Genomic DNA, 72,089 nt, shown 5'->3' with positions numbered 1-72,089 from the left:
TTGTCCACTCCTGCCCTGCTTTTCCATAACTGCACTTGCTTTGTGCCACATGGGTCAGAGTTACAGTCATTGGATTGGTTATTCTGGAAGTCCTTACTCTGCCAGGAGTTTATAATTTACCCAGGCTGCAATAGTCTTGAAGTTTCAGTGCAGAGCTACAGTCAAGAGACTGTCTGAAGCCTGTCAGAATGAAGCCCTTGTAAATGAGAAGACAATCAGGCCGGACTCTCTGGTGCTCCCTGTGGGCCCCCTTCCCCAGACAGTAGAGGCTGCCCTCCTTGCTCCTTGGGGACTTGATCCGGACAGCCAGGAGTCAAGGGGACAGCCAGAAGTCTGCCATGTAAGGCCCTCTGGAAACAGGAAATCTCTGTACAATCAAGGGAATCTCTAGTCCCCATTTTGTAGCCTTTCATTCCAGGCAACAGGCAGCAAACCCATGTTCCTCCAGGACAAAGGGATTCTGACAGCTTGTGATGAAGGTGTGAGCCCAGCCGGGCTGGCTTGCTGCTGACAGTCCCCTGCAGTGTTCACACACACACACACACACACACACACACACACACACACACGGCAGGTGGATGGGTAGGATTATCTCCAATTTAGCCCTATTTCATTCATTTGTTTAATCAGTCAATCAAGAAAGATTTAATAAACACTTATTATGTAGCAGGCACGAATTACTATTTGGAACACCAGGATAAACAGGCTGTTTCTTTCCTTGAGGAACGCACAGTCTAAACACACAACAGACCATGAACTGGCACAGTTCATGATGCTGTGGTGGAAGTGAGCACTCAGTGTCATGGCGACACAGAAGAGGAAGGGGACAATTTTGCCAACAGGGGATGGTATGTCAGACAAGGGCTCCCTAAAAAGGGGACATGGCAGACTTGAAGAAATAAAAGGAGAATAAGGAGTGTGTGGAATAGGGTTGTTGCAATTGTAACAGAAACTGACCAGTCAGTTTAAGTAAAAGGGAATTATTAGGAGGATCCCTAGAAGTTTGGGAGACCTCAGCATTGAGATAACTTATCTCATCAGCTGGTAGTATCTGGGTCTCTCTCTGCTTCAAAATTCCATATTCTTAAAAGAACCTGATTGGCCCAGCTTGGGTCTTGATTTTATTTAGTTCAACTTAAAGATCCAAACTCAGGTGGCTTAGACCCAAACCACTGAATCCAATACAGTTTTCAGAGAAGAGTGGTTGTCAGGGACTTGGTGCCTATGCCAACAGATGGCTCCTCCAAGAAGGACATTCTGGTTGCAGTGTGAGCAAGCACATTGTGCCATGGGGACAATAGCGGCAGGCTGGGATTGTGGCAAGACAGCAAGTTTGGGATTACTTCCTTTGTGCAATCTCTGTAACATTACTTGTAAACTGAATATCCATTAATCATGTCATGTTTTGTAGGCACGAAGGGAACCTATTGTTTGCAATCATTTTAGTTAAGGGTTGTTGGTTAACTAAAGCAAGGAAGATATTTATTAGACATTTAAGGGGTGGTCACAAAATTGAAAAGCAGTAAAATTAAAAATCACAGCTGTCATTGATAGGTTCTGAACACCTCCAGGAAATCTTGGTGGCTGCCCCCTCTCTGCCTTCCTCTGGTCACTCCTGCTGGAATGAATGGAGTTGAGCAGTGTGTCGTAGGATCTCTTGTGCAAGCCAGATATGGGGTGGGGGGACAGGATTCACTGGTTCCCAGGAGCCTTGCCCCCAGCAGAATAGCAAGAATGCCAGCATGTGGAAAGACTCGGACTTCTTCAGGTGAACAGCTTCCCTAGGCTTGGCTTGGGCATTAATGTGGAGTGGCTGTTCTGAGACCCAATGCTAAAGATCAGTGCTGATGTGGTGTTTTGGAAGGGCTCCAAAGACTCTGGAGAGTCTACAGATGAGCTGTAACAAGAGCAGGGCTGTGCGTGCCCTTTCCTCATCCCTCCCCACATTTCACCTCCTTAAAGTATCTCCCACACCTATTAAATCCCTACACCATGGAGATTAAAACTGTGGACACCTGAGTCAGGCTGTGTGCCTTCAGGCTCTGCCCCTTCCCTTACATAAATTACCTCATCTCGGGCTGGAGGAGTGGCTCAAGTGGCAGAGCGCCTGCCTAGCAAGTGTGAGGCCCTGAGTTCAAACCCCAATACTGCCAAAAAAAAAAAAAAAGGAAATTAAAATAAATTACCTCATCTCTCTGAGCCTCAGTATTTTCATCTGAAAATGGATATAATTGTGGTCCTGTCATCAGGTGGTTGTGTAAATGAGATAATGAATAGGAATGACAGACTATATAATGGGTGCCCAGTAGATGGCAGTTTCGGTGACCCCCTTATTGTCACCATTCAGGTGCTCTGCTCCTCTGGGAATCTTTCCAACTTTGCTTCCTGATTCTGCTGCTCCGCCTTGTCCGTTCTTCACTTATGACCAATTACAAGAGCGTTGCAGTTTATGATCCACCAAGAGTAGGAAGAAGACGGGACCATGGGACAGGGTTGAGCAGGCGGCTCTGTTCTGGCATGGCAGAGCAAGAACTCAGGCTGGACTCTCACAGTTTCTGTATTACTTAGGAATGCATTCAGCTGCAGATAACAGGAAAATTCATTACAAGTGGTTAAACATGTAAGAGTTTGGTTTTCCTACATCACAGGGCACCTAGAGGTAGGAGGCTTCTGGCTCAGCAGTGGATGATGTCAAAGAGGACTCTCTCTTGGCTGTTACCTCTGGATTTTGCCACAAGATGGGTGCTACAGCTCTGGACACAACACCCAAGCCCAAGATAGGATGATGGGAGAAGGGGTAAGAGGGAGAAAGCTCCACCTGCCTTTCCCCTTTTATCAAGGGAATAGAAGCCTTCCCACAGCCACTAAGAAGACTTCCAGGCTGATGTTTTGGCCAGCATTGTCCAAAGGCCAGCTTTACTTACAAGAAAATTAGGACTCCTATTGTCATGTTTGGATTAGAAACCAGTCATGGTTCATCTCCAAGGACTGGGCACATTGTTACTCTGAACACATAAGATGCAGTGGGCAGGGAAGAAAGTAGGAATGGATATTTGATGGCCAATAAACAGCCTGTCTACCTTCATACCCAAGAAGTGGACTTGAGAGTGTGGCTGTGTTGAAAGTGGGCATGTGAGGTGCATTCTGAGCTCTGCCAGGGTGTCAGCGAGTGTAGGGACTCTCTGGGGAAGTGAAATGTGGGGAAAGGCGAGGAAAGGGCGAACATAGTCCTGGCCTTGTTGCATTTCACCTGCACACTCTGTGGTCACCACAGACCCTTCAGACCCACTCCCACAGGCAGTGGCTGATTCCCAGTGCTCCACACCAGCATGGGCCTTTGTCTTGCTTCTCAGATTGCCACTCCTCCACAAAGCAATCCTTCTTCCTAAGTGCCCAAGCTCAAGCAGGCCTTGGCAAGCTGTTCACCTGAAGAAGCCTGACTCTTCCCACACACTGGCATTCTTGCTGTTCTGCTGGAGCAAAGTTGCCAAGAGAGTCACCACTCATGTCTGGCTTGCAAATCAATGGATGGGTACTAATTTGGTTACTCCAAGTATTTTCTTGAACCATGTTTTAGACTCTATTGGGTGTTTCCCAGGTCCCTGTACTGGTCCATGCACCTTTCCCTGAGCTTCTGCTGCTGCAAGTGCTATGGCTAGTGGCTTATGATTATGACCTTATTGGAGATTTGCCCTTGTCTGATAGGAACCCCTGGCCTTGGAGGCTGTCCTCAATGACTGGCTGGACTAGCTGTATTAACAGCTGGCCCTTCTGTCTTGTGGAATGAACGCTATGCAATGTGATTTACTTTCAGAGCACTCCCCTGGCTCAGCCAAGACCTGACTTGGCTCTTTCTCCTTCCATTTCCTGCTTCCCTATCTCTCTTGTGGATTTTCCTGAAGAGCCTTCCCTTCACAAGGCATGCATATCCAAACCCCTCGGGCTGTTTTAAGGGACTCAAACCTAAGACAAACCTCATATTAAGACCATATTTTGCAAGTATCATTTGGCATTCAATGCCTTTGGGACTATTACCTGAGATCCAGTTGACCCTGGCTAGACAAATCCTTCACATCCACAGCTGTTGACCTCACCTGTGAAAGAGCCTCCCTCCTTTACAGCCTCCATCTTCTGTCTTCTTCTATTTGCTGCTGTCAGCTCCCCCAGCCCTGATCCAACCTCACAACCCTTGCTTCTGGTCCCTTCCCATTCTGTAGCAGACAGAATTCCCTGCCTGCTGGGACTGTCCCCAGAATCCTCCTTCCACCTCCTGCCTTAACTGAGAATGAGATCTCCCCAGAGGGCACTGCCACCTCCACTGTCTGCTCCTGCCGAGGTACAAAATCAGGTTAGCATTCTCCTCGCTCCTCAGGACCACTTTCCAGCCATTTTGCCTCCACCCTTGTATTAAAATGCATCTCTTTTGTTTCTCATGCCATCTGGTTATATCATTAAAACTGACCAATTACACAACCTTGGACACAACAATTCTCCTTCATAAAAAAGTATTAGTGTGAAGTGAAAGGCTCTATGTGAGAACATTTGCGATGGCATTGTTTGTAACAGAAGCAAAAAAAAAAAATTGGAAGTCATCTAAATATCCATCAACAGGAAACTGACAAAAAAATTGTAGGGCAGCTACAGCGTGGATCACCACACCCCTATTAGAAAAAGTGCTAGGGTTTTTGTTCCGACACTGGGTGACATGCGTGATAGGTAACAATGAATCAAGCAGAAAAAGCAACTGTAGACGAATAGAGTGTAGCCTCATTTTGATAAAGGGAAGAAAGGAAAATGCATGCATGTGTGTATAGGATTAGGATTGTTCTAGGCTCAATGACACTTGAGTTGCAGTTGTTGCTATAGCTTTAGAAAGGAAACTACTCAGAGGTCATGACCTTCGACGCCTTAAAATGAGAGAAGAAGCCACCTAGCTCTTGATACGATATACTGGTGCCTGCTTTGTCCTCCTGGCCAGAGTCTAATAGGTTGTAGTAAGAGTCAAAGGCTCTGGAAACTCCACTCATAGAGCTTGAGGTTGTGCGCATGACAGAGATCTCACCTCATCTTCAGACAGGGGAGTCTGCCCTGTGTGCCAAAAGGTTGCCCTGTAATTCAAGCTGTGTTGCTTTCTCTTTCTAAATCAAACATCCTTCCCCAATGGTAATCAAGTCAATTTATTCCCTGGCTATATTTTGTCAGTAGGGAGCTGCTGGAAGTGTGTGTAACAGAGACACATTGGGGAGAATGTGAGGTTGGGGGCTGGGGATTTTGACTTTGCATTGGTTGCTTTTGTAATGTTTGAATTTGCTGGTAGGTGCACATAGTACATTTGTAATAACAAATTAAGATTAAAAACAAATATAAAGATATAACTTGGCCCATGCTGTACTTTGGTTCTTTTTTTGGGGGGCGGGGTGGTAGTGGAGGCTGAACGCTGGGTCTTGCACTTGCTAAGCAGGTGCTCTACCACTTGGGCCATGTCCCTAGCCCTTTTTTGGTTTAATTGTTTTTTAACTAGTGTTTTACTTTTTTCTTTCTTTTTTTTTTTTTGCCCAGGGCCAGCCTTGGACTGTGATCCCTTTACCTACACCACTGGCATAGTTCGGTATACGCGTGCACCATTGTGCCCAGTCTATTTGTTGAGATGGAGGTTTCTCTAATTTTTTGTCAGGGCTGGCCTCACTTCACACCCTCCTGATCTCCACCTCCCCCATAGCTGGGATTTTAGGAATGAGTTATCATGCTGGGCCTGTACTTAGGATCTCAAGTGTCCTTCATAGGCCCGTATGTTAAAGGCTTGGTCCCCAACTTTGTGTAATTGGGAAATGGTGAAATCTTTAAGAGGGGGACCTTGTAGGAGGTCTTCTGGTCATTAGCTTCATGCCCATGAAGGGGACAGTGGGACCCCACCCCTTTCCTTTCTCATGTCCCATGAAGTAAATGGCTTTGCTCTACCATGTGCTCCCTGTCACGATGTCCTGTCTCACCACAGGCCCCAAAGCAGTAGGGCCAACCAACTTCAGACTGGAATCTCCAAAACTGTGAGCCAAACAAATCTTTCTGCTTTGTAAGCTAATTATCTCAGGTATTTGTTACAGTAAAGGGAAAGCTGACAGACCCAGTAGATCATGCCGGTGGTACACTTACCTACAGATAAAGCTCTGATAAAGATGGTGCCATGGAGAGCAGTGGTCAGGAACAGAGACTCTAGCACTACGTTGCCTGGCGTCTAAGTCCATTTCTAATTAGGTGTGAGACCTTGGGGAAGTCACTTAACCTCTTTACAGACCAGCTGCACCATTTGTGACAACCCCTAGAGTGTGCCCTTCACACAGACTACAGTGACAGTGATAGGCACCCTTGGAGCTGTGCCATGCAGTAGCACAAGGAAGCTTCCTTTCTTTATGCATTTCTTCCTTGTCTGTAAAATGAGGATCATAGTGGGGCCACTCTTCTGGGCTTATTCTGAATATTCAGGGCATCCATTCGCAAGAAGTACAAAAACTGATATTTGGCACAGAGTCAATACACAATAAATGTCAGCAATCCCCAGCAGGTACCATCATCTCCACCAGCACTGAACATCACTAAGGTAAGTCCAGGTCTGGTGCTTGTGTTCTCAGATCTCCATCCATCTGATCTTTGGAGCATAAACTCCAAGTCAGGCTCCAATTCTGTCTGGAAGAAAGACCTTCACTTTTACTAGGGGATAAAGGTTCTATTGTCCAGTGAGGGGCAGCTAGAGCATGCTGGTACTGAAAGGCCAAGGCCTGAAGGCAATGATGCTTGTGGGAGGTGGAGCAGACCTAGAAATTGCTGCAAGCCAGGAAGGAACTCTCCCCGGTCCTGACATTATGATGTTCAAACCAACTTTGAACTGTCCACCCTCCAGTGCTCTGAATATTGGCTCTGCCACTTTGCTTCTTTGGCTCAAGAAGCTCTGCATTTAAAGACCTTGGCTGTGACTGGGCATGGTGGTTCACACCAGGAGGCAGAAGTAGAGGGATCACAGTCCAAGTTTGGTTAGTGCAAAAACACAAAACTCTGTCTGAAAAACAAACTAACAGCAAAAGGATTGGGGTATGGCTTAAGTGGTAGAGCACTTGCTTAGCAAACTCGAGGTGCTGAGTTCAAAACCACAGCACTACAAAAAAAAGACTTTGCCTGAATTCTGATACTTTCTTAGAAAGATTTTTGCTTTTATTCTGGGTGCCAGTGGCTCATGCCTGTAATCCTAGCTGCTCAGGAGGCAGCAATCAGGAGGATCGCAGTTTGAAGCCAGCCCAGGCAAATAGTTCACGAGACCCTATTTCAAAACTACCTAACACAAAAAGTGCTGGTGGAGTGACTCAAGGTGTAGGTTCTGAGTTCAAGCCCCAGTACTGCAAAAAAAGAAAAAAGAAAGATTTGTGTTTTTAGGCTATTTAATCCAATTTAAAATAGGTTTGATGGTGGAATTTAATGACTTTTAAGAGACAAGGTGGTATATTTGATGAAGTGACTTACTTCCAAAAGGTCCATTTGACAGGTGGCTACTTTCAGCAAACCCTAAGGAGTATGTGTCCATGTCATTCTTGCAGAGGTCATTCTTGTGGTCTCATAAATATATTACCATAAGTCAAATACTCAGAAACAGAGAGGAAGGAAGCATGGTACATTTGCAAAACTCACACTGCACTGAGTTCGCCCTCTGGGGGTGGAGGACAGTGCATGGGGGTGACAGGAGGTAGAGGGCAGCGCATGGGGGTGACAGGTAGGATTCTGGCCCTGAGCCCTGGCATGATGCAGGGGTAGGTCGTGGGGGGAGCTTGGAGTTGCCCCACCAAGACTTTCCACATTGACTTCTGGAACTGGTTGGTTGCAAAGAAAACTTAGGGAGAACACAAGAAATCAAAGATAAAGAGAAGAGAGTCTTTAAATCTCAGTCCTGGAACTGGATCTGAACTTTGGGTTATCTTGGACCTAGGGAGGTGGTAGAGTTGGGGGTACAGCAGCCTTAGGTGGCATCCCTGAGATTCCTCTCCTCGGGAAGAGATGCCATGTTTCAAATCATCTCCCACCCACTCATTTCCTTTCTCATCTCCCCATCCTCCTCCAGTGCCTATGAGTTCACTGCACACAACTCTTGCATCCAAACTCCAGCTGTCAGACTCTTGTGTCTCCATCCACCCACACTCACCTTTCTGCTACAGGCAGCCACTAAACAGATACACCTTGTTTGCAGGAGACTTCTCTGTCATCTTCTATAACATCCTCTTGCCGGGAATTATTTCATGTTCTTTATAAGTGTTGTCTCTAATCTTCACAGCAAATTGGTCAAATTTCTTGTATCCTTTTTAAACTTAAAGACATTGAGGTTTAATTCTCTTCTGGAGCAACAAGGAGAGGATTAGACCTACATCATATGACTGCTGTGAGGTTTGAGATAATGTTAACAATAGGCCCTGGACAGGACAAAGCCCTCAATACACATTGTCATTGCTGCCCTGCCCAGCTCCCTTTCTAGACCATCATTTCCTTAAGATCTGGAGCGATATATTTCTTAGTTTTAACTCAAACTATCTAAGAGTGGTTTTGCACTTGAATAGTGTTTCCTAGCATGCTGGAGGTATGTCCTAACCATTCATAGAATAAGTATCTTTAGAGATAACAGCCTTGTTATAGTTTCCTACATCAATGTGCCAATTTATTGGAGCCGGATGATCATCAAAATGATAATGATGATGGTCACTTATTGAGAATAAGCTATAGTCCTGAGACTACGCTGTGCATTTTCTATGCGTGGTGCTACTTAATTCAAGCAATGGTGAGAAAACACCATTCATTCCTTGAACATCCTGTGTTCAAGGATGCAGAATAAGGGAAGGCGGTTATACCTGTATATCCCTAACCTCTTCCTCATATTCAGAGATGTATTACCCCTGCCTCTATCTCCATTACTCTTGAGGTGCAAGCATGATATAACCTTACCATCCTGCCTTTCTTGACAGCTTACCTGCCCAGCAACTCATCTAGAGACTGCAGAAAACTCAGATCCCCCAAGTGTTATGCTTTGCCCTCCCTCTTCTCCTAGTATCTTTAGCATTGAGCCTGAAACACACTCTCAAGCCCTTGATTAGATATTGACTTCTAGAACTCGATAATAATACTAATAGCAGTTACTGTTTATCGAGCCCTTACTAGCCACATCAGCTCACTGGGCATACAACCGTCTCAAGTTTGTACTATTACAATTCCCATTTTACAGATGTGCGAATTAGAGATTAAGTCATTAAGCCATTTGCCCAACCTCACTGCAATACTAAATGTCAGAGTTGAGTGTTGGACTTAGATGTGCCTCACTCCAAGAACTATACTCTTAACCAGTGCATTTCAACCATTCTTACCTGTATTGTATGTCTTACTATTGTCCAAACAAGAGCAGAGATGGTTGAGGACACGGAATTTTCAGACAGAGGTGTTTTAATGTAGAGGAAAAGTTGTAAGTTTTCCATTTGAAATTAGACATGATCTTGAATCCTTGCTTACCAGATATGGTTCAGAAATATGTCTAATGGAGACCGAGTCATGGGTGTGGATTACATTTGTGCAGGAATGGGAATGAGAAATGAGAAGCTGGGATAAGAAGGGTTGAAAGTTTAGATCCCAGATAAGAATGTCTATAAACAGACCTACTCAGAGGCTGGATGAACTGTGTAGACATGTCCAGATTAAGTGGTTTTTCTTTTTTTCCAGAGAAACTTCCAAGTTAGGTGGAACCATGTCATTAATTTTAGTCAAGGGATTGTGAGCAGATATAATTTGTGTCACTTTGAGGAAGATGTAGCCAAAAGCTCTTGAATGGACTGTCCAATTCTCTCTCCTGCCATGGCAAGCTATGTATTAAGGTATCAGAATCCCAGAGGCAAGTCCACCAGGTCCCAAGACACTGATGAAAAGGAAACACTTGAGAACCGCTGAAGATTGCATGGGCAAGAAACAAATCTTCATTTATATTTGGGGTATTATTTGTTATTGCAGCACACCTTTGCCTATCCTGACTAAGGTCCCTGTACACATCACACACTAACCAGGACTGATGAGTAGAGGGTCAGGGAAAGAAGGCTAGTCAGTCACTGAAAATGGACTGAGTTTGACAAGTAAGATAGAGTCAGATTCCAAAAATGGAGACTGTGCAATCTCAAGTTCCTCTTGAAAATTCAGGGGTGAACACCAAGAGCAGGTGCTAGGTTTACCCAAAGGGCCAAAACTTGAGGCAGATCACAAAGGAAGAGGGTTGACTTTACACACAGCTTCCGCCTTAGCCCCAGGACCTGAGCAAGCAGATACAATTGTTGCAGCCTCTGGCTTCTCTACAGTGCTCCTCACACTGACTCTTGATGGGGTCAGATGTCATTTCCAATGGCAGGCCCTCCCTTTACTTTCTCCTCTACAGGATTTGTTTAAAGGCTGGGCACATAGAAGATAAAGTAGGACCATCAAGTTCTACTAAGTCTTCAAAGTGCTGCTCAAATCTACCTGTTTAAAGAAATCTTCTCATCAAGTGCCAGTGGCTCACACCTGTAATCCTGGCTGCTTGGGAGGCTGAGATCAGGAAAATCATGGTCTGAGGCCAGTCTGAACAATTAGTTCTCGAGACCCCCATCTCCAAAATGGACTGGAGGTGTGGTTGAAGCAGTAAAGCATCTGCTTTATAAGCACAAAGCCCCTAGTTCAAATTCCTGAGTTCAAACTCCAGTCCCACCAAAAAAAAAAAAATCTCATCCAACCACCACCCCTTGCCAAATGTCACCTCTGCCTTCCCCATCTCTCACAGCATGCAGACCACAATGATAACTTCTACCCCTGTCTACCTTAACTGAAGAGTTTCATGTGCTTGGTTCTGCCTCCTCCTCAGTGAGTGCCTGGAAGACAGGCACAAGTTTTGTGAAGACTGGAAATTCCCCTCTGTACTTCGCACATCTGCAGTTGAATGGAACTGAAAAGAAACCATTCTGAGCTAACAACATAAAGGTGAGTTAGGGTTGAATCAATTCTAATTTCAGACCTGAAATCCACAGAAGCTTTCCTGTGGCTTATGGGGTTGACCTAGACACTTGCACATCACAGATTATATATCTATGAGATCATTTGACAAATATATATATATGTATGTTTAAGTGAATATATATATATATATTCACTTAACTCACCTTTAACTCCACAAGGGCAAGAGCTGTGTATGTCTCACCCTTATAGAAACTAGATCCCTCTATGTGGTTTGCTCTGTAGTAGGTACTTGGCAAGGGTGTTGAATAAATGAATAGGCTCATGATTTGGGAACCCAAGGTATAATAGTTCTTCTTGCCAACAGAACTTATATCCTGGGACTTTCTTTTCAGGTTGAATTCTTAGCCAAGTCTTCAAAAGAGGTCATCAGATTCTAACCCTCTCCATCCCCTGTCTGCTAACCTCACTGACTTCTGAAGAGAGCTCTTCATTTGAAACTTCTTTGGCTTTTCAGGGACAGAAGAGAAAAATGGGCCCTTCATTTAGCTGATTGAACCAACAAAAGAGAAGTTTGAGACAGAAAATGAATATAGATCCAGCTGCCGCAATTAGAGGGGAAATCAATGGAACATCAGCAACAGCATCAGACCTGTGTAAGTCAGCGTGTCCAGGGATGGGTTGGCAGAACAGTGTTCATTTCATTTTTGTTTTCCTAACTTAATCCCCAGCAAGTGAAGACAGGTAGGTGTGGTGGATGGGGAGTGCATAGGAGGAGTAGTAAGGTGGGAAGAAGACCGGGCAGAATGGGATGCATAGGATATGGTCTTCTCTGACCACCATCCCTGTCCCTCACACAGCAGCGAGCCTAGATGAACATGAGTTTAAGATCGAACATCAGGACCACTGTGTGCAGATATGTGATTATGGGCAGTTTACCAAGTCCCACTAAGCCACGCTTTACTCTCCTGTAAAATGGGTATCCACTTGGTTCTCATGAGGAGTAAATGAAAGAAATCATGCAAAGCCCAGATAGCAGACAGCTGCCACCACACCACAGCCCCCTAGGATGTAGAGATCATTCTTTAATGATCTCTTTCTCTGCATTTTTACCCAATCAAAGCTCTGCTCTACTTTCCTCACTTTTCCTTCTCCTATGTAGGCTCTTAGCCTTTGTTGGGTCCCAATAAAATGTAGAGGTTGAAAGCAGATGATTCACACAGATCTGGTTCAAATACCAGTTCCAATTCTTGCTGGCTATGTGATCACGGCCACATTACTCAGTCTACCTGTGCCTTAGTTTCTTTAAGAGACAAATGAGGTTAACAACAGGGTGAGGCAGGACTAAATGTGGTGATATATGTAAATGCATTAGTGCTTAAAACAGTGCCTGGCACACAGTCAGGTCAGAGTAAATGCTGTATTAACAGAAACAATGGAAATGCCTCTGGAACAATGCATACAACCACACACTTGCACACCGTCTCATGAAACCAACCCCTGATTCATGTTTAGTGATCTTGCAGGCCAGAGTCCAAACTCTGGTCTGGTGTTTATTACTGTGCATTGTTGGCCCCTTGTCTATAGAGCGAGAGCTGAAGGTCTATGGAGGCCCTACCCATGTTGCTGTAATAGACACCCCCAAGCTCTGCTTAAGCTCAGTCCCATAGCATGCAGCTCTGCCTGCTATAAGTCCAGTGGAGGGCTCTGCCAGGCAAGGATTTAGGACAGAGACTCTACCTGAGCCAGAGGGAGGGGCCAAAAGTCCAAATGGGCTCAAAGGGCCTGGTGAACTTTGTCTGAACTGGGCCAGAGTTGACACTCAAAAGTTTGGCTCCAGGAGCGGGGGGACAGTCATAATGGCCCTGGTTATCTCAGGATGACCTAGGGAGTGGCTAAAACCACAAGGAATCAAAGCCAGACCAGAGAGAAGCAAGGAAGGGTATCATGACCAATACCCCAGCTAGCCAAGCTGCAGGGATTCAGGACAGAGGGGGCGTGGAGGAAGGCCAGGGCTGCACCGGGAGCCCACAGGTGGACAGAGCCATACCTAACCTGGGGCAGCTGTGGCCTGAAGTCAGTGGGCAGGCCTAACTCTCTCACTACAGGAGAAGGAGTCTCTGATGATGGCTAGGCTGGCATCCATGAGTCCTGGACTTGTAGGGAGCTGAGGCTGCAGTGGGAGTTTTAATCTCGCCTCTCAGAGAAGGGAGGTGGCAGCCAGGAAATTGAGCCCAAAATGTGGGCCTCTGAGCTTGAGCGAGCTGGAAAGGAGGTGGCAGCAGCAAAGTCAGGAGGACTCCCAGAACAGAGTAGGCCTCTCAGATGCCGTGTATACACATGGCTGGTGAGCAGAGAAAAGCAGAGCTGGTGCCATGGAGCAGGTGAACCAGCTGCGGGGTGGTTGCTGTGGAGATCTTTAGCCTGGATTTGTTTTATCTAAGGGTGCCATGCGGAAGCAGGCATTGCAACATCGTCTGCAAGGTCATACTGCCTAGAGGGGACCTCAGGGGTGTAGCATTTGCACAACACACAGTCATGCACCTCGCATACCACAGCTTCCAGCATCTGCTGTGGAGAGAGGGGAGAGAAATAGAAAGAAGAAATGGTTTGACCATCAGTTGGGCCTGGGTTTGAATACCAGCTCTGCCACTTTTTAGCTGTGTAACTTTGTACACACGATTCAACTTCTCTGTTTTGTTTTTGTTTTTTTTTTAATTTACAAAATGGAGGAGAATCATACCAACTATAACAAAGATCCCAGCTTGAACTTAAGTGAAATTCAGATACATGTGGAGTGGGCTTACCAGAAACGAATTGGCATTTTATCAGCCCAACCACCCATCTAACTGTCTAGCCAGCCAGTTAGGAGAAACTCTTAAGAAAATGGGTCTCAGAGGTAAGGAAAATGACCCAGTAAAACCATCTTGGGTAGAGTTGGAGGGGTGGAGATAGACAAGGGAGAAAGGAAGAAGGAGTGGATGACTCCTTGGATGTCACTCTTTCTTAGATGACTCCAAGAATTGTGGGTGGCACAATTCTTGAGTGTGGCATGGTTTTTCCCACCAGTCTCATGCTAGTGTCCCATGGTAAGAGTGTAGACAATGAGGACAGGGAATAATGACTGGGGACATTTTCACTCACTGTATAATATGTCAGAACTGTGGTAGGGCCCCCCTGACAGTGTGGGGATGCTATGGTTTGAGTGTGTCCCTAAAAGTTCATGTGCCAAAAGGTTGGTCCCAAGTTTAGTAGTGTTGTGGTGGAATGACCTTTAATAAGTGGGGCCATGTGGAAGGTAATTAGGTCATGAGGGCAGTCCCCTCAGAACAGGTATATTGTGGTCTCCCGGAGTGAGTTATTATTATTTTCTTTTTGCAAGAGCGCATGCTGTAAAGTGGGGCCTCTCTGTGTGCTCAGATCTTTCTGCATAAGGCTGACTCCCTTTCTGCTTCTCTTGCAACTGGGTATGGGGTGTGTACCAGGATACCTATGCCCTGGTTTTCAACCTCTAGAAATGTGAGCTAATAAATCTCTTTTATTCATACATTTCCCAGTCTTCAGTATTTTGCTATAGCCATGCAAAATGGAATAAGACAATAGTATAAAGTGGAGGGAAGGTGTTAATTCTACTTAGTCGAGCTAAAAGCATTCTGGGAGGAAGAGAAGTTACAGTTTTCTAGGTTTGAATCCATTTCAGACATTTCTGGCCCACTGCTCTGGATTGATAAGGGGTTGGCTGGTTTGATAGCTACCTGTGGTTTAGGCAGGACAGACTGATGGATGACAGAAAGGTGGCAAAGGAAATGGAGGGGGTTGGCAGATGAGCCGTCCCCTCTGTTGGTAACAGAACCCCAAATGGGCCCAGTGAACATTTCTGTGATTGGCTCACAGTTTTCTTTTGGGATGGAAAAATGGAAAGTAGCATATATCAATGTATCACCTATGTGCCAGGCAGTGGGATCCCACACCAGAGAAGACATGTTTGCCACAGGCTACTTGGCATCCCTATCTTTCCTCTGGTTATTTCTCTCTGAGCAACCATCCCCTTTCCTAATCTAAATTTAACCCAATCAGAGAGCCTTATCTTCATTTGGCCTCAGTGATTGGACTAGAGATGAACACAAGGCCCAATCAAAGCTTGCAGGTACAAAAAAACTCTTCTTGGGGAATCTGGGATATTTCTTTGTCTGGCATTGAAGCAGATAGGATGTGATTGCTGGAGCTGCTGCAACCTGCTTGCTGCACAAGGGAACAAACAGTCTGTCTGACAATGGAGCTTTTTTCCTTCAGGAAAAAAGCAGAGATAGAGAAACTAGTTCATTCATGATGAAATTGCTTGCATCCTTACATTAAACTGCACCTGAAACCTGTGCTATTTCCTGGATCTTCCTAGAGCCATAAATTCCTTTTTACTAAAACCTGTTGGGAGGGGGGATTGCTTTCTTTAACTTGCAACTGAAAGATACTGACAGAATCTCTGCATTCAGGGCTCTCACTGTCTAGGTGGAAAGAGAAGCACGTAAGTATGCAGTTATGCCAGGTAATGTGACTTCTCCATGGAGACAGAGACAATGGGAGCTCCCAGAGCTGTGTGCATGTGTGTGTCTCTGTGTGCATGTGTGTGTGTGTGTGTGTGTGTGTAGTTCCTTCAGTCCTGAGGAAAAGGATGGAGTGACACATGTAAGTGAGTGAATATGAACAGAGAACAGCTTTGTTCACTCTTGTCAGCCTTTGCAGTTTATAGACTGCTTAGCACCTTTTCTTACTCCCTGCATTTAGGCAAGGCTGACTTAATATCCATCCAATCAATCACCCATCTGTCCATCTATCTGTTCATCCCTCCATCTTTCCATCCATCTGTCATCCACCCATCCTCCATCCACCCTCCCAAAACTTAACTGTAGCGTCACCAACTACAAAGCTAAATCAACCCAGACCATGCATGGGGCCCTTAGGAGTTTCAGTCGGGGGCCAAGGTTAATACAAAACACCTTTATGCTGGACAGTCAGCTGTCTCTCTACCTTGAGATGGACAGAAATTCCCTGGAGAGAAAGTTAGGCAAGAGCCTGGGGGAGAGACAAGCAGGGGGAAGAAAACCGAGATGGCAGTTGCCTCCATGGTACCACAACCTCTGCTCAGATCAGGTTGCTTTGGTGACAAGAACATCCTGCTGACTTCTTTTCCTGTGCAATGAACATTGTATGGGAGGGGAGAAGGGAGAGGTCAAGATTACTATTTATTCTGCTCATTCCTGCCTTCATTCAGCTCACTGCCAGTCCTGTGCTCCTCGCAAAGGTGCTTGGGACTCACTCTGACTCAAACAACAGACAGTCTCATACTAGCAACCATTTCACCCTGAGAGTCTTCTGCGGTACTCGGATGAGCTGCTCTCTGGCTCTCAGTCCTCAGTCTCCAAATGAGACAGATCCAAGTCTGACTCACCTTGGAGATGGGGCCCAGTCTTGCTACTTAATAGTAACAATTATAGTGTTATTGCCTATTCTACCAAATGTAATTATTTTGCACATGACATTTTATTTTCGAAATACAAAAATAACTCTTGATTAATTCAGAGAATTTGGCTAGCACACGGTAAAACACAAAGGACATCAAAATCAGTATCCTATTGCCAAATGGAAAATAAAGTTAACATTTGGAAAATGCACGTTCACAGTGGGTGGATATGCATAGTCATAGCACTCTCTCTATTGGTTCATAGCCTGCTTTTCTCACTCAACATATGTTGTAAAACTTTTTGTATGTTAGTAAATATTTTTCAATAACTTAATGTAAGTAGTTCCACAACATTCCGTATTAGGGCTATCCCATTATTTGTTTTACCAACTGCCTATGGTTGGATATGCAAATTATTTCCAGTTTTCATGAATGTGCTTAATTAGATAACTTGCTTCCAGTGAAACTGAGTGTTTCCTCATGTTTATTGTCTATTTGTAATTTTTCTTTGGAAAAATTACAATTTCTTCAGTGAATTGCCTGTTTGTGTCAATTGCCTATTTTTCTGAGCATGCTGATCTATTCCTTTTTGACTTCTGAGCTCTTCACATGCATCAACCCTTGTCTATAATACATGTTTATTATATTTTCCCCAATGTGTCATTTGCCTTTTAATTTTGCTTGTGGTGGTTTTTCTGACCCAGCAAAGATTTTGTTTTTAAGTAATCAAATTCATCAATCTTTTCCTTTATTGTTTTTGCTTAAAAATGCTTGACTGCTTAGAAATGTTTAGAAAGGCTTAACCACAGCAAGTTTATATAAACATCCTTCTAGACTGTTCTTCTAATTCTTTTCTGGTTTCAGTTTTTTTATAATTAATTCTTCAACCATCTGAAATTTATTTTGTTGTTGTTGTTTTTTGCTATAGAGCTATAGTGTAATGGCCTTAACTTTAATTTCTTTCTCAAACAGTTAACAAGCCTCCTAGCTCCATGTCATTCTTTCTCCCATTGTCTGAAGCAGATCTGTTCAATTTAAACAATATATGGCAGCTTCAAGATGGTAGTGATTTCTCTGGATGGGGTGATAGACTGGAGACAGGCAGGAGCATGCACTTTCATCTTTGCCTGAGTTGTGTCCTCAGCATTTGTTATTATTTATCCAACAATACTTATAAAGGGCCTACAATGTGTGCTCTGGGAGGTGCTGGAAACAGAGGGGGTATAGAGAGAACTTCTGCTCAGCACTTTCCAATGTCTATATTAGATATGTTATGGATGCTGGGGTGAGCCACCCAAAACCTCTGCTCAGGACTAAGGCATGACCACCCAAAGCGGTCAGCAATATTAACTGCTGATGGCTCACAATGCCCTCCCTGGGAATTGTGTTCTTCCTTCCAAGGGTCATCTACTTGGGCATGGCAGCCCAAGGTCATCTACTATCCCAGGGACAGCCCTCATCCCATAACTGACCTCTGAAGAGAGTCAAAGGCTCAGCTCCTCCCCATGAATCAGGGAAGTTTTCAAGGGCCACCCAGCTCCAGAGCTGCTGTGGGATCTTTTGAGGTCTCAACCACAACTACCACATCCTGACTCAACCCCTCCCCATGCCCAATCCTGCTTCCCTCATTCATCCCCTTCCAGATGTTCCTGGTACCACTTCCTCCCCCATGTCTCCACCTCTGCCCAGTGAACTCCCTGTATGCAAATTTCCATCACAGAGTCTGTTTCCAGGGGAACTCCACCTGAGACAAGGTGTGAGATCTTGGCTTCTGCTGGACTGGAGATGAGGAGTGGGTGCAAAGGTGACTTTGGGCCACAGCAGTCTGAAATGGACAAGCTAAACACAGCATGCTTGGAACTGTCTTCCTCACAAGAACTTTATGTGTCAGGCATGGGCTATCTCTTGAATTATGTAATGGGCTCTGAAGAGAAGGACCATTTAGCATCAAAATGATGAGCTTTAGTTTTAACAACAGAATTATAGCTTCAGAAGTCCTCTCTTAGACAAATGTGCACCAATTAGTCTCTATGCTCAGGGACCAGATGCTAATAAACATCACAATTTAATTGGGTTGTTCTCACCCAATCCCACCTGGTGTTGCTTCATTTCCCTTATCTAAACAAAACTTGGTCCTTATCCTTTAGGCTTTATGGATATGTGTGTGTACATGGATGTCCGTGAAGCACACATGCATGTGTGTGTGTGTGTGTGTGTGTGTGTGTGTGTGTGTGTGTGTGTGTTTACAGGAGCCACAAAACTTGACTCAGTGGACTGGGTTCCTTTCAGATTGATCACACAACAGAGGCCAGAGCAGCACTGCTTCTCCTCAGATGTCTATATCTAATCACACATTTTGCTTTTACACTTTTGGCTGCAGCAAACTCAAAACAGCCACAGACAATAAGATTTATTATCTCATATTACAAATCCAGAGGCAGGGCAGCTCCAGGGCTATCGATGTCATAGAGGACCCAAGCTCTTCTTCTGTTTTCTCCCTGCCATCCAGAATATCTTGGCTTTCTCTTAACTCCCATTCTCCCTTGAGCTATAGCCGTTTCCAGGCATCATTGCCAGACCTATTGACATTGACGAAAAGACATTACCTTCTCTTCCCTGGGTCTCTTTCAAAAGCAAATAAATTCTCTCCCAGAAATAGCCTTACAGACGTTCCTCATAGCTTTCTGGCCAGAAATGATTCCCAGTCTCTAGCACTGGAGATGGGAATGACCACTGTTAGCAAAGGCTTGGGATGCACCACTCTGGGCTGTATTTACTTCTCCCAAGGCACCTGGGCAACGTGGGGAAGGTATCTATCCAGCAAGAGAGGAGTCTGCTGGGAAGAAGGAAATTAGGGTGGGAGTAGACAACAAGGGTAGGAATCCACCAGGTCTGCTGCACTTACCAGCATACCTAGGCAAAAATAAGGCAGTAATGTTTTGCTCTGAGGAAGAGAGACCTGTAGGGCTGGGTAAAGGTAATAAGAAAGGATGTAACTTCCACTTTTCAGGTATGGGGACCAGAGTCCCTCATGCTCAGCAACTCTCCCCTGCTAGTCTGCCCCTCACCAGCTGGGACAAAAGCTCAGGTCTATTTGACGTGAAATCTAGAACACATCTCACTCTCTCCTTCCTTAAGGGGTCCTCTGTAGTTGAGTAATCACAGAAGAGGGGCTGGCACAGAGCCTTGAATGGCAGGGTCTCTCTAAGCATCTCCTAAGGCCTGGAAATTGTCACAGGTGACCCCCATTCTTTTAACACAATCTTTCTACTGTAAAGGTTAAAATAAACATTGGTAGGGATTAAAGGCATCTCTACAAAGGAAGAAGGGCACTCTTACAATCAGACTCCAAGTTACTATGTTTGTCATTGTCTCTTGGCCCAGATAAATGACATACTAAGGTATTTAAAAACACTTGAAAAAGGGCTTGCCCAACCATAATTTGTTGATCTTTGAGGACTCATACAAGTCTGGTAGTAGCCAGAATTCTTGGAACAGGCAAATGTCATTCATATTTTGAAAGCCTGTCTCCAAAGCTTTGTCTCTAAGCCATTGTCTCTACTGAGGAAAGGTTATCCAGTGTCTGCAGGGCCAGGACAGTGAGTGCCCAGATGAGGAGCAAGGCTCCTTGTCAGCTGCACGGGCACATTTAAAACAGGTCAGGTCAGACTGACCTGATCTCCTTCATCAAACTCACTTGAATATGAGAGTGGGCTCACGTGGTCAGCCCCTACATGAAACTTAAGGCCCTCAAGCCAGTCTTGCTCAATCTTGGCAGCAAATTAGGTGCCAGAGTGATGTTCCTTTGGCCCATTTTATGTTCTGTTGGGATATCCCACCATTATTCACTGAGGACCCAAAACCAGGCAGTGGAACTTCTGAGCCCCCATGGTCACTCATTCATCTAAGCACTTACTTATTCATCTCCTGCCTAGTTTGTAGTGCTCACGAGGCAATAAGAATGATGCTAAATACCAAAGCTACAGTCCAGCCTAGGAGGTCAGCAAAACAGGCCCACTCAACCTACTGTCCTGCCCTTGGACTAGAAGAGATTTTTCAGTCTTTTATGTGCATGGATATCTCCTGGGGAGCTTGTCAAAATGCAGATTCTGACTCACTGGATTTGGGACGTCAGGTTCTGTGCACCTAGGAAACTTCTGGGGAAACTCATGTTGTTTGTCCTGGGTTCACATTTTGAGTGGCAAGAGGCTAAAACCCCTCAAGTGGCAGGAACGCTAATTTTTCTTCTACTGAGGCAAAACGACAGCCACCTTGGCAACAGTCTTGTGTTAAATGCCCACTGTGAGCTCATCTGCCCATCACTGGCCTGAGTAGGAAAATTACTTCTTTCCAGTCGACTTAGTGCTGGCTTCTTGGCGGTGCCTTTGCACATATGAAGAATCTCTGAGCTCCACAAACAAGGGAAGGGCAATAGAGAAATCATCAATCCAGCCAGTATGCACCCTCTTCCCCTTCCGAGGCTGCTCAGAATCATTTCACCATCACTCCTCATCATAACAAGCATCTCTCACACCTGCCATAAGCCAGGCATTGCTCTTAGACTTTTACCATTGCGTTGACACACGTAAAGCCCACCAACAAGCCCAAATAGTAGGTCCTGCCAGGAGGTGAACTGATATTAGTACTCTTATTTTGTTGGCTGGGAATCTAGGCACAGAGGAGTTAAGTATTGACCAAGTTCACACAGCTAGTATTCAGGCTCTGTGGCTCATAGAGAGCCATTGCTCTTAACCATTGGCGCCTACATTTTCTCAGAGGCTTCACATTTCTCCGCTAGGAATTCTAGTAGAAAGAGCAAAGCTGAACCAGAAAGAACCTCTGATTCTTCTGACATGTCTTTGCTGTGGTCCAGTTTGGGAGGAGGGGGAGGAGGCATAGGATAGGCAGAGAAAACCAGAGTGAGGACATATCAACTTGGATGGCTTTGAAATCTTGATGAGATTAGATCAGCCTATTAAATTGCCAGTAACTCCACAGTGGATTTGGAGAGTCCAGGGGAAAGAGAGGTGTAGAGGTGGGATGTGGCTACTGTTGCATAAAGAACAGGTAAAAAGGAACTGATTTCCTGGCTTTTACCAGTCTATGGATGGAACCTTGGGGACCTACTGACAGAGACCTAATGGTGAGTTCCTTTCCTTACTTGATGAGAAGACCACTCTTTAGGGGTGTCCTAGTGGCTGGTGTAATGGAAGAGGAACCTGGGGAAGCCAGCCCCAACATCACCATGTCCTCCGCTCCATTCTGTTCCTCCTAAACCTTCTCTTGGTGTGGGAGTGATACTCTGGAGGTAGAGGGAGGACAGGAGAGGAAAACCCCATGAAAAATGCAATGACTCATTTTCAATGGATTAAAGAGCCTGCTTGTTTACATTAGTATTGTCCCCAAACAATTTTATAAGCTTTAAACTGACTTACATTTAGCCTGGGGTTTTCCAAACCAACTTTGATCCAGCTGAATAATTGACAATTACATGGAAACAAACTTCATTCTAAAAGCACTACCCAGAGCTGAAGCATCAGAAAAACCAGACTGATGAAAGGCCCATTAGATCAACCAGGCCTCAGAGGCTGGTGGCTGGTGACAGGTGAGCACGGTAGGATGAAGCATCTGAGCAGTGGCTACTTTGCTTGATGTAGAGTGAGCCCCGCCCATATCCCCTACTACTCTGGCATTAGTGTCCAGTGCTCTCTTACTCTGTTGCTGTTTTGGTGCAAGAGATCAAACCTAGGGCCTTGCATATGCTGGGTAATTGCTGTACCACTGAGCTACATCCCATCCCCATCACTTACTTTGTAGGTGGGATCCACATCAGGGAGGAAGATAATTTCAGGGACAAAAGAGCCACACTCTCCCCCCTTATTTCCCTTCTTGTTTTCCATGTAGCCCAAAGTTTGTGACTTCGTGTCTCTGGAGCTCTCTTTTCCACTTCTACAAAATGGGAGAAAAATTGAACTATGGAGTAGAATGGAAAGAGACTTGCCACTTAAGCCAGTCTAAGCTATGTGAACTTGAGTCACTAGTGTCCCTTCTCTGGGCCTTTGTGTCCTAGTTTATAAAACCTGGGAATTGGTCTTGATGTTTTCCACAAACCTATTCCTACACTGAATAAGTGAGTACACCATGTAGCATGAGCTTAGGATGGGGATGGCAGGAGGTAGAGATGGAGGGGTCAAATGGTGCTGAGGTTTGGGCTGATGGGTATGGACAGTTGCAGCCATGCAGCAGAGCCCGGTAAGGAAATGTATGCCCTAGAATCCTGAAATCCCTCCAAGGAGCTCTTATGCCAGTCCACAGGGGCATACACAAGAAGACACATGCCATATGATTTGTGGGAGAGGGAGCTGGAGGTAATCTAGGTGTCCTCGAAAGGCAGAGGAAGCAATGAAACTGCACACTAGCATGGGTGGAAGGTAACACAGTGAGTGAAAAAACAAGAAACCCGTCAAGATCTTAACATGGTGTTACTTCTGTACATTAAAATGATCGTTTTCCAAAGATGCAGACCCATTCAAGGATTCACTTGCAACACGTGTGTGGATGCCTATAATAGGGAGTGAAAAAGTTAAGAAAAGGGGCAGACACCCAAATAACTTACATCAGAGGAAGTCATGTGGATCATGATACAGTATCCACAGACTACAGGGTAGTTGACCCTCATAAAGACCTCAGGGTCAGTTGGTGCTGGGACGTCCCATAGACAGGGTATCCGGGCTAAGAAACAGGATAGGTACAGCAGGAAGGGTACAGGCAGTGGTGTGTTGTACATGGGGAGAGAAATTTCACTTTGATTCTTTTCCTTTGCCTGATTTATATTCATCTGCTCAGCTCATTTGTCAAGCTCTATGTACAGGGCTTTCCATCCATCACCCTGGGTAATCTTCACACCATCTTTGAAGGGTCAGCATTACAGTGGTCGACCTTAGCCCTGGGCCTTTAAACCAGATTTGCGCACATGGGTCTTGGCTTCCATGCCCTCTACACCGTGTGCTTTCCCAGTTCCCAGCAGACACTGTGGTGCTTTCTACCTGTTCCACCCCTCCCCCACTCACTAGCTGGCTCCACCCCTCTTACTTTGCTTGCTCTTTGAACTTCATGTTGGGAAGCATTAATTCTTTTTCTCTGACATTGAGTGTCCCAACAGCACATCTTATCCCTGTCATCTGGCTCATCCCCAAGCTGTCCTCTTATCCCTGATCTTTGAGACCCTACACTAGTGCTGTCTACAGTCCTTTGGCAATTGTCAGGCAGTCATGTGATTTAGCTCATCCAAGGTCACACAGACAGAGTAGCTGGGTCAAATAGGTGTGTGTCTTCCAAGCCCAGCACTCTGGACACCCTCTGGACTACAGGGAAAGAGGTCAAGGGATGGTCCCAAGGTCAAACTGCTGATCTCCAAGGACATGGGTATTTGCTACCTGCCCAGAGCTCTGGAAACAGAGCTCAGAGGAAATGACTGTCTGTGGCAGACGAGCCTCAAAGTTGATTTCCCAGGAGGAACCCAACAAGGCCCTTGAAACGTGGACATCAAGGAGGGAAATCAATCGTCTTTTAAGTTTTCACCTTGATGATTGATCTGCTGCTTCCAGCCCCTTTTTTCTCTCTCAAATCTCCAGACATGGCGTCTCTCACTTTCACATTTTTTTTCTTCTCATCTTTAAAGTGTGGGGTTTTCTGATTCTGATCTGAAACTGAAATACATTACTTCATGCAAACTAACCAGGTATTGGTCATCCACTTTCAAACTTTTTCATTTCTTCTGAAGGGAGGAGGCCCTGCTTAGCTCACTAGAAGGGAAAGGAAGAAAACTCGCACCCACTGAGCTCCTGCTATGCACTGCAACCCCTTCCGCTCCCATAAACACAGCACCACTTCATAGTTACTTCTCTCCCCTCCCAATCCCGGCCAGATATATTATATTAATCCCACATATCAGATGAGGACCCCGGAATTCCAGAGAAGTAATGTGCTTGACACCAGTCATATGATTTGCAGGACTGAAGAAAGCAGGCACCAAGCCTACAATGACAGTGACCCCTTGGGGGACACCCAAATTAAACAATTAAGCAACATCTAAACCATAGCAACTTAATGTGGCAAAGTGGGGGCAGTCAGGGTGGGCAATAGAAAAACAACGAAACTTCAATGTCTCCTACCATGAGCTGGCTCAGTCCCTTTGAATCAGTCATTGTTCATTTAATCCTCACATAAACCTGGAGCTAAAGTCTGAAGGAAGAAAGAGAAGAATGGAGGGGTTTGAGAGGTCAGAGGCAGAGGCTCAGTAAGAGGAAAGCAGAGCTGAGATGGAGGGTCGTGTAAACAGGATTACCAGATAATATTCCAATACCTGCATGTCTTTTCAAATCTAGACTCCACACATGAGAGAAAGCATATGATACTGGTCTTTCTGAGTCTGGCTTATTTCACTTACAACGATGATTTCCAGTTTCATCCATTTTCCTGCAAATGACGTGATTTCTCTCTTCTTTATGGAAGAATAATACAATTAATATATACCAACAAAAAGATGACTGATGTTTAATGCACAACATATTTTTAAAAATTCAAAATAGCTAGATTAAATTCTAGATAAACAACATTTGTTTTTAAGTATAAATATATTTCAAATACTGCATGGGGGTATACTTATATTAAAAGAATTATTTCAGGATTATCTAAAAATTCAAATTCAATTGAGTGTCCTACATTTTTCTTTGCTGAATATGGCGACTCTTCTTTGCATACCACATTGAAGGGCTTGGCCTTTGGCCTTAGAGCAAAAGGGCTCTTAGAAGGATTTAGGGAGAATGGCAAGGCCATTTTATGGTGACAGAGACAGGGAGCTGCTAAGAAGACACAATTCTAAATCAAAGACAAGCACCAGGCACCCTGGTGGCACATACCAACCAGGTGTGCACTACCTTTCTTGTGTCAGCTCAGTAGTCCGCTGTTCACCAACTAGACAGTTAAGTCCCAGGAATGTGCAGGACAAGTTTGAGAAATTAAAAAACAAATTCATGACAGGTTATCTGCTCTCCCTGAGCTCCCAGAGTGGCCCTTGAACCTGGACAGACCAGTGATATGATGGTGTGCTAGGTCTTTTAGGCGCACAGTGACAGGCTTCTAAGTCAACATAGGCCAGGGAAGAAGACTAAGGAAGGCTTGGAAGAAATATGCCTTGAGCTGGGTTTTTCAGGATGCATTATAAAGTTGGGTGTCTCTGTAGTAACTAAATTCTATTCTAACTAATTCCCCCTTGGACCAGGCCTCCTGCTGCATCTCCCTATTCTGGAAGGCTGTCGGCTCACAGTTAATTGTGTCCTTTACTTTATATTGAAAGAGCTCATTTCCTTTTCTTGTGGCGGTTGGCATCTTTTCATCAATCATATTACTGTCACCTTGAGCCAGTCACACACCAGGGAAGAGGAGAAGGACATATAAGCCATGGAAAAGGCCTATCCATTGGTGTGGAGACAGGGAGAGTGTGATGCCTTTGGGAACTTGGCAGTGGTGGGACTAGCAGGACCTCAAAGGGTCAGTTCATGAAGGACTTTGACATGAAGAAATGGAGACTCTCACTAAATACCTGTAGAGTGGCACAGAAAGATGTGAACATGAGACTGACATGACCAAATAAGGTGTGTTGCAGAACATCTGGGAAGATGGCCCTGGCCACGTGCTGCAGAGAGCATTGAAAAGACTCCACCCAGGTGAGAACATGAGGACAGCAAGTCTTAGATGGACCCAGCAGCAAATCAGATGGGAGAGGCTGTCCTCCAAGCAGGTTTTGGGACCCATCCCTGTCCTCTTTCAGAAAAGAGAAATCAGAAGTCAGAGGATGCCAGAGGAGAGGCTGGAGCCCATCCTGTACATATCAACAGGTTCAAATGCACACGTACTAGATTTTGGAGGATCCATTTCTACCCCAAGACTTAGAGATGCTATAAGGACCAGACAGCCTTCTTCCTGCATTGATTAGACTTTTACTTAAATAATGCTACACAAAACCACCCCCAAACGTAGTAACTTAAAATAGCTGTCATTTGTTCAGGACTGCAGGTCTGCTAGAGTACTTCTGATTCTAATGGTATGCCTGTAAATTAGCTGCAGAAACTCTGCTCCTTGCATCTCATTCTGTTCTCACAGTGTACACTGGATGCTCTCAGAGGGGTAAGAAGGAATGTAGGATGTCTCTCAAGGCATCTCATCCTAACACTTGGACCCTTGTTCTTGCTACCTGCATTGTGTTGGTCAAAGCAAGTCATGTGGCCAAGCCTATCAGTAGCGGGGGAGACTATTCTGTTATGAAGGTGATAGTGGCAGGCAGAAGTTACATGTTATGACCAATCACAGTTATTACCAAGGAGCATTATGGATCCAAGGACAAACATGGATTGCTACCAAAGGGAAAAGCACCAGACCCAATTACACTCTGCACTCTGCCATGAGTGCTCTGTGCCTTGAGACTCCAGACAAAGCCCAGCATGCCTACAAATAGACTAACCTCTCTCAGCCTTTCCAAGAAGGCAGTCCATGAATGGGGGCTGGGAATTAGGGAGGGGTTGCATGCATTTTACAGGGGAAATAGTACAGAAGAGGCCAGAGCTCTATCATGAATGAGATTGGAGCATGGCTAAATAACTCCTGGGGCTGTTTCTCCATGGGTCTATTTGGATGGGAAGCCAAGGAGCCTACAGAGAAGTGAGTCACTATGTGGAAAGAAAGGGTGGGGGTGCATGAAGTGAGGAGTGATCCTCTGGGAGTTCTCAGAAGGGTGCCTCATGTATTACTCAGTGTCACTCAGCTTCCACAAATGCCTGTGCAGTTACAGGATAAAAAAACTTTCACGCAGAGTGCATTCAACTGCAGAAAGCTAGTGCCGTATGGTTTCTAGATGCTTTGGAAGGAGTACTTTAGCAACAGTCATATCTTAGCATAACATTCAACTGTATGGAACATAAATATCCAAAATGAAAGTGAGTTTAAAAAGCTGGGATGGTGGCTCCATGGTGTCATTAGGGGAGAAAGACTCTATTGTCTTCAGCACATGGGTTTCTATTCTCAAGGTCATCTTGTGATCCAAGATGGTTGCTAGAGTTCCAAACATCACATCTGCTGCATTCTAAGGAGGAAGAGAAAAGGAAGTGGAAGGATGTACCTTTATCACTTTAAAGAAGTATCTTTGAAGACTTATACAACATTTCTGCATCAATCCTACCAGTAAGACTTAACTTTTACAGCTTCTTGTAGCTGCAAGGGAGGCTGGGAAATACAGTATTTTTGCTGGATCACAATATATCTAGCTAAAAGTTGGAGTCATTTTACTAAGAAGAAAGAATATAAGATACTGGGGACTACAAATTCTCTCCTATAAGAAGAAGACACCAGTGTAGATACTCTTGGTATCAGCCAGCCTCAGTCTTGGTCTGGAGTCAGCAGTTCTCTGGTAGCAGTTGTAATATGACATCATTAGCAAGAGCTGACATATTTCTTATGGTTAGTAGCAGATATTACCCACAATACCCTAGGGCAGAGGAGGAAGAGGATGGACATTGGAGGTTATCAAGAAAAATAATATTGAGAGCACAATGGTTTAGTCTATTAGGACTGAATTTGGGAAATACTGTGTGGCCCTGAACTTGTGAGCTCCACCCTATCCCAGGTGAGGGTGACTCAAGTGCCAAAGGTTTTACCTCTTTGTCTAGTCTTATTGCTGCATTTCCTCGGCCATGTAGCATCCCTGGCTCTCCTTGAAAGCCCAGATCCCACCCCCTGACTCCACCTCAGCTTTTTGGCTGTCTGTGTTACTGAGCTATGGAAATTATTGCATTCTAATCCATGGGGACTTCTTAAAGCTAAGAGCTGCTTGTGGGACCTGAAATTGTCCTCACAGTGATTTCATTCAAAGTAATAACAGCATCCAATGCTATAGAAATCTCATCCTCACGATCATAAGCATTTATAATAGCCCATCACTGAGCAAGTGCTTACATTGGAGAGGAATTTCCATGGAGAAAGTCACTCTTTTCAAAAATGTTAATTTTTTTGGGTGAGGAAATTAAATGAGATGCCAAATTGTCTCTGTCATTATGTTGCCCTTCCCTCCTGAGCACTTACTGCTCTGATCAGTATGACATTTTCACATGGAGCAATGCAGATGGGGAAATTTACCTCCTGATGGAGACTCCTCATTTGCCCATTAGTCAGCCAGCTCTGCACCAGTGTCGCCTGCCTATTCCGATTTTACAGTAGGCTGAGCGGAGGATGGGGATAGAAAGCTGCAGACCCTGCAGCCTTGGCCACCCTTTGAGAGATAAACAAGGGAGACCCTCTGCATAGCAACAAACAAAATGAGACCCCTGAGGGATGATCTTGGAACATGCCGATGAGGCATCTGAAGCCCCCAAGTCCTGACCTTCATAAGAGAACATCCCTGGGCAATGTTCCTTGGCTGTGAACTTGGCCTCTCTTCATGACCATTCCAGATCATAACCTGCTCTGTTCCTCAGACCATTTTGGGAAACACCCATCCTGGAGACCCTGGTGAGCCTCCTGCCCAGGCCAGGGCTGGGTTCACCCTGCTGTCCCACTCACTCACCTTCAGAGTGAGCCTAAGTGTCCAGCAAGGGGCAGTATGGAAAAGCCTTTTTATACTTTGGGGCTCCAGTCATCGTCCCTAGGGATTACAAACTTCTCAAAGCCCTAAGAAAAAATATGAGATTGGAAAAAGAAAATTATTGATTCCAAAATACAAGAAGAAGGCAACAGAATCAAAATTAATAGGTGTTTATTTAAATGTCTGCAGAGCATAGTGTTCTGTCACATTCGTTAGTTGTTAAATTTAGTTCATAAAAACGTCAGTACACTTAAAAACTATCTGCTGGTTAAATTGTCTCACTTTGAGACAATCCCCAAGTATGTATGATGATTACTGAGAAATCGTAGTCAATCATGAATTAAATAAGTTACATAGAGCCAAATTATTTCAAAAGCAAAGTCATAAAAAATCCTTTCAGTTATTACGGCAAAAGTTTATATTTGATGTGGAATGTGGGTGTATTTAAATCTGTTTGATGTGATATGGGGTAGAAACTCCAAAAATGAGTACCCAGGGTCTTTGGAAGTCATAAAAGGCCTGTGAGGATCCAGTTTTGAAAGAACAGGATTAAATAATGAAGACTGTTAGATTGTACACCAAGCCCTCTAAATGCCACGATAGCAGTGGTTATAAAACCCATGGCAAACAATGCAACCATGTGTAACAATTTAAAAGAATGAAGTGTGCGTATATGTGCTAATAGGAGAAGGCATCCAAGATACACTGTTCCATGAACAAAGCAAGTCATAAAACAATATCTACAGTATAGTTCATTTTGAGTTAAAATGTGCAAGAGTGTGTGTATGCAAATGTGGAAATGTGTACTGTTGTATGTGTAGGGAACATTGTGAAAGGAGTCATAGAAATGGTAGTAGTTTTACATCTGAAGATTAGAAATAAAGGGTTAGGTGAAAGGGGACTTCTATTTTCATGTTATAATGCTCATGTGATTTGCAAGAAAAAAATAAGGTGCCTGTATTATATTTGTAATTGGAAACACTACGAAACTGAAGAAGAGATTTGTCTACGAGATTTGTCTAAGAGAAGAGTGTAGAGATCAGGATTTGGCACTACTAATTCAGCACTGTCCATGGGAGACACCTCTGAGCTTGGCTGACTTGAATATCCATGTGTCCACTCCCTGTCTCATGTGGAGGGAGGCAGACCCCTCTCCTTCAGTCAAGTGAGGGGGTTGCTTTGAGGGGACCTCTAAAGAGCTTGACTGTATGCTTTGGCAATCAGGAAGGAGAGTGTTCTGGTGTGTGACCTTCACCTAGAGCAAGACATCAAGGCTCGGCTGATAGGTGAAGAAGAAAAGAGGCTGCTCTGGGGATAGCTACATCCTGGCAACAGAGAGGGCTGCAGTAGGGGCCAGGTTCCCCATGAGTCAAGTGTACCCTGGAGGAATCTGGCTTGGAGCCATCTTCAAAAGAAATTGTCCCAAGAATCATCCTTGAGTTGGCATTGAACGTCACCCAAGCAGAAAGAATCCATGCCAGTCACCCAAATCCGGTCAGTCCTGACCTGCCCTGGATTTTCTCCCTCTTCCTGTGTTATCCCTGGAGGAGTCAAGGGCAACCTGCTGGGGGTGGGGCTGGGAGAAGAGAAAGGCAAGAAATAGAGAAACAACCTTGTACCCTCCTGCCCCTACCACCCTGAAGCAGATCCCAGCTGGAGAAAGTAAAGAATCTTCCTTTCTTAATATTCTAATTATGGAAGTGAGAAATTTTGGGGGCCTGAAAGTGACCAGAGGAATTTTTTTTTTTTGCAAAGTGGCAACCAGCCCAAAGTATGAAATCTGCCTACAATTTCACTGACTAGATAGGAAAGTAGATACTAAAAGGATAGGTGTGAGAAAGAAGTTGCCTTCTGCCTTCACTCAGCATCCTGTTCATTCACTGGGTGACTTCACTTCTCCAGGGAGCCAGAATCCCACACTGAACTCCAGGCCACTTGGCTGGGGCCCTGATGTCCAGTCCATTGTTTGCCAGTGCCTGCTAGGGTTGCAGCTCTACACTCCAGACCTGCTACTTCTGTAAGGATTCTCCCATGATGCTCATTGGTCCTGAATCCATCCTGCCCGTAGGTTTCTGGATTTCCTTTGGTGGGCACCAGCCAACCAGAGGCAGGTCCTCACCCCATTCAATCTCAGCCATCAGACTCCACACTTCCAAGATTTCCATCAGACTCACACCATAGCTTACGCAGTTTAGACGAAGCCACTTAGGCTTCTCCCGCAGGCCTGAGTGACTATGGTAGGGAGCATACTGGGCCTGATAAAGGGCCGGAGGAGGCGTTGAAGCTAGGCTCTGGCCCTCTGCCTGTGAAAATTCCCCATGGAAGAGAAGGGCTGAAATCTCAATGGTTCCCCATTTGGTCTCAGGCTCTGGGTCCTTCTGACCTCTCAACCCACCTCCGGTTTTACCACGTCCACTCTGGGCAGCTCTGCAAAGACAATGTCAGTAACACGACAAGAGCTACTACCTCCATGGTGTTTGCTTCAGACCAGACACTACACTCTTCTGAGCATTTTCTGTATTGTGATTAAATCTTCACTCCAATCCTCTGAAGTCAGTACTATTATTCTTTTGTTTACAGATGAGGAAATGGGCACAGAGATGGTAAGTAATGCGCCCAGGTTCACATAGCTAGTAACTGGCAGAGTCTGCTTCCATCTTAGCACCGTGGCTCCTGAATTCTTGTATTTAACCACTATGGTCCTCTGTTTGCCTTTACTTCTAGAATGGTCTTTACTTTCTCTCTCTTCTCAAAGTGCTACTTATTCTTCAAGGTCCAGGTCAGATGTGTATCCCTTTGTGTTCAGCTCCCCCATTCCGCTCACAATCCCCAGGAGGACCCCTAGGGGAACTGCCTGTCTGGGCTGTCATTGCATCTGTTACCCACTTGTGTTAGGGGTGCACCTCACACTGCTGTCATTTGCCCCCAGGTCTGTGGCCCCATACAGATTTTTGCTCCCAGAGGCACAGTGTCTTTGTAACACCAGGACTCACTGCAGACCTGATGACAAACTGAATTGAATCCCTCTGTGTCTCACACCTATGACAGTACTGCATATTCCCAATCCCCTCAAGGTCATTGCAAAGGTGTTAACTGTTGGACACTGATGTGACTGGGAGACCTTGAAAAGAGCTTACAGGCTGGGTGGAGAGCCGAGGCCAGTGCCGTACTTAAGGCTAACAGAGTCTGATGGGCTCCATTATTTCTGTCTGGGGGCCCGTGCACTTCACTTCACTTTGTCGTCATGACCTCAGCCAAAGTCTGGGTGGCCTGGTGGAATAGGTGACATTTGCAACCAACACAGATTGTGTCAGCGCCCAACAGTCTCCTGACGCTGCTGCCTTCATGACTCAGAATCCTTGGGACTGAGCCCATGGCTTGAAAGGCCAACTGCTAGCCAATGTTCCAGCTGGAGGAAAGTCCCTAGTCCAGGCCAACCAGGAAGGAGGAGGGGACAGAGGCCGGGAGCCAGGAGCCCCTGAGTAAGTGAGTAGTAGGGGAATCTGCAGGCACAGGGCCACCCTCCCAGGCAAGCACAAAGTTGTTCCCCATACCCATTTATTTCACGGAGCCTCCAAACTGGAAGCAGTCGTCAAGCAAGGTAGCATCCAGCTGGCTGCATTGCCCACCACTGTTGGCCTGTGGAAGAAGGTCATTGCCCTGCTAAAATCCCACCATGGCTTCTGCTGGCTGTCAGGACATATTTCCAAATCCTCTGTAAAGGCCTGTATGATCTGGTCCCTGCCTCCTTCTCCAACCAGGTCTCTGGTCATCTTGCCCACCACATGGTACTCTAGTTACATCAACCTCTGTGTCTCTTCATTTCTGGGATCCCTCCAAAATAAGTAGGATGCTCTCCTCTGCCACCCTCACCTAACAACTGTCAGCTGTCAAATGTCAATTTTAATGGTCTTTTCCATGAACCTGCTTCATTAACTAATGGATTGATTGATTCATTTATATAGTCTACATTGGTTTGAGCTGTGTGCCTGGAATTGTGAGTGATCCATTAGCTAGAAACAGAGAGGGTAACACCTGGATCGAGAAGTCTATGGATCCTGCCAGGGCCAGCCCCTGCAGAGGGACTTCTCCCAGGACTAACCCAGGATTGGAGGCCCGAGGAGACATGTTCCTCATGGTCAAGAGCGTGGGTGGCCTCGAAAGTTGAACTACCTGTATTTGAATTCCTACTCTATCATTGCTGGAGAGAAGTCAGACAAACTTCTTTGCTTAGCTAAGGTAGGAATAATTATAGCATCTTTCTCAGGATTGGGAAAACAAGAAAACGCCACAGAGATAAGTAGCTGGTATATAGAGCTCGTTACATAAGGCTTAGTTAGCAATGACAATGGGAGAAATCTTGCATTTCACAATTATTTGTTTTTTACTTAAAGATGATACTTGCCCATGGTTTTAAAATTACAGAATTTGAAAGGACAGTGGAGAAAACTTTCTCCCTGCGACCCTAGCCCACAAGTTCTTTTCCCCAGGAACATCCTCTGTGACTAGTTTCTCAAGTATCTTTCAAGAGATATTTTATGCAACTGCAAACATACATGTGTGCATCATCTGTCTGCCTGTCCATCCATCTGTCCATCTACTGCTATCTACTGATCAGCTACCATGTATTTGTCATCAAATCATAGCATCCCACATGCTGTTCTGATTTCTGGGCTTTGCTTTCACTTAATTAGAGACATCGCTCAGAAATGGCTTCATATCTGCACTCATAACTCTTTGTTCCTTCAGAGGACTGCAGAGGAGTACCAGGAGATGCAAGGAGCAGAGACTTACCACCCCTGTCACCCCTGGAGACCCAGTTCCTGGCCCCTCCCTTCACAGTTCTCTTTTCTCTGGAGATTTAGTGTGCTTGAGACAGTGGCCCCACATTTCAGAGTACAAACATGAGAACGACTTGGGGCTTCCTAACAATTCACACTGCAAGATGGAGAACCACTCCCTAAGGCTTCTGACACCACGTGTCCAGGGTGGGCCCAGGAACATGCAGAGGATTTTGGTGCAGGAGTTCACAGAAACCACAGTGCCGCAGGGAAAATCTTGTCCCCAGAGATAGGCAGCGTGTTTGAGGTGATCTGTGCATCACTCCCAGGCCCTGAGATCCAATACAGTCTCAGGCATAGCGAACTCAAGGTCCAGTCGGAGTGGCCAGATTCACTTATGTAAGGCAGTGGTCCTGCAGTACAAGTAAGGAGAGGTGAATGGTGCAGATAGACTGTGCTGTGATTTCAGAAGAGAGGTGACTGTGGATTCAGGGGTGATTGTGGCACTTCCTGGAAGTGGGGGGTGGGGTTCAGAGTGACCTTGAAGAATGAAGAAGGAATAGGTGGTTGGAGAGAATATTGGATAACTGGAAACCCAAAGGTACGATGGAGAAAATCACACCGTAAGTGGAAGCCTGGCCCACAGCAAGCTGTAGTGCATCTTCATGCAAATTAGACAAACATACCCAATCCAGGCAAGCGCAGCCTTTGGCACATGCTGGGCAAGTGGATGGTATGTTTAGACAAGTGAAGTAAAGGCACTCTTTCCCCAGAGGAACCCAGGTCTGGGCCAGAAGACACCATTTCTGACAATGTGGCTCAGGTTTCAGTTTCCACTCATCCTCTTGGCTGTTGTGCTGAGCACACACTACCCAACACACACGGTGACTCCGGCGGAGATACTCTTAAAGAAATAAATGCCAGCATGTCATTGAAACAGAGGACATAGGAGGAAGGGTAGGTTCAGGAAGGGATTTCCCCAATGGATTTGGCTTTGGGTGTACAGAGTACAAGGCATCTGTGAGAGAGTCAAGTAAATCCATCCAGTGAGAAGCTGAATGCGGGGATCTGGGCCATGGTCTGGGAAGAACTCACACCCCTCAGCTGTGGACCAGTCACAGGATGCACCCCTAGATTTCCCATGGGCCTGTGGGAAGGTAGGACATGCACATACAGACACACGATCATTGAGAGAATTGTCTCATGGTATATGTGGCACAGTCTGGATGTTGCCCTGAGCAGATGACTACAGTATGTGCTGAGAACAGCAGGGAAGACTTCTTGGAGGAGGTGGGCTTGGTGGATAGGCCTGGCCCTGGCCAGGGTAAGGAAAGCTGTGTACCATTCAGAGTGGTTGACTCTCCATCTCACTCCCATTTCAGCTCCACTGTAACCTGGTGTGGCCTTCCGTGGCCATTTCAGAAAAGTCATTTTCTCTCTGGCTATCCTGCTTTATTCCCTTCCAAGCACTTAGTCCCATCTAAAGTTATTTCATTTACATTTGCTTGTTGACTTGCTACTTTATATGTTTGCTCTTTATCGAATATCTAATTCCATCAGTGTATCAACCTCCACTTGAGTAGTGACCCTATCTGTTTTGTTCATCCTCAAATCCCCAGCACTTGGCACATTTCAAGTGTTCTATGGACATTTTTTGAAAGAAAAAGTGAACAAGCGAGCAGAAAGGCCAACTCTTCTGCCACTAGAATATTTTCTGGGCTCTGTTGTCTTATTTACGGGAAAGATGGCCTTGTATTTCCCTGACCTGGAGCCCTCACAACCCTCCCCCCAGGAGATTCCTGAAGCTCTACCCTTCTGACAGCTCTGCCCTTCAATCTTGGCCTTGGGAGCAGCCGCGACAGCTCTACCTGTGGTCAGCACTGTGGTCACATTCCCCAAGTCAGCAAGACCAGATAGACGCCCTAACATTCCCATCTACATTTAGACCCCTACTCTGCAGCCAAATCACTTTATTGCAATGAATTTGATCAGGAATGGGTGAGGGAAGAATGGGGAAGGTTCCTATTAGTGAAAAAGTAGTTTGTGGGAATTCAGGAGACAAAACAGTGGGATCGGTGACTTTTATCTGGGCCAGCATGGAGCTGGGGAGGCTCACAGGCACGTCAATGTGCAAGCCTGAGCATCAGGGGTGGGTAGTTAGCAGGAATTCAGAGGCCTTCAGCCATAAAACAAAACCCTTTGCCAGAGGGAGGACTGATCAAAGAATGTGGTTTAAGTTGGAGTTTCTCTGGGAAAAGTGTGGAATTGTTTTAAGGTAAATAAATCAGTCCTGTTTCTCTTCTAGGATCGGCCAGCTGTGAGAACTTTAGTGAGCCAAGCAACTTTGAAGAAACCGTTAGGGCTTGGCTACAAGTCTGAGAACCATCCTTCATCTCTATTAAAAAGAAGACTTTGAAAATGACATCAGTTATTTTCCCCTTTAAATAAAATTCTATTTAAAGTTCTGTTTCTTTCTAAAAGTGTATATTTGTTGAAGAAAATCTGAAGACAAAGGATGTAAAAAAGAAAACTAAAGTTACCATCATTCTACAACCTAAAAAGGGAAAAATATTCTATTCTCTCTGTCTCTCTCCATCTCTCTCATCATCACTATTATCATCTATCATTTTTTCCTAGATAGATATATATACATACTATATTTGTTTTTCTCTGAAGTCATGTGGCCACATGTTTGTGCTCTCTCTCTCTCTCTCTCTCTCTTTCACACACACACAAATGTACTGTGAGTGATTAGGATGTCCCTTTGTATTCTCTGAGAAACACGGTTTGCATGGCTTTATGACATCCATATCATTTTCGTTTACCGTGGTATGTGTAGCTACCCTCGTTTCCTGGGTATTTGAGTTGTTTTAATCCTCTATCTCCTCATCTGTAAAATAGAGGTAATAATGGGATGTACTTCACATAGCTGTTTGAGGATAAAACGAGACAGTGCACGTGAAAGGCTTGGCAGAGAGCCTGGCCATTTTACGCGCTCCATAAATAAATATTAGATTTGCTTATTACCATCGATTTTGAGCTGTTTAAAAATGGTATAAAGATCATCCTTGTAGCTAAACCTTAGTGGGCATCCCTGAATGTTACCCTACAGTTGTTTCCTAGGAATGCGATAGCTACATCTAAGATTATGAGCATTTTTAGGACTTCTATGTAGGAGCGCCTGCTTCTGTAGCCTCTCAGTATTTTATACACCCTGATAGCTTTCAATGTGCGAGACGTTGTGTGAATGTGAGCATATTTTTCTCCTATGAGGCTGGACATTTTAATATGTTAATTAATTACTTGTGTCTCTATTCACAACTGATCAGTTTGTATATTTTACCCAGATTTTTCCTATTGAATGCTTAATTTTTTCCAGATTTGATATTAATTTCTATATAGCCAAGATATTAACCTTGTGTGTATATCAGTTTCCAGTTTTGTTTGTTCCACTTTAAACTTGACTTAAGCACTTTTTTGAGAGAGAAATTATCATTTTCAATATTTCTGTGATCAAATCCTACATTTTCTTCTATTATATTTTCTGTATTCCCCTTTGGGTTTTTTTGGGGGGTGGGATAGGGCTTGGAAATCCTTTCTCCACCCAGAGATGAAGCAAGACTTTATTCTTGTTTTACCTTTATTTAATTTTAGCTGTCAGACTTTATCTTTTATAACATTTTAACTCATCCTATCTTCATTTAGATATGGGCTATAATGTACTAATCCAATATCACTAATTTTCAGTAATTAACAAGTTACCTCAGCACAATGATAACCTATTCTTTACCCAATGTCAGTCTCTTCTTTACCTTCATTATGTGGGCCTGTTCCAGGGCTTTCTATATAATGCAATAATATTTTCATTTTTTTTACTCATACCTTCCTTTCTCAATTAGCGCACTTGTAAAACATTTCTGATCTTAAAATGTGCCTCTTTTATTCTACTGCTTTCATTTTGTTTTAACTTTTCCCATGCTTATTCTTCCATAGTAACTTAAAATCATTTCACCAAGTTTTTAAAACTTGAATTTTATTAGAATTATATTTTATTTATGAATTAATTAGAATTAAATAACTTGATTCCTTAAAATGTTGGAACTTCCTATAAGGAACAAGTGTATTTTAACATTAATTCACTTTCCTTTCTATTCTAGAGCAGAATTTTAACTTTTCTGTACAATGGACTTGGATGGATCTCAGTTCGTTTAATTGGGAGTCTTTTAATTTTAATGAGAGAGCTTAGAGCTTAACTCATTCATATCTGGTGTCACAATAGAAAACAGGTGGTCTATTTTTGTTTTATTAAGATTTGTTTTTATGCTTACTTATTATATTTTATTTTTAATTGTTTTTCTCTATGACAATCCTTTTCTTCCCTCTTCTTTTTGCCTGAAAAAAATCTAGTTTATATACCATTTTAAAAAACAACTGGAAAGTTGTTTTTAAATTTAAAAATGGACCACATTCCCTCTTCCCCCTGTAAGAAAAGGAATCTCTAAAATATTTACTTGGGAAAGAAGAGAAGTCTTGTAAACATTTGCTTCTCTCCTTATTACACCCATTTCTTAGTTAAAAAAGAAATATCGATATTTGGGTTAGTGCTAGCTTATTTTAAGGCATTTTTAAAGAAAATATTTGCATATTATGAAACTGCATTAAAGATAACTATTTGTCTTCAGCTCCATCTCACAGTGCATTCTGCAGTTGCACATTACAGCTTCCGCAGCCTTGAGTTCTCTGTATGACCCACTTTGTAAGGTACTAGGCTGTATCTTCAAGTGATTTTCTTTGTCACAGCCCTTGGGAAGTGTCCTCGGAGCCCTTCCGTGTCTGAGCAAACTTTTCTATAGGAATGATGATCTAGAATGGCAATCAGAACTCTCCATCATACTTCCTGATCTAAAGCTAGTATGATTTTTTTCCTGTGTAATAAACTCTTGCTTTTTTCTGTTACAGTTGGCAAACCTTTTTCCTTATCCCTGAAATTTGGGTTTTTCACTAGGAAATTTTCAGTTGTTGGTCTGTTTTTGTGAAATTTTGTTGGTGTTGTTTTCTTTTGTTTTGAGGCAGGGTCTCATTATGTAGCCCAGGTTTGCCATCCTCCTGCCTCTGCTCCCTGAGTGCTGGGATTACAGTCATGCATCACTGTGCCTGTCTCTATTGCTCTGTTTTCCTTTCCTGTTGCTCAATTAGTCTTTTCAATCTGCAGAAATAACAGAATATGTTTTCCAATTAAAAAAAATAGCTCAATTTCATTTGCTCTAGTTTTACCTATTCAATTTCCAATATTGGTCTTGTGATTTACTGCCTCTGTGATCTTTCAGCCTTATTATTTTCATCTCTTTTTTTTCTCCCTGAAATGGAGGAGAGCTTCCCAAATTTATTTTCCATTTGCTCTTGGTTTCTGAAGAATGTAACTTGCTGATCCTCCCCTTCGCTCATCGCAATCTCCACATGAAGCTGCTGTGTTCCAACATGATGCACTTCCTCAAGACACCCTGAACCCACTGGATGCTTCTCAGGTGCCTGACATTGTGCTAAGCCCTGTTCACACATGGCTATCGTGTTTACACTTCGCAACTCTCTCTGAAGACAATACTATTTCAAACCCCCTATTTTTAGGATATTGATGAGATTTGGAAGCTTTTTGGGACCACAGTGCCCACAGGTGTGGAACCAATGTGCAGCCCAGGCCCCATAGTCATCTGCGAGTTTGTCCTCATCTAGTTTGTTCTAAGTTGCCCTCCTTCCATGCCTTCATGGGTGAGGTTCTGCTTTGGGTTCAGAGATGCAATGACACTGGAAACTGATTGAGAGGGCAGTTACAAATTGGCTAAAGTTATCTCCTGCTTCTCTCAGAAATTTCACTATTTAGGAAGACATGTTATCCAACATCTGTAATGGGTCCCTTGTTTTTGAACTTTTGTTTGGACTTTCCCCATGCCTGGTTATTTTCTGTCCCTCCATCCCTCCCAGGAGAAAATTTGATTTGCTCAGGGTTAAGAGTTGAAATCAGTTCTGGCTGAAATAGGCAGTTAGGACCCCCAACTCCTCTCCACAGACTGGGTCACTGCTCAAATAAGTTAAGTTTACATCAAAGGAAGAAGAAGAAGACATACTAAATTTACAGTAAATACACTGAATGATTGAGAAACTCAGCAGTTTAGAGGAGGAGGGACATATTTGGGGACCCTTTGCCTAAGAGAAGTGACCTAGTGTTTCTGGCAAAGAAACAGGTAGTGTTTCTTGCTTCCTTTAAGTGAGGGGTGGTTCTTGCTTCCTTTAACCCATTCAGAAACTGGTGTCACCATGGCTTCCAGTCCTGGTGTGCTTCCCAGTCCATACATGCCCTGGACATGCCCACAGCTCATCCACGTCTTAGGCCTTCTCTCAGAGATATTGGGGACAGGGATGATTATAGTAGAGTTCTACCAGGGCTTTAATTTCAGAGGGCCCCCAACTCCTCTCCACAAACTGGGTGCCTGACAACTGCTCCCATCACAGAACCTCTCTGGAACATTCTCTCCTTGTCTTTCTCAGGAGGTAACCACATATTGGGGTGAGCTGGCTGCTCATGCACACTGCACCATATCTCACAGCATTTCTTAGTGAAGAATGTCTTGTGTATCTGTTTTAGTTTTTTGCACCTCCCTGAACTGAGATATAATCTTCATGGAAACAAGGATCTTGTCTTTCCTGTTCTCTCCTCTAGTCCCCAATACCAAGAGCAGTACATGGCACACAGAAGGGGCTCAGTAAAGCTGGGTTGAAGGAGTGAATAGACACAATCCATCCTTTAGCACATAGCCAGTGCTGTATCCCTCTGGACCAGTCTGCCTCCATCTTTCAAACCTCCCCTTACAGTTCTATCGGTTTTGTCTACCATGTAGCATGAGCGTGCACCCCCTCCCACTTTCTATATTCCACAAGTAATTTTAACCTGACTAGGGGTATGGGGGTAGAGGTGTGGCAGGTAGAATTTGTAATGATAGTTCTGGCTTTCCTGGAAGTTCAAAGTGAATTTAAATCAAGCCCATTCTCTCATTTCCTGGCCTTGGAGGGCATGTTCAAGAAGTCATGATGACTTCAGTTCTGCCTGGAGTGACACCTGGTGGGCCAAGTGGCTTCCTCCCAACCTAGCATCACTGTTAATTCTCCTCAATTGGCTGCTACAGGGGAATCCCTAGTTCACTGTGAGGAAACCAACTGTTGCACAGTATGGCATCCATTAGAGGTTCTATGTGCAGGCCACCAATGGGAAGTCACACTCCCCTCTGCTCTGCACTCTCCCAACACTGAAACCTGCCATCCATTCACTGAATCACCTGAAATGTGGTCCTTTGGAGCAAGAGTTGCTGGGAGACTCAGGCTTAGATGAAGGGACTTTCTCTGCTTGGTGTGAACAGAGTGGAGCTGGACACATATTTGTACATCTGGAATCACAAATTTACAAAATAATCCATTCCGAGCTGGTGGAACCCTGCCTATCTTGCTTCAGATCCTGGCTTTACAGATGAGGCAACTCTAGCCAAAAAAGGGGAAGAGACGTCTCCCAATATTGTATGATGAGCAAATAGAGAGCCTCCAGCTGTAGTTTGAATGTCCCTTCCAAAGCTCATATTGAAATCCAATTGCCAGTGTAACAGTTTGAGTTGACACCTTGAAGAGGTTCTCTCATGTTCCTCTGAACGGATTAACACCATAATGGAGGGACTGAGTTGGTTATTAGTAGAATGGGTTTGTTATGAGTTCCTCTCTCCTGCTGATGCCCTCCATCCAGCATGTTGTGATGTAGCAAGAAGGTCTTCCCTCACCAGATGCGACCCCTTGATCTTGGGTTTCAAAGCCTCTGGAACTGTGAGAAATAAGTTTCTTTTCCTTATAAATTACCTAATCTGTAGTATTATGTTATAGCAACAGAACAGGAACTAAGACATTCCCCTACATCTTTAGATTCCCAACTCCAGTGCAGGTTGTTATCTCTTGACTATACCTCAGTTCTCCCAACAATGCAGGATTCTAAGTGAGGAAGAAAAGCAGCATGTGTCTGTCACCCTTACCCCTCCAGCCTTGACACCCAAGGAATTCATTTCTCAGGAAGTAGGTGGGCCAAGTTAACTCCATGCATCCATGCTCAGGGAGGACAGGGCAGTGTGTGGAGGGAGAGAAGCCTGTCTGTACACTGAGGGTTGCTGTGGGGGAGGGGCACAGATCAGCCCCTCAAGCTGCTGTTCAGGATGGCCTTCACGGGGCCTGCTGATGTGAGGAGCTGACTCACACCTGCAGGAAGCTTTGGCCCTGACTCCAGGTCCAGCAGATTAGCTCAGTGCTCTGACTCATGCAGTGACGTCAGGACAGTTCCAGGGCACATAATCAGACACTCAGTAGAAGAAAAATGGCCCTCATTACCAATGGTAGAGGATTATTTCAAACACCTTCAATCAACAAGGCTGAAATAGGGAGCTGTTTCTTCTTCCTCAAGCAGAATCTTCCATGAACAACCTCAGGGCTCTTAAGTGCACCCCTTTCTCATGAGCAGGTGGAATAGGACCTTGGGAGATAGGTCTGGAGGAGCTCTGGGGAGGAAGCCCGAATATCAAGTGTGCCCTGACTTATCACCCATGGTTATCAGGGCCCATCCAAGGGCAGCAAGCTACCCATTAGTCTCTATCACAACATTTCATCTGAGGGTGTGCTAAAGAAAACCACCTGATTGGCAAAAAGTAAGCTCACTTAATAGCCTCTCTCCCTGCCAGACATAGATTAAAAGTGATTTTTTTTGCCTAAATTACATTTTATTTTCTCACCAGCTGCTAACTCTCTGAGACAGATTGGGAGATAAATTATCACAGCAGTGAATGAATCTAATTTTTCAATATAATTCACGGTAATTCTATATTTTCCACACAAGATGGAAATAGCAATGGCTCTTTGCCAAGAGTCAAACTTTCAAAAAAAAAAAAAACTACACACACGATATCTTGGACTCCCAGAAGTCTGGGTTTGGGTTTGGAAGGACAGGATGGGGAGCTGGCAGAGAGAAATTCTGTAGGCTTGGGCGAGGGAGGGGACAGGGGCCAAGGAATGGATTAGAGAGAGAGGAGACAAGCACACAGGAAGAGTGTGCAGGGAGAATGCATGCAGAATCCTCCTCACCCTTCTGGAGTTCATAATTCAGGCCCATGGACCTCTCTTCCCCTCCAACATTCTTGGCTTGTCTCTTCTTTCTGGAATGTTCTCATAGCACTTCACATTGCTAATTCCTATTGATCATCCAAATTAGGACTCGATTGTTACCTCCCCGGAGAGGTCACCCTTGGTTTATGCTATGGTCCGAATATGGTTTGTCACCACCAAAACTCATGTGAAGGCTGGTCCCTAATATAACGGTGTTGAGTGGAGGTAGGGCCTTCACCCTCATGAATGGATTAATGTCTTTCTCTTGAGACTGATGGATTAGCTACTTCAGTGACAGGGGATGGATCAGCCTTCTTTGTCCACTGCCTCATCGTCATGCTCCTCTACACATGCCTGCCTCCCCTCCACTTTTTCGCTAAGGCATGGAACAACACAGTCCTCACCATAAGCCAAACAGATGCTGGTAACATGCTCTTATACGTCCCTACCTCCAAAACCATGAGCTGAAATAAACCTCTTCTTTAGAAAATAACCAGACTCAGGTATTTCACTATACCAACAGAAAAGGGAGCAGGACAGTCGCTCAATAGGAAAGAGTCCCTTCCAATCCCCACCTCCCCCATTACCCCATTTTGCTTCCTTCCTAGCACTTTACACTGTCTGAATAAAGTCTCTGCTCTCCACAGAATATCAACATGATGCGAGAAAGGACTTTCCCAGTCTTCTTCACCCTGTGCCTGGACAAGGGGCTGTTCCGTGAATATGAGCAGACTGAAATATGAACAGGAAAGGAAAGATGAGGAGTCGCATTTGTTGCAAAAGCTCACCAGGTGCTTAGTCCCAACAACACGGTCAGGGTGTCATGGAGCCATTTGTTATTGTTAGTGGGTTATTGATGAGGATTTGGGAGAGGCAATGAGTAGAGTGGCCCTTGATCAGGCAACCTGGCTGTGTCAGTGAATAATCTCTCAAGATTCATTTTTCTTCTGCAGGGCCTTCTCCTGCCAATATTTCAGGAGAAATTAAACATGGTAACTATTAGGAAGGTTGTTTACTAACGAGTCTTTCCCAATTGGAATCAAACCAAACACAGCTGGGGCTGGCCTGGAGCTGCCTGCCATTCCTTCCTCCCAACGACCTGAGGTGTGGGCCTGCAGAAGTGCCTGACTGGGCAGTCAGGCCCAGCATCCAGGCCAAATGAGCTTAAATAATTGAAAGATGTGGCATCTGCCATAGGGGAGGAATGTAGCTATGCAGTTTGCTTTAAAGAGGCTGAGACCCGAGCTGGCTTGGATCTGTAGGGAATATAAATGACGCAATTAATTGCCTATAATTTACAAGTCGTCATTCGCACAAAGCTGTGTGAGAAAGGGTTTGGAAATGATACGCTGAATGCTGTGGGCTTGGGGATTTCATCTTCAGTCCTATTATGTATGGAAAGCCAGCTCTACGTCAAGAGTTCAGCCCCCACGCTGCACCTGCACGGCCCTACTCTGAGACCCTCCTCACTCCACTGATCTCATCTCCTCCAGGTCCTTTTACCTGCGTTTGGCCCTCATTTAATTTCTACCTTGAATTATGATTGCTTGTTTCTGCCTCTTTCAGAGACTGGGAACTCACTGATGGTCAAGTCTAAAACAACTCCAGGTCTAAAACAACTGGATATCCTCCCTCTTTTTCTCCAATACCACAGCTGTTCCGTGCCCAGTCTGCATAGTCAGTCAATGTACTGCACGGAATTGCATTGAAGATGAAGCTGGCCAGCTACTCTCTGCTTTCGTCAGTCACAGGACACATGTACAAAGGGAAAGAATCTTTCATGGATCCAATGATCCTGACAGGGACGGGGAGAGAAGGACCATTTACTTCCTTTGTAGAAACTTTGCATTTTTGCCCCTCAGTGACCATAGCATCTGTGTTCAGCTAAGCTCACCTGCACCCCTTTCTCAGAGGAGGCTGACCCTACCCCCTGTCCCAGGACCATAATATGTATAGATAAGCCAGGCCAGAGCCAATGAGAGTTCATGCTCCTGGGCATCATGCTTAGCTAGGGGCTGGCTGATTTAGCCCCAGGACCAAGAGGATCCCCTGGCCCCCTTGCTATGACTTCTGGGACAAGGCAAGTGGTTTTGACAACTGGCCTTGACACTGAGAGGAGTACTGCTGAAATAGCTGTCACTACAGAGACCAAAAAACACAATGCAATGGAAAACAGAACTGAGGGTGACAGTGAGAGCCAAAGTCTTGGTAACACCCTTTGAATCCAATTAGCTCTGAATATGGCTTTTCTACTCCCAGGCTTTCCAATTACGTGAGTTGGGTTTTTGTCACTTGTAACAGAAACCTCCCCACCCCCCAACTAGTATATCCTCCTTGCCAGTGCAGGTGAACTGTGGCCTGAGTAATGACTCAGGAAGAGTCAATCGATGTCATCAAGGAAATGTTCAACCTCACTTATAATCAAAGAATAGCAAATTAAAACAACAAGATAACATTGCTTATCATCCTGGCAAAGATTAAACACAAAGATAATACTCTGTGGTGAGGAGATAAAACTTAATAGGGGTTCTGTGGACAGGGCATTCATTAAATGCTGATAGAAGGATAATTTGGTGAGTGATATAAATGTATATTAAAATCCTTAAGGCCATGCAAACCCTTTATGTGCATCTGGGAAAGTGTCCTAAAGAAATAAATAAGTATGTGTGCCTTTAGTTAAAAGAATAAACGTTTCAGTAGGTGTTTATAAAAATAGGAAAATAATATAAATATCCAGCAGAAGTGGAGCAGTTAAGTACATTTTGGTGCATCCATGATGGAACATTGTGTATCTACTGAAGTTTTATTTTAGAATAAAATGTACTCACATGTAAATGTTTATAATAGTGATAAGGAAGGTTAGCAAATAAAATATTTTATAGAGTTATATGCCACAGAAGGACATTTTGATCAACCTGCACAGATAGTATGTACCACGGTGGTCCCATAAGATTATATCACCTGGTGATATTGTAGCCATCTTAGTTTGTGTAAGTATACTCTATGCTACTTGCACAATGACAAAAATAACACAATGATGCATTTCACAGAGCTTGTCTCCATGTAAGCAACACATGACTGTCTATGTTAAAAATCAAGAAAGATACACAACTGGCCAAAGAGCTCTTATTCTGAATGAAGAGGTTAGAAGTACTAAATTTTTTCCTTCCTTTGTACTTTCTCCAACTGGCTCAGCTTTCCAAATCATCCCACACTAGACCGCTACCCACCACCCCCATGACTGTCAGGCTGGTCCAGCTGCCACCTCCTGGATGACTGTGGTAGTCTCTGGGTGGACTCTGCTTCTTCTCTGTTCTTCACACACATTTGTAAGGTTATGTCTCTGTGAGTCCCAAACCCTATATGGCTTCCATCACACTCATATAAAACCGAAAGGCTGAAGTCATAGTATCCTACACCTCTGGGCACAGCTGAAAAGAATCAATAGACTTGAAAAGAAATCAATAAAAACACTCCAACCCCAAATGGAGAAAATAAGAATGAATTAAACTGAACCAAATATCCAAGATGTGGAACAATTACAAAGAAGTAAAATGCAGCCAGTGGGGGATTGGAGAAAGAGAAGAAAAGGAGAGAAGAACAGAATAAATATTTGAAGTATGGGCTGAGGGTTCTTACAAATTAATGACAGTCATTGGCAGATTCATAGAATGACAAACAAGAGATCCAGGAAGACCAGAGAACAGCAAGCAGAATAAATACCAAGAAATCTACACCAGGGCACATTGTGGTCAAACTGCAGATCATGATATACAGAAAAAGAATCTGGAAAGAAGCCAGAGGACAAAAGGAAAGAGATTTGGAAAAAAAAAAAAAGATAGGCCATGATAAGACAAATCAAAAGAATGTTAAAATAGCTGTATTAATTTTAGGCAAAAGACTTCAGAAGAAAAATTATCAGGGATATTATTTAATGATAAAGAGGTCCATCCTCCAAAAACACACAACAATCTTTAATGTATATATCTCTAACAATAGAACTTCCAAATACTAAAGAAAAATCACGTGATCAATAAATATAGGAAAAGTATTTGACAAATTCCAGTACTCATTCATCAAAAAACCTCAGAGAGCTAGAAATAAAGAGAAACTTCCTCAACTTGGTAAAGAATACCTATGAAAAACCTATAGTTAGCATCCTTCTCAATAGTGAGAAACTAAGTGTTCGCAACAAGGTAAGAAGTTCCTCCCCACCACCCTTACACAATCAGCATCATACTAGAAGTCCTAGGTAATGAGATATGACAATGAAAGGAAATAAAATGTACAAAGATTAGGAAGGAATAAATAAAAGTACCTTTGCATATAATATGGTTGTCTATGTAGAAAATCCCAAAGAATTAAAAACAAACAAACAAAAACCCCTGACTTCAACTAAAAAGCAATTATAGCAAGGTTTCAGGATACAAGGTTAACAAAAGTTGCTTTAATACATACTAGCAATAAACAATTGGAACTTGACACTTAAAGCACAATACCATTTGCATTAGCACTCCCCCCAATGAAACAAACCTAACAAAATAGTGTAAGATCTATGTAAGGAAATTATAAAACTGTTGAATCCTATCTGCTAATATTTTGTTGAAGACTTTAAGTCTATATTCATGAGGAATATTGGTCTGTAGTTTCTTTTTTATACTGTCTTTTTCTAGTTTTGATATCAGGGTGATACAAGCTTCATAAAATAAATTAAAAAGTGCCCTCTCCTTCTCATTTTCCAGGACAGTTCAGGTGGAATTGATGTTATTTTTTTTTTAAGTATTTGGTAGGGCCTTTCAATTAAACCATCTAGGTCTAAAGATTTCTTTTAGGGAGAATTTTAAAAAATTACGATATCATTTTTGTTGAAATAATTCAATTCTTTAATACCTATAGCCCTACTCAAATGATGTGTTTCATTTTGGGTGAGTTGTGGTAGTTTGTCAGCTGCCCTTAGTTTTCAAGGAATTGGTCCATTTCATGTAGATTATCAAATTCTTAGGTGTAGTAGTCATATTATTCACAGTCTTCATATGCTCATATCTTTTTGATGTCTGTAGGGTAAGTAGTGATATCCCTTGTTTCTTTTCCAATGTTAATATTCTATGCCTTGGCTTTTTCGTGAGTCTTGCTATGGGCCTGTCAATTTTATTGACATCTTTGACATTGATTTTCTGTAATCTAAATAGCTCTTTTCAATTTCATTGATTTCTGTTCTTTATTATTTTCTTCCTTCTGCTTTGCTACTCTTTTTCTAGATTGCTGAAGAAAGAGATCAAATTATTGATTTCAAAACTTTCTTCCTTCCTTGGGTATATTTAGTAATATAAATTACTGTCACTACTGCTTTATCTGTGACTCACAAATTTAATTATTTAAAATATTTCTTGAGGTTTCCTCTTTGACCCATGGAATTTTAGAAGTATATTGTTTAATTTTCAATGTTTGGAGATTTTTCTATCTTTCTGTTAATAATTTATAGTCTGAGTCCATTGTGGTCAGAGAGCACACTGTTGTGATTTTGGTTCTTTTAATTTTGATGAAATTTGTTTAATGGCTCGGGATATGGTATTCGGTGTTATTTGTGAACAATTAATTTGTGTTCTGGTGTTGTTATATGTTCTGTGTCAATTACACTCTGCTGTTTGATAGTATTGTTGAGTTTTTCTATATTCTAATTGACTTCTATCTAGTTGTTCTATCAATTATTGAGAAGAATGTTGATGGTCTAACCATAATTATGGATTTTTCTGTTTCTCCTTTCAGATTTATTGGCTTTACTTCACACATTTTTTTAGTTCTATTGTTTTGTGCATATGTTTCATATTTATCATGTCTTTAATGAATTAACTCTGTTATCATTATATAATGTTCATCTTTATCTCCGGTAATTTTCTTTGCTTTGAATCTACTCTATCTGATATTCCTGCTTTGCTATGATTAATGTTTGTATGATGTATCTTCTTGTATTTTTTCTTTCAACCTGCCTATAATGTCATATAGTCAGAGTTTCTTATAGATAGCATATGGTTAAATTATAATTTATAATCCATTCTGCCAATCTCTCTCATTTAATTGGTATGTTTAGACCATTTATATTTAATATAATAATTGATCTGTTAGGGCTTAGGTCTGCCATTTTGTGTTTGCTTTGTACTGTTTTATATTTATTTTTGTTATATTTTTTCCTCCCTATGTATCTCTTTGTAAAGCCTTTGTAGTTGTTGTTCTAGACATATATATATGTACATATATATATATGTATCATACTGTATTGATGCCATCATTTTATCAATTCAAGTGAAATGTAGAAGACTTAAATCTCTTGACAGATCTTTACCATCTCTTATTTGTAATATAAATTGTCTTAAAGATTTCTTCTACATACATTATAACCACAACAGACAGTATTATAATTTTTTTGCTCAACTGTCAAACATAGTTTTGAAAACTCAAGAGAAGACGGAAAATCTTTTGTATTGACTCCTATTTTGTCTATTGCATTCTTTCTTCTGAAGGTTTCAAGTTTCCTTTTGTAACTTCCTGTCTGTTTTGAGAACCACCTATAGCGGTTCTTTTAGGGAATGTCTGCTGATGGCAAGTTCTCAGACTTTTCCTTCATCTGGACATTTCTTGATTTCCTATTCATTCCTAAGGGTCAATTGCACCGGGTGTCTGCATTAACAGACCTGACCTTTTAGCACTTGAAAAATGCTACACCATTCCCTTCTGCTCTCTCTGATTTCTGCTGAAAACTCCACTGTCATTTGGATTGTTCCCCTGTAGAAAAGGTGTCATTTCTCTCTTACTGCTTTCAAAGTTTTTTCTCTTTTTAGAACTTTGACTATGTTGTCTTGGTGTGGATTTCTCTGGATTTATCCTGTTTAGGATTTTCACAGCTTCTTGAATCTGTATGTTTATATCTTTTGCTACAGTTGGGGGGTGTTCAGTAATAATTTCTTTTGTACTTTTTCACTCCTCCCCACTCTCTTCTCCAATGACATGAATGTTATCGTTCTACAGGTCCTTTAGGCTCTGCTCATTTATTTATAATCTACTTTCTGTTGTTCAGATTGTATAATTTCTATTGTTCTACCTCCCAAGTTATTGGTTCCTCCATCTTTCTTCTTCTTCTTTCATTCATTCGATTTGAGCTTTTTCTGGCTTGTGGTATTACAAGTACTTTTCTATTGGAATTTAGACATTTGGGGGGGTATTATGTTTGGAGTTTATTTAAATCTTCTTTGAGTCAGCTTCTCCAGACACTGGTCTGCCAGGCAGAAAAGTTGGGGGAATCTCATTATTTCCAGGTGGGAGTAAAAAATCCAAATCCTCCTCATTGACACAGGGCAGGGTGGGGGTGGGGGTTTCCCTCATTACAGCCAGGAAGGCTGGGAGTTCTGGCTCCTCAGGAGGCCTGCATTAGCCCCTTGCTGAGTTCCATGACTTCTTTCTAGCACCCTACACTGACTCCTAGGGAAGGAGATGGCCTATTTATTTCTGAACAGCAGTGGAAGTCCTGTGCCTCCACCAGGCCTCCACCAACCTGACTTCAATGGGGAAGGAGAAAGGTGCCTGGTAATACCAGGTGGGAGTGGATGTCCAGAATCTCCAAGTCATCCCTAGACACCATGGAGAATCAAGAACTTGTTACTGCCTGGCAAGGTGAAAGTCCAAACTCCCTCCTTGGCCTCCGTGACACCTAATGGGGGAGTTGGAGCATCCATCCCAGCCAGGCAAGGGTTGAAGTCTTTGCTGCCATGGGTGGGAAGGAAGCCACAGCCTTTTCTGTGGCATTTGTCTCGAGTCGGTGGATATTATCTAAAAGTTTTCTTTTCCTTTTTTTTTTGATAGTACTGGGGTTTGAACTTAGGGTCTTGCACTTGTTAAGCAGGTGCTCTACCACTTGAGCCACACCCCCAGCCCTTTTTTGCTTTAGTTGTTTTTTGGACAGAGTTTTGCTTCTTTGCCTGGGGCTTGCCTCAGACTTTGATTCTCTTACCTCTGTCTCCTGCATAGCTGGGATGACTGGTGTGCACCACCATGCCTGGCTAATTTGTTGCACTGGGATCTCAACCACTTTTTGCCTGGGCTGGCCTCAAACTGCTGTCCTCCTAATCTCTGCCTCCTGAGTTGCTGGGATGACAGACATGCATCACCATTCCTGGCTATTGTCTAAAAGTTTCTATTTTGCTAACTTGCCACTTTTGTGGTCCTTTGGCTAAAGAGAGTTAACTTCTATTAGTTTTGGCTGGGATCAGTACCTGTTTTGAGTTGCTGGTTTCTTCACCTCCAAATCTGGGATATATGGGGTTAAAAGTTTAAAATATACAAAACAATAAGGAACTCACCATTGCGTTGTGGTTCTAGTCTTGAGGTTACAGCCAGCATGCCTTCTTCTCTCTATTTTCATAGTCTCCTCATGTTTGTTTTACCCATTATATCCAGGATTTTTAGTTATAAGGACAGGAAAACACACATCTATTCCCTCTGCCCAATGTGGAAGTCTTTGGGTTATCTTTTTGATACATAAAATAAATTATATCACCTCCCTGCTTAAAATCCTTCAATGGTTTCTTGTCAAACCAAAAATAAAATCCACACCTCTGTCTATGTTCTGCCCCTACATGAATGATCCCCTGCCCACTTGGCTGGGCTCATCGCTTACTGTGCCTCCTTTTGTCCACACAGCTCCAGCCACACTGGTCTTCTTTGTCTTTCTCAAATACTTAGGCTTGTTGTGCTTTGTGACACTGACCCTACTGTCTGGGGTGACTTCTCCCCTATTTTCCTAACTCATTGTAAAGATGACCACTGGTAAGAACCCTTTCCAAACACATGGAAAAGGTTTTTGCCTGGAAAAGACAGATCAGAACCAGGTAAGAGCCCAGTGCAGGGCAGACAGTGACAAATACTGTGACCCAATTTCCCTCAAGTCTGGAGGTCAGGTACATAATGCTCTATTAATAAGCTCAGAAGGCAAAACATTCTTAAAGCTTCTAAATGAAAACTCTTCTGCAAAACTACATTTGGATCAAGTAATAGCAAATGAGGAAATCAATGAAAACAAAACTAGCATATATTAAAAATAAAGAGACTCTTACAGAAAAGTCAGACTCAGAGGAGATTAATTGTTCATTTTAGTATCATATAATTGCCTTTATCTGATTATGAAATAATGCACTCTGTACCACTGTTTCCACCTGGAAAAAATTAAAAAATAATGTATTCTTATTGTTTGCAGAAAACAGAGAAGGACAAATAAGAAAATCAAAATGTGAGTAACTAACTACTACATCACTTTAGTCTGGTTTCTTCCAATCTTTTTTCCCTATGTAGATATATATTCACAGAGATATAGATTTGATTTTTACTGAATTTGGATTTATAGTTCAGAGAGAGAATGAGAGACGAATCGGGTAACTTGTGGGCTGGCAGAGCGGCTCAAATGGTAAGAGCGCCTTCCTATCAAGCTTGAAGCCCTGAGTTCAAACCCCAGTGCTGCCAAAAACAAAAAAAAAATAGTAAGGAATAAACCGTGTCCTGGAGTTGGCTGCTAAGAAAAGCCAAAAATGGGCAAAGCAAAGATTATCGAAGAAACAGGATTTCTGAATCCTTCTGAGTAATTAATGGGAGGATAATGAATTTGCATCAACTTAGTCTCTTAATTATTGTAAATTCTTCTATTATTTAAAAAATAAAGTCCTGTATTATTTAACAACTGGAAGCTTTAAAGTGTAAGAAAACACCTCAAGGCATGTTTGGTCACACGAAGCAGACACTAGTTTACGAATAAGCAGGAGCTACATAAAAATAGATGGGGATCCTCCTGGAAGAGCAGGTATAGATGTGTGACCAGCCCTTGTGGGCACCGGAAGGACCAATGGCAGCTGGATTCTCCATCTTTGTCTATGTGGGGTTATGTGGTCCCTCGTCTGCCCATTCTTGACTTTCCTTTGCCGTTTTCCACACCTCAGGTTGGTGTCCTTCTCTCCCTTAATTTCTGCTCACACGGGTTTTTGCCAGTGACAATAAACTTGATCCCCACAGATAACAATTACAGATTTGGGGTCTTTTAATTATTTTTCTAGAAAGAATCTAATGGTTAATCCTACCTTTTTGAAGATCTGTGCTTGCATGAGCTAAAAACTGTGGCTAAGGAAAAGGGCTCATGTCACATGGGCAAGAAAAACCATTGGCGAGGATAGTGGCAATAGAAACCCAAAGGAAATAAGAAGGGAAAAAGTAAGATAAGTAAATGACAAAGCAAAGAAACTGTGTTAGTCATTTTTCTGTCACTATAACAAAATACTCAGATAAGCAACTTACAAAGAGAAAAGGTTTTTTGGCTTTCAGTTTTAGAGGTTTTGGTACATGATTATTTGACCCCATTCTATTGGCAAGCCAAGACATCGTGGCAGGATCATGTTTGTCAACCTTGTGGTCATGAAGAAAAAGAAAGAGGAAGGGCTGGGGCTCCACAATCTCCTTTAGGGACATGCCTCAAATGACCTAAGGGCCGCCTATAGAGCTTCACCTTTCAGTGGCTCCACTGTCTTCCACTAGTGCTATCCTAGGACCAAATTGTAACATATGGTCAAGCTACAGCAAGAACCTAAAGTAGCAATGTTAAGAAAAAAATTCAGAGCTGGGGAGGTTACTCAGGCAGTGGTCACCTGCTTGCCTAGCATGTACAAGGCCCTGGGTTTGATCTCCAGCACCACAAAGAGAAAAAAAGATCAAATTCACAAATTTAAAATTAAAACTCAAATATTACAACCAATATGAAACAATTTGCTAAGTTATGAAGGTATATGTATGCCAGATTGCCAGGTAATTTGAAACCTCAATACAGTAGGGTAGAAAAAGTCTTTAAAACCTGGCATCCTAAGGCCATCCCAAGTGGGTCATGCCTATAATTCCTGCTTCCTGGGAGGTGGAGATAGGAGGATCATGGTTTGAGGTCAGTGTGAGCAAAAAAAAAAAAAAAAAATTTGTGAAGCCCTGTCTCAAATAACAAGATGGGCATGATGGTATAGGTATACATGTGTAATCTCAGTTACAAAGGAGGCAAAGATGGGAGGATCTTGGTCTGAGGTAGGGCCTGGTAGAAAGAGTAGGACCCTATTTGAAAAATAAAGCTGTGGGTACAGCTCAAGTGTACAGCATTTGCCTAGCAAGTGTGTGGCCCTGAATTCAAAACCCCAGTACCACCAGAAATAAAAAAAAAAAGGAAAGAAAACTTGATATAAGCAAAAAACGGAAAAGAGTGTTAGAATCAAATTCAAGATTTACAATGTCTATGAAGATATGCTGCTAATTATTCCTGATACAAATGATTCCTGCATGCTATTAAACTGTTTCAAAGCAAAGAACTTCAAAATGTCCAATATTAATCTCTGAGGTCAGTATAATACAGAGCCTCAAATCTGATAAAGATACCCAACAAAGCAAAGTCTATACCAATATCATACTTGAATACAGATAGAAAGTATTAAAATACAGTATCAGTAAGCCAAATCAGTCCCATGTTAAGAAAAATAATACACCAAGAGCATGTATGATTTATTCCAGCCAAATAAAGGTTGTTTATAATGAGGAAACATTCATATCAGGCATACTCACTGTAACATATGCTGTTCTAAAAGATCTTAACAGTTACTATTGTTGCTGCTTTACTCATTTATGCACCTATTGCTTGTAAACACAAAGAGCAATCAAATTCCTACCAGATATAACAGTTAATAAGTCTTGGAAAAAATTCTTGACAGATTCATGCAGTGTTGCCTGGGACTAAATATAGATTTTCTAGGCTCTGAGCAGATCTGTCCAAGTCTTCCTTGTCACAGTCATAGAACCATGTACCAAAAAATCCTTTTAAGTTCACAATCATTGAAATAATTAACATTTCCCATTATAGAAATGCTAAAATTAATTATCAAAAAGTAAAAACACTAAAACGCACCAAATGCATCCGATTCTTTTAATAGTCTTGTTTAGAAGGTAGGAGTGGCTTCAACTTTACCACTTGGTGCTGATGGAGGTTCATGTCCTGTCTGGAGCTTCATGTAACTCCCACGTCCAGTGAACCTTATCTATGCTTCCCTACCATGATGGCTAATTTTATGTGTCTATCTGACTGGGCTAAGGGATGCTAAGATGGCTGGAAAAACAAGATCCCTACGAGGAGTTCTGGAAGAAACTAGCATTTGAATCCGTAGCCTGAGTCAAGAAGATTCACCCTCACTATATCCATGAACATTATCCAATCCATTGAGGGCCCAGTCAGGAAAAAGTTGATGGAAGATCAACCAGGTGTGGAGATGCACTTCTGTAATACCAGATATTTGGGAGGCTGAGTCAGGGGGATCAAAAGTTCAAGGCCAACCTGGGTAACATATTGAGAACCTGACTCAAAAAATATAGCACAATAAATAAGGTGGTGGAAGAGAACTTGCTGGGGTGTCCATCATCTCCTGCTTTTGGACATCAACACTGCTGATTCTCTGGCCTTTGTAATGAGATAAAGACTTTTATCATTGGCTTCTCTGGTTCTCAGGTTTCTGGCCTGGGATGGAGAAATATCATCAACTTTCCTGGACTTCCAACTTACAGATCTGCAGACTTCTTGGTCTCTGTAATTATATGAGAAGTTCTTAGACTAAGCCTCCTACTATATCTATCTATCATCTATCTATCTATCTATCTATCTATCTATCTATCTATATCTATCTATCTATCTATCTATCTATCTATCTATCTATCTCCCTTTGGATCTTTGTCTCCAAAGAACCCTGACTAATATACCTACCATTTAATATATGTGTACAGGTTACAAACAGAATTGGGAAAAAGGATAACAAAAACAATGAGGAAGAGACCAATAAATAAATGATAACATACAGAAACCTAATCTAGTTGACCTAATTAAGAACAAATGGATATCACTTTCATAGTTAAATAAGAAACAATGTCACCATTTCAATGGATGATACAAAGCATTTGATGCAAAATCTACTCATTATGTTAAGAATTTTAAGTAAAGCAACAGAAATATCCATGTTTATATAAAAAATAATACCCATTGTGCAGAATATCCAACTATATGCATAAGGATGATTCTGAAAAACATTCCACCTTTAAAATAAGCAGCAAAATAATCATGCCAGATAACCACTTGATCAGTTATTGTTATAGTGGGAATTTTAGATAAATCAATAAGACACAAAATGCAGTTACTTGAAAGGATTGATCTTCTGACTTTGACAAAGACCAAGTGTACCAGAGAGGAATGAAAATAAGGGATGATAACAACTAACACATGTAATATTTATTGGATTCCCACAATAAACCCAGGAGTTAGGAATTACTGCTATGCCCATTTAGTAGCTGAGGAAATTGGCAAAGAGAAGTTAAGTTTCTCCCCCAAGGACCACTAGGTAGAGATGAAGCTAGAATTCCAAGCCAGGAAGTTTGGTCCCAGAATCACTATCCACCAATTCCGTGTTATGTCAGACACTAGGCTACATACCACATCTCCATGTAATCATCTCAGTAACTCTGAGAAGTGGTATTGTTCTGTCCACTACAGGATGAAGCAGCTGTGGAATAACATATAATACATACATTAAACAGACTTTTGCCCAAGTCTTAAGACTGTAATTACAACTAAGTAGCTACATGGAAAGATTTCAATAATAAATGTTCCAATGAAAAGGTCAGATATCAACTGTATGTTTGACATAATTACAAACAAGGAAAAATACATCCCGTTTCATCAAAGGCTAAAAGGAATTGTGCTAAAATGAAGGTAGTTGCTGTGACAAGGTGATGAGAATATGAGTAAGTTTTTCTTTACCAAATGCCCACGAGAATATTTAATAAATAATATGAGTTTGCAAAAATGATATATAAATGATGAATAATAGGAAATATTCAGTGAATTTGTGATAAAATATTGAAGACTTTTGATAAAATATCTATTAAGGGATTAAGTACAAGTAAGGGGATTTTTACATGTAAAGCAGGATATACGTGGGGTAGACTTTGGAGGGAATAGAAAAGCGACAGAATAATTACCATGCCAGCAACTGATTCTTCTGCCACTTGGGATGCCTGTCTTTGCTCAAACAATCTCATTAAATGTCTGTGTCCGGCTCCCAACCCGAGGCAGGACTGCACTTGAAGCAAACCAGATGGGCTGGAGCTCTCTGGCCTCCAGTATTTGGAGTCTGCCTCATTCCTGGAAGCCGATTGGCCACTGGTGTTTATGCTGAATTGCTTCATATACATGTTAAATGTAGGTAAATCCCATTCTGTCCAAGAGGCAGGAAGAAAAAGTTGGGGAGGGAGAATAAGGATATTTAAAAACCTACTTTTTTTCATATTATAAGATTCTTAAATGTCAATCCTCATGGCAAGCACAACCAAGGCACCAGCCATCCTTTGATGCTGAAAGAAAACTCTGGCCAACTGGATTTATTGAGAACATCATACTATACTTTTTTCTTTCTTTCTTTCTTTCTTTCTTTTTCTTTTGACAGTATTAGGGGTTGAACTCAAGACCTCATGCTTACGAGGCAGGTGCTCTACCATTTGAGCCACTCTATCAGCCCTTTTTGCATTGGTTATTTTTGAGATTGGGTCTTGCTTTATGTCTAAACCAGCCAGGACAGAGACCTTCCTATTTGTACTTCCCTACCTAGCTGGGATAACAGGTACCTGCCACCACTTCCAGCCATTGGTTGAGATGGAATCTCATGAACTTTTTGCCCAGGCTGGCCTTGAAATATGATCCTCCTGATCTCAGTCACCTAAGTAGCTAGAATTATAGACTTGAGCCACCACACCCCAGCTTCAAAGTGTACTTTAAATGTTAATCATTCTCACCTTATGACATAACTACAGAAATTAACCCTAATTAAGGATGAAATTCCACCATATGGTCCAAAGTGAAGTAGAGGGAGTGGGAATGCTTCAGTTTATAATTTACGGGGTCAAAAAACCAAGGTGTGTTATGACTCCCCTCAAACTTTAATTCTTAACTGCAAGTGTAAAGTCTCAATAATTATCCCTTAGCTGTACAGAATGGAGTTATATTAATTAGGATAAAACTACTTAACTGCTACCACAAGAGCACCTCAAGATAAGTGGCTTAAATAAAGCAGAAGTTTGTTTCCCGCTTGATCTGTGCTGATGAGGAAGCAGCTCTGCTCCATGAAGTCAGCCCAGATTTCAGGAAGGGAAAAACAGAGTCACATCCAGGGAAGGCAGCTTGTCTTCCACTGGAAATGACCCTGAAGTTTTACATTTCACTTCTGCCCACATTCTGTGGCCCCATCCTCAGCCACTTGATCACACTCACCTGCAGTGAGGCAAACTGAGTTGCCACGTAAGCATCTTTCTAAGCAGAGATGGGATATTTGTTTGGTCCATAAAACTGCTATTGCCAGAAAATGGGTGCCAAAGCCTCCTCGTGCATGCACAGCCCCTCTTCTACCTCTGAGCTTCACCAGTGGCTCAAACACTGCCATGACCTCCATACTTGAGACCTTTGGTCTAACTCAGCCATCAGAAAGGGATTCAGACAGCAACCACACTCTCACATGCGTGTACACACACACACACACAAGGAGAAATAGGCTGATAGTAGCCCACTGTGGTTCCCTTCCACAAGCTGTCTGACTGTTACTGCTGATGGTCATCACAGACAGATGGAGGATGTTTGCAGGGAAATTGGGTCTGGGGAAGGGTCCCCATCCTCTGTAGTCAGTACTGCATTGGTCTTGGAGTGCTCCATGAGCATCCATCAGTAAGTGTGGTGCACATTTCTCTTTCAACAAACATAACAGATGAACACAGAGCTCAGGTAACTCTGAGATACAGGCGACGGGGCTCATGGTGGACACGGGGCATTGACAGGAAGGAGGAGAAGGACTAGGGATATGGACTACAAAGGGAAAGGAATGGTTCTTTTCTCAGGAAATTGTTGTAAAAGAAGTAGAAACCTTGAAACCACATGGATCTGGGTTACAAACCCTTGCTCCATGACATGCTTTGGGGACTTGGAAAGCCACTTAGCCTCCCTCAGTGTTCTCATCAATAAACAGGAGACAACTATGCCTTGACATGTAGCTAAACTGGTCCTTTTAATGGAGCCTGGCACCAGCAATAAGGTCTCACACCAAGTAGTCATTATTGTTGATATTGTTGTCAGCACCTTCCTGGATTGTTGTGAGGCTTAAATGACATACCATGTGAAGGCACCTCGGGCAGTACCTGAAACATGACAAAAAAGTCATTTTTCTCTTATTATGGTTCCTAAGGAATCTTCTAGATTTTCTCACATAAAGCCAGTGTCAGGAGGTTTCCTCTTCAATGGGGCCTATGGGGTAGCCTCAGGGAGAAGCACTAGGGATGGATTGAAAATGGAAGGAAAAAAAGAAAGGACCAGCATTTGTTAAATGTCTGTTCTGTAGTCTGAATGTTGGTGTCCTCCAAAGTCATATGTGGCAATACTGATCCCCCCAACCTGATGATAGGAGGTGGCCTTTCGGAGGTGATTAGATCAGGAAGGTTGACTAGTGCCCTATAATTAAGGGAGTCATGGAGTAGTGTCTATACAGAGCCTTAGGAAGCTTCCTTGACCCTTCTACCATGTGAGGACACAGCACCATCTATGAGAAAGTGGGCCCTCACCAGACACCCGATCTGCTAGCACCTTGATCTTGGATTCCCAGCCTCCAGAACTGTGGGAGAGAAGTTTATTGTTGACAAGCTGCCCAGCTTTGTTAGCAGTGTGAATGAATGAAGATATTTTTGTAGGTGTGTGGGGTCACCAGACATGAGCTTTGCCTTCTCCACCTTGTTCCAAGGTGGCCTTGCTTATTGTATCCTGCTTCATTTCCTACTGCTGTTGTTATGAATTTCCACAAGCCAAGTGGCTTAAAACAACACAGATTTATTAACTTTACACTTCTAGAGGTCAGGAATCTAAAATGAGCCAGGCAGGCTCTGCTCCTGCTGGATGCTCGTGGGAAGAAGCTATTTCTTTGCTTTTTCCAATTTCTAGAGGCCTCTTACATTCCTCCAACTGTTCCTCACATCGTGCCAACCTCTGCTTCTGCTGCCACATGGTCTTCTCTGACTCTTCCCTTCCTGCCTCTTCTGAAGGGCCTTGTGATTACACAGAGCCCACCTGGATAATCCAGGATAATTCCCATCTCAAGATCTTTAATTTAATCACATCTACAAAGTCCCTTCCACCATCTAAAGTGACATGTACAATAGGTCCTAGACGCCATTGGTTTTATCCTCATAGTCTTTGTGTAGACACTGTAAATCTTGGGAGAGTTAAGATGGATGAAGGCCAAGAGTAACACTTGTGTCCTACAACACATCTACACGACATAATCAACATACATAAAATCCAAGTGACCTTTCAGACCAATTTGTCAACAGCTAGCAGAGCTGATGGTGCACACACCCTACAACTCAACAATTCCACCTCCAGCAGACACATGCTAGAAGCTCTTGCATGTGTGCTTCAGGACACAGGTTCATGAATCTAGAAGAGCATCCTTTCTGTTTGAGAAAAACTTGAACTGTGATTTGCCAGGGGAATGGATATAGAAAGTCACACAATGGAACCCCACATACACTTGAGGAATCTAAAGCTACCTAAAGCAGTCTGGAGGATATTGAGAAATAGCAAAGTTAATAAGTCACACAATAGGATGTCATTTATATATACATTTATATAAGTGTATAAAAAAGATTCAAAGTAATATTACATATTGTTTAGAAATCACAGAGATGATACGATATAAAAATATGCAAACTCAGGAAACTAGTTTTCCTTAGAGGAGGAGAGGAAAGTACTGTTGGGAAAGGGACATGTTTATTAAGCTGGAAAGTGAGTATGAAAGGGACAAGAGCGATCTGGAAGGTCTCTCTCCCCTGCTAGAGAATGTGCTGTCCTGCAGCACCATTTTGCCAAAGGACCATCTAGTCCTGGGGAAAAGGCACTTCAGGGATATGCTGCTGCTGTGTGGCAGAGGCTGACGTGACCAGAGAGGAAGTCTCGGCCCACCATCCCACATCAGCTTCCCAGAGACACTCCAGTCCCACCAGCCAAGCTCTGAAAAGGTCAGACATCTCAGAAATTCCCAGTTCACCTGGGAAAGAAGGAGAGATGCTGGAGTCAGAAGAGGGACAAAGTCTCTGCCTTATCCTCCCAGCAAAGGACCCTTCAGCTAGCAATAAAGCAAGTTCTGAATTATTACTATCTACCATGAGAACATTTTAATTACTGAATTGAGACTGCATTTGTGGTTTAAAGTGACCAGAGCTATTTTTATTACCTAAAAACCAAGAGAAAATTATGGGGTCTGCTTGAAACAGAGATTTCATCCTCAGGCAAGGGAAAAATGGTCCTCACTGTATAAATTTTAAAGGAAGAATGAGAACAAAAAGAAAACTGTGCTTCAGTTATATCCTCGGGTTGCACTCATTCAAGAAGTGAATTCAAGCTCACAGAAGGAGATTCAGAAAGACAGTGGGCACACATGAAGTACCTGCCCCCCACCACACAGAGAATCTGGGGCTGGACCAAGGACTGCCAAACCTCTTGTAGCAGCAGAGAAGGAATGGAGCTCAGGGGGCCATCCCCAATGGTAGCCCTAAGGTCAAGTGAGGGCAGGGATGGGGCACAGCAGGTAGCAGTTTGAGACAAATGGCACATCGCAGACAGAAGTGGTCTTGCAGAAACAATTTAAAGGCCGCTCAGAATGTGGTAGGAAACTGTAATTTCCTCTCTCCCCTGAGGGCCTCATCTAGATCCCAAGTTAGCTGTTATTATTTACTATCTGCCTTGATTTTTTTTTTTTTTTTTTTGCCTTCTGCCCCAAAGCACTATGACCCAAGGAGCTAAATTTGCAAAAAGTGCTGCTAGAAAAGGGGACGGAGGATTCCAGCCCTCATTTCCCCTGTTTCAAGCTAAAGGTTAAATGCAGGCACTCAGATCCTCTCCATGAACACCCTCAAAGGCTGTGCCGTGCTGCTCATAAACACTCCGCACTGGCTTCCTGTTTATCATTCTGCTTTGGCCAGGAATGGGGCAGAAAGCAAAGAGAACTGCGGGAGTGAGCTGAGTCTTCACAAAACAGAGGCAGCCAGCTCGGCTCACAGAGCCATCTCCCATTGTGACAAGTGTACGCTAATTGCATTCTGGCTTCTTGCAAATGACAATGATTCCTTGGATTTAAAAAAATTTGACATTGCATTTTGATTGTGGTGCTTCTTGTTTCCTCCAGCACTGGGAAAGAGGAGGGGGCTGGTGGGGCTGGGGGCTAACAATGACTTTGCAGGGGGGCGAGTAGATGACATACTGCAAGGTTCAAGGCCTTGGCAGAGAGTTACATTTTTGACGTCACAACAAGTTTGACTTTAGATAATACATGGGTCTTCCTGCTTCAGGCAGATTTAGACAAATTAGGTCCAAATCGTGGAATATCACAACTCATGTGGACCTTCTTCATGATTTCTGAAAATTCCTGACGATGCTTCTTCCTGGGTTGCTCTGATTTGCCTCTTCTGGCTGGGTGAAGCCACCCTGACTGGCGTGCTTATCCACGGGTGCACCTATCTCAAGAAATCCAGTTGCACCTGTGATTGCATGCAGTCCTCATCTTGTCTGAGGTCTTGAGCACTTATAAGTCCAATCAGTGCAATATTCTGCCTCCAGGTCACAGATGAGCAGGTGGTCCTGGGAGCATCTGGGAATCTGAGAGACCTAACCTCTTCTGACAGCACTGAGATGTGATTTGCCTTTCCCACTCAGTCTTTCCTATGTATGGTGGCACTCCACCGTCTGCATGCTGTCACCTCTTGAGGGTTCATGGAGTGGGTGCAGTATATTCTGGTGTCTTAAAATGATCTCAGTTTGATTTTCCAATATAATCAATAACAATAGATTTTTAAAATCCAGACAAAAGTTCTACAGGGTCCTCAATGATTTTTCAGAGACCCTTAACTGTGCTTACTTCTATTTAAACTGTGCTTTTTTGCAAAGCACAGATCTTGCTGAGACACCCTCACCCTGGCATGCAGCCCCCTGGAAATAGGGTACAGTGGGCCCTGATGCAGTTGCTTTGCAAACCAAAAGCCATGTGTAGCTACCCTGCTTTCCACAGACCCCCTGGGCATCTGTGAATAACTCTTTCTCCATCTCAGTACAAAGTGCTCTCAAATTTGGCAAAACAAATTTCCAAGATTCATGACATTCTTGGCAAGGGGTCATTACATTCTTGACATGATGTCTAAGCCCTTCTTCAGATGAGTTTAGAGGGGAGGAGAAGTTTATTATGGCCCATTTTAAGGGAGCAACGTTGAAGCTCTGGAAACAGATGGCAGAGATGCGATTAGAACCTGCTAACTTATGATTGCTGGTTTGAGCATCCCAGCCAGGAGTGAATTTTCTCTCCCTTCCCCCATGTTTTTCCTTCTCTCTCTCTTTCTCTCTCTCTCTCTCTCTCTCTCTCTCTCTCTCTCTCTCTCTCTTCTCTCTCTGTCTCTCACCCTCTCTTTCCTCTTTTGTTCTTTATTTTCTCCCTCCAAGCTTTGAAAGTGTCACTGTTTGTATCTCTATCATTCTTCCCCTGAAATAAAAGTGAGTTTCAATAAGTGCAAAAAGCAGAGGAATCTGGCCTGTGACTCTTAGATGGAAGCAGGGAGAGACCCTGTCTGCATCACCACATAGCTCCCCATGCTCTGGGGAGGACCACGCCCTGATGAGAGTTCCTGAGTTCTGTAAGTCCCCAGCTTTCAGTGGAAATACAAACTGCTCTCCAGTCTGCTCTCAGTCAGCAGCCATGAAGGCTCAGCCAGCCCCCACAAATCCTCTTAACAGTTTCCATTGGCCCCATTTCCACCCTGTTCCTCAGAAGGGTTTTCCCACTAATGCTACAGATCCACTCACTTTCTTTCATCCCTTTGAGTCAGGATCTGAGGAGAGGAAGGTGAATAAGATACAGTGTCTGCCCTACAGGAGTTCCCAGACCAGTGAAGAGACACAGACACAACCCAAGGCAGTGCAGTGGAATAAAAGAGGGAAGAGCAGCCTGGACCAAGTGTCACAGATCACTGTGGACTTGGCTGCCAGACTCATTCAATTCTTTGGCTCCTTGGGAGATTGATGGACAGGAAGACAGGAGAACAGGCAATAGGGCCAGCTGCAGAATTAACTGGACTGGTTAAAAGGACTTGAGCTAGATCACAAAGCTCAGGTTACACAAATCCAAACTAGCAGTGACATTGTAGGGGCCTGAATGTGTGTGTGTTGGGGGGAGGGGTAGGTAAGACTGGAGGAGTGAATGGCAGAATGAAATAGAAGCAGACACTTCTAGGCTATTTTATGAAGGCAAGACAATAGAGGTTTAAGGACACTGGCCATGGAGTTAGGTGAACCTGAATTTACAAATTAGCTCACTCTGTATGACCTTGAGCAAGTCCTTTAAGCTCAGTTTTGCCATCTGTACAATAATGGTGCCTATTCATAGACCTACAAGGATTATGCACCTTTTTATATGCCAAGTTCTTACAAAATGATTGCAACATAGAAGGCAGCACTGCACATATGTAAATGCTAGTTGCTATTAGTATTGTATTAAAGAATCCAGGCAAAGCATTCAGTACAGTACCTAAAACATGATAGATCTTGGTGGAAGCAGAGCTGCTGCTCAGTGGTTCCCTGGGTCCCCAGGGGCTCATTCCTCAGAGACAGAAGACAGCAGTATAAAGGGAGCAGGTTTCCAGAGCCCCTTCATCCCATTCCGAAAATGATGAGGCTCCAGATAAACCAACAAACAGGAGTATAGATGCTGGATAAGTATGTGGGGATGATGGCTGGAAGTTAGTGGTGGTGGTTAGGGGGTGGCTGAGCGAGGCAGCAAGTGGCTGAGTTTGTGTTTGGACATCTGTCACCAGTGGACATCCTTGGATGAAGTACATTCAAGGCCTGGGGACATTAGGGCAGCCTCCACCAAGGAGGGAACATTTCAGTTACATGTGAGAAGGTAAGTGGGCGTTTTCTGAGATTATGTAGGAAACAAGTCATATAAATGTCATTTCTACCACACATCTCGAAATAGCTTCACATAACTTTCTAGAATACTGGTTTGTGCATTTAAATGTTGAATTTTGTTATTATGTTGCTAGAATCTAGCATATTAACAAAACTATAGCTGACCAACCAGTAAGAGGTGAGGAACACCAGTTGAATCAGTAAAGGTACACAGACCTGGAGTCTGATACAGTAACACTTTACAGTCCTCATCAGAAAGGAGCCCCAGTACACCTGTCTGGTTACAGCTGACAGATCACTGCCAGCTTAGTTGATCCTCGTACACACCCTCCAAGTGGGCACAAGCATTCCCATGTTACACCCGAGGTGATAAGGGAGCTCTGGTTTTTGAGGCGTCACCTGGAAGCCATGAATTTCCTCCTTTGGTCCTCTGGGTGGACCTATAACAAGCAGGCCATGTTCCCTCAGACAGACTCCTCATTAACTCTGATGGAGAGCAAAACCCAGCCAGCTGGGACTTGTTATCCTTGCATGGCCACACGCAGGCAATGCTAAGAGGCTCTCCAAGGAGTCTTGTCACAAGACATAAGGGTCTCTGTTATAAAAATAGACAAAACCCTCTGGGGTGGCCATTTTATGTGTCCACTTGTCTAGGGTATGTCCCATGACTCAGTCAAAGCTACTCTAGAGGCTGTGGTGAAGGTGCTCTGTAGATGTGATTCAAGTCCATAATCAGTTGACTCCAAATAAGGGGATCACTCAAGATAACCTGGGTGAGCCCGATTCAACAAGTCCAAAGGCCTTGGGAGCAGAGCCAAGGCTTCCTCCAGGAAGACAAGCATGGACTCAAGGCAGCAACTTCTCCTCTGACTTGCTATAGTCTTTTCAGTGGGCCCCAGTTTCTAGACCTTCTCTTCCAAGCTGTCCTTCAACCTTGTCAGAGTCCACTCTAAAATGCAAATCTGATGGTTTTTTTCCTAGTCCTGAGACTAATTTTAAAAAACAACATTTTTATTAGTATATGATAGTCCTACAGAGGGCTTCATGGTGACATTTCCATATATACACGTATTATACCCCGGGGTTTGGTTCATGCCTCCATTATTCTCCTTCCTACCCTGCTCCCCTTCTTAAAATAACTCCAACAGGTTTCAATGTTCCATTCATACAAGTATAGAAAGTACCTCAGCCATATTTGCCCTCCTTTACCCTCTTCACTTCCACTCCCCCTCCCATTAGTGCTCTCTCCTTAACATGACGTATTTTACATTCCTCTCCTTCTTAAGGATCTGTTCATTGTTCAGTGGGGATTTTGTCTTGGTATTTTACCTGTGAATATATTATGTTTAAATCAGTCTAACTCCCTCTACCACTCTCCCTTATCCTTTCCCCCTACACTGTATTATTCAACAGTTTTCAGTGTATTTTGTTGTGTCTTGTTCCTACACGGATATGATATATTTCATTGTTATTCATTCTCTATCTTTCTTTTTTTTCCTTTACTCCTCCCTTCACCCCCTCTAGTAATCTGGGACTATCTTACCATAATCATGGGTAGGAGTCACAAGGCCAACAGAGAGAAGATAGAAACCCTATGGCTTGCAGGCCCCAGGAGACATATTAATGCTGCATGGTGGTGGTTAAAAGTGCTGACCACTGACCTTTCCTTCCTCTGAACTTTAGAAAAGAAACACAAATGGCCAAATGGAGAACTGATGGTCACCTTTTTGGGGGCTCTCTCATAGGAGCAACATTGGAGAAGGTAGCTTAGACCAAAGCCAAAATGGAATGTCCTACTCCAAGCCTTGTGAACTGAAGACAGCCAGGCCCACAGCCAAGGACAAATTCCACTTCTCCATCTGCTTCCAGAATGGAAGATGGTCTTCCTTGAAGGGAACTGCAGTGGTAACTTGATAGCCTCTGTAGGATGAGAAGAGAGGGGCCTGGCTTTTTGAAGCAGGATATGTCTGTGCAAGAGATTGCAGAACAAAAGAGAGACCGGCACAACCGTGTAACCCTGCTCTCCCTCAGAAACATGACCAGCGAATGTCAAGGTCACTAACAGAAAGAATGCAGCTCCAGAGGAATGAGCACAGGGATGTAGGAAAGAGGGAAACAAAGAGTGCTTGCTCCAACACTTTCCCTCCTGGAAATGAGAATGGAAGTCCTCTCCTATCTGTGCAAGCAGGAGAGAGGTGACTCAGGGGACTCCCTTCTCAGGGGGCATCATGTATGAAAACGCCTCTGCCACAGTGCCATGCTGCCAACATGGCATCAAAGACTCAACTTTGATGAAGGTATTTTTTGTTCCATCCCTGCTCAGCCTCCTTCCTTTACATTGACAGGTGAATTATCTAGAGAGACAGGGACTTGCGAATGCAGCTGTGTGTTTCCTCAGAGACAGCTGTCCTTAGAAATCTCATCACAAAATCATGCCGCCCTCCCTCAGCCCTGCGGCAATCCACGAGGAGACACCCAGGAGCTCCCAAGTTCTTGGCATCAATGATATCTTTCATATATGCTGTGCCCAAGGTCCAAGAAAATCCATAATTTCATTCACCCTAAGAATTCCAGGCTGTACCCCAGTCACAACAGTCATGTAAAAAAAATCTTTGAACTAAAAATGCACTCTGGATATTATTGAGTTATAAAAAGCATTATCCAGAGAAGCAAAGACAAGAAGGCTGAGGCCAGTTGACTACAGGTCTCTGCCTGGGAAGCTGAGTGCCCAATATAGCTCTCCCCAAGTCCTCTGGGTATTTCCCTTTTAAGCATCCCCAGCACTGCGCCGCTCAAAGCTGCCTGCTGCCTGCGCATTGCTGGAGGATAGACTCCAAGTACCCAAGCCAGGCTTACAAGACGCCTCCCATCAAGGCCACCCCACCCCTCACCTCCTACCAGCCTGAGCTCCAGCTCCACTGATGTCCTCAGGGGTCCTGGATACCTTACATTTTTAGTTTCCATGAAGCCTCTGAGTCTGGGAGGTTCTTCCCCTTCCTCTGCCTCATTGCTTACATCTTCTGCAAGCCCCAGCCCAAGTTTTTCCTCCTTGGGAAGTATGTCCAATATTCTGTGGCAGTTTGGAGTACTTTCATTCTTCCCACATGCCAGGACATAGTAGGGTTGTGTTCCCAGGGATGCTGTGTGAGCCTATGTGACTAGTTCTGGCTGATGAGTCATGGGCGGGAGTAACGTGTAACAGTCTGGGCCTGAGCATCTGTCTGCCCGTGGGACGCTCTAGAATTGTCTTTCCCTCTGGCATAGAAGCCAGCAACAGTCCAGATGGTAGCTGCTCTTTTAGCCTGGGTCTCACAATAAGAATGGTAACGAGTAGCAGCTTCCCCTGCCCTCTCACAGTGGAGAAAGAAACCTTTCAGTCCTTATGACTGGGGGTTGTTTGTTACTGCAGCATAACCTAGCTCATCCTGATGGATATTGACTCTGACCAAGCTAGCTGGTCTTGCCTTCTCTAAGCTCAGTCCACACTCTGGGTTTTCTCTCATCATGTATGTTGTATGCACATGTCTACATGTGTGCCCCAACTTCACCCATCTCATGGAGCTTTGCATCTAATTATTCAGCCCAGGATTTGACTTATAGCAGGCATCAATACACAATCACTGTGTTGTTATTGGCTCGTTTTTCTTCTCCTCCCTGTTGTGCAGGTGAGAAAGTGGCCTTGACAGTTTCCTCTTACTCTGGTCTGCTTTCTCTGGCTGCTCAGGTTATCAGAATTGATTTCACCTCCTCTGTTGCCAGTTCAATGGGAGGGTCAAAAAGTCAAACTTGTTCTGGTTCATATGTCCTCATCACCCATAAAACTTAAAGGCTCTGGCTCCTGAGCAGTTGTTATAGGTGAGGGATAGGGCCACTGGGACCACTGATAACTCTTCAGCAGACCTATTAGACATCAGGGGCTGCCTGGACTTTCCCAGTCCCCCCACCCTCTGCCTGTTACACCCCTAGGAAGGGAAGGAAGTAAAGGAAGTTCTCACCTGGATACCAAGGATTCTGGATACATATGCCTGTAGTACTTACCTGCCCCAGCCTCACTGAAATATAATGATGAGCGCGCGCGCGCACAGACACACACAAAGCTGATGATGTAGATACGCATCAGGAGTTGCCCCGTATCTGGGAGTCATTTTTTAACCTTGGGAGGCAAAGCTGCACGTGGGAATATGTTGCTTCAGCCTTTCTCACTGTCATGGGCTTGTGGCCTGACACTCACTCCAGCTCTTTGTTAGACCTGAAGCTGGATCCCAGCTTGATGAACTGAATAACTGCCCTGGGTCTACTGCATGCCATTCCTTCTCGTCTCCTTAAGACACACATCCTTTTGGTATCCTTCACGTTGGCCCAAATCGCATTGGCTGACACTCCATGTGATACTGAGAGCCACTACTCCTAGAAGGCAAGTCTGTACCCGCCTATCCCACCACACCAGAGTGCTGTCCCATTAAGAGCAGCCCTGGCCAGAAGGAGAAGATCCCATCATGCTGCCTTGGATGTGTAATTTGGCAGGTTTCTAGGGCCAACCTTCCTTCATTGGTCACTTCTCCCAAGTTGGTTGACTTCATCAGTCTCTCCTTTTCAAGAGTCCACTATGTCTTCTGGCTGGTCCTGTGCTGTCTGCCATAAGAAAGACGCAAAGGAAAAGCCAAACTGGTAGCCTCCACTATGTGCTGATCTTACTAGTGAAGAAGGGTATTTTTCATTTCCTTGTTTCCTTGATTGGGAATTCTTTGGTAAAGAAAAGAACTACTCAGTGAAATAAGGTAAAGGGAGTAAAAGGAGGCCTCAGAGGAATGAAAAGTTTTGAAAGTAGAGCACATAGATTGTCTCAAATCCTTACCCCTTCTCTTTCTCCATACCTTTTGTTATGCAATTTGTTTGGCCGGTAAAATAATGACAAATGTCATGTGACTAAATGTTCTGTATAGTTACAAAAAGGAGATAATCTGAGAATGACTTCACAAATCATGCCCCTTATTTCTACACAAAGGAAATTTTTCCTCAGGTTCCCAATGCGTGAAGTTGGAAAGAATATCAAGAACAAAACCCACAGGGGCTACACTTGATAGATGAGGTTCGTTAACCACACAGTAAGTGAGCTGAAAAATTAAAAGTCTAGTTGCTCAGTTAGGAAGGGAGTATGCCTCTGTGGAATGGAAAGTCTAGTTAAAGATTGAAGCAGGCACTGGGCACGGGTGGCTCACGCCTGTAATCCTAGCTATCCAGGTGACAGAGATCAGAAGGATCGCTGTCTGAAGCTGGCCTGGGGAAGTAGTTTTTGAGACCCTATCTCAAAACTACCCAACACAAAAAAGGGTTGGCAGAGTGGCTTAAGTGGTAGAGTGCCTGCCTGACAAGCTCAGAGTTCAGTAAATAAATAAATTAAAGAATTGAGGCAAGCATTTTATACCAATGGTTCTCAGAAAAGATGACATCCAATAGAGAAGACCCACAGTCACATGTCAGGTCTCTTGATGCTACAGGGCATAAGTGAGTGAGCCTTTGGAGAATTACTCTAAGAATACGAGATATGGCCCCATTGCTGCCTGAGCCGGTGGTCTTCAGAGAAATGACTCATGGAGTGCTACCTGTCACAGCCTAAGCTCCCCAAGTATCTTTTCAACTTGGATGTATACGAATTTTAAAGACCAGTAGTTAGGGAGAGTAACTCACACCTGAGATCTGAGAAGGTGTGAAGAAATATTCCCAAGGGGAGGGAAAGTTCACTGTCACATTCTCAAGGGGAGAGAGAGTATACTCTAAGTTCTTATCACAACGAAACATGTATCATTCATGTAGCAAGCTATATAAGTGTCTTTCTCCATAGTGAATCGACAAAACCAAGACCCAGCAGGTTACTCTGCTACTCATATAAAAAGTGTATGACTCAGAGAGGAGAGCATGCTGGGATTTCCACACAGAGTGGTGTGTGGTGGGCGGTGGGAGGGGGGTGGAATAAGTAGCTAAGATTGAGAGGACTAGGACAACTGAGGCCCCTGAAAGAAGAAGCCAGCTACATCTACAGCCACTTTAGCAAGGGCTCAGAGGAACCCATGGAAAGGGCTCACCCCAAAGACAAGAATACCAAAGAGCACAACTAATTCCAGTGCCATCCAATGCTAACAGGTGGCTCTAATTAAACAGGGCTGGGTGAATCAAGACAGAGAAAAAGGAAGATTCACAGATGCCATAGGGAAGGACAGTTGTGTGGAGAGTTGTCAATGCCAGCAGCCAAGAAGCTATTGTGTGGAGGCAGGTGACTGGCCCCTATTTTGTGTGCCAATCAACCTCCAGGGAGTTACACGATTAGAGAGAAGGCTGGAACCAAGTGTTGGAGAGGAGAAAAGTGAGAAAAATAAATTGCTAGAGGCATTCTGGGAAGTGTTATAGAAATATGTAATAGAATTATGTTTGTGTAAAGTCTATGACCCAGGAATCCTCTCCTGGATAGAGAGTCTAGAGCCATTCCTGGGCAGCTTCAGAGGGGACATGGACCAGAATGATTAGTCAGGTGCTGTCTCTGGTAAGCTAAAGCCTGGGGAATGGACAGGAAGAAGATGGTAGATACATTTGAAGCTATGAACCGACTATGAAAAGAACAACAGAAATAGATCTTAAAACATGGTGCAGAATAAAGGAAATGCAAATTAAAACCACACTAAGATTCCACCTCACCCCTGTTAGAGTAGCCATAATTAGCAACACCACCAACAGCAGGTGTTGGCAAAGATGCAGGGAAAAGGGAACCCTCTTACACTGTTGGTGGGAATGTAAACTAGTACAACCACTCTGGAAAAAAATTTGGAGGCTACTTAAAAAGCTAGACATTGATCTACTATTTGATCCAGCAATACCACTCTTGGGGATATACCCAAAAGACTGTGACACAGGTTACTCCAGAGGCACCTGCACACCCATGTTTATTGCGGCACCATTCACAATAGCCAAGTT

This window comes from Castor canadensis, chromosome 7 (genome assembly GCF_047511655.1).
Source record: "Castor canadensis chromosome 7, mCasCan1.hap1v2, whole genome shotgun sequence".
In the NCBI taxonomy this organism is placed as follows: domain Eukaryota; kingdom Metazoa; phylum Chordata; class Mammalia; order Rodentia; family Castoridae; genus Castor; species Castor canadensis.
Note: the sequence above shows the minus strand (reverse complement) of the source record.